Raw genomic sequence first — 59,768 nt, forward strand, 5'->3', positions numbered from 1 at the left:
TTACTGGGCCCCTTAATGAGTAAGACTGAGAAAAATGTATAGCCATACTATAATGGAAAGAATTTTTTCATTACTATAGTCAGTCCACTTAAAGATCGAAAAGTAATAGTCGGGTTGTGTCTCACACTCAATTGAAATATCACGTGACGAAAAAGATGTGATATGGTTGTATGATAGGTTACATTGGATCATCGATCCTCATGTGAATTAGGCAGTTGCAATATCTTACGTTTGAGAGCCACAAAACAACCTGTAAAAAGAAAAACTAACGTTCAAAGAAGAACGGATGCTGGAAGCACTAGCACGCTGTTCAACTTAGAGAGCTGTCCGTGTGGATACCGCTAGAGGGAGCAAATATACATTGTCAGCTCCTGATATCCAAACTCTTGAAAAGAACACGCGCCAAGTTTGAAGAATTAAAAGGTAACTCTTCTATTCACTTTGATTTAAATGAATTTGTTCGGTCTATATTAAAATAGAGATTTTAAAATTTTAATCTTTCGCTGTACTTTTCTATCTAACAAGGAATTGGCCTGTAGGAACTAGGAGGAAGGCTTGGAGGAATATTACTTGGGTAAGGCCTATCTTTGATTGGGTCAAATTAAATATTGTACAGGGATGTTATGGGCTTTTCTAGGCCCCATTTTGTTGCCAATTAAATAAAAGTTTGGGTTTAGGCCCCGCATTTTCACCAAAAAAAAAGAAAGAGAAAAGAAAACCGAACTGACCAACGGATAGACTGGAGGATATAATATTAATATTATTGAGGTATTAATTATTAAGCATTTTTCTCACTTTTTCTTGGCCAATATTTTTTACCGAACCTTTTTTAAGGCCAAGTACCGAACCTTTTAATTAAGGGTGTTCATAGGTTCGGTTTGGTTTGATTTTGAACAAAAACCAAACCGAACCGAACCATTCGGTTTACTGATAATTGAGACCTGATCGGTTTTTATGAAGTTCGGTTTGGTTTGATTTTATTTTCGGTTTGGTTCGGTTTGGTTAAGGTCTTGATCAAGTTTTAATGGACTTGTTTAATTTTTTTTTCTTTTCTCCATCTTCATAATGGTGCTATGTACTAAAATTAAATTTAATTCTTTTTAACTCCTTTTTTTCATAAATAAAGGTATAAAAATATAATAAAATTTCAATGTGATAACAATAATTAATCATAAAAATTGATATAAGTTTTTAAGATTAAAATTATTTAATATTATGTATTTTCGTTAAAATCCTTTGAAAATGTTTATCTATGTATCTATATTTTAATAAATAATGAAAAACTTATTATACAAAATTCAAAATAAAATATTTCTTGTAGATAAATTGAATGCTGAGGCTTTTAGGTTGTAAATAATTAAATGATGATCATAGTATGATTATTATAATCACTTAATATTATGCATTTTCATTCAAGTATTTTAAAAATGTTTATTTATTATTATAAAAAATTCAAAATAAAATGCTTCTTGTAAATAAATGGTTATATATTTTACAAATAAATAAATAGAATTTTTTTAATCAAGTTTGGTTCGGTTTGGTTCGGTTTCTTGTACTCAAAACCGAACTTGAACTGAACCAATCGGTTTTTATATCATAAAAACCGAAGCGGACCTGATTGTTGTTCGGTTTTGATCGGTTTTTGTCGGTTTGAATTGGTTTGGATCGATCCTTTCGATTTGGATCGATTTTGAACACCTTTACTTTTAATCATGTCCTGTTGAATTGTTATTTATCAGTTCGAAATCTTTGAATCCGACTGAGGAAATGTCTCCAACCGTTCGAACTAACGTTCTCTCTCTTCTTCCCGCACCAAAGGCTATAAATATATGAATTCTCCAGAAGGCTTCCAACAACATCACCATACAATTGTTTGTTCCATCCTTCTCTCTCGCTTCCCACCCCGAATCAGTTCGGATTTCTCTCCTTCTCACCTGCTTCTTTCTCTCCCCCATCATAACACGTTCCCACCTAAAGCTTTTTTTAACTTTTCCTTCCCCTTTCAGAGATGTTGTAATTGTAACCCACTTTTTCTTTTCCTCTTAGAGATGTTGTAATTGTAACCCACTTGTAAAGTTTTGTTCTTCGTGTGAGGGTTTCTTTGAGACTTAGGGTTGGTCGTGTTAAATATGGATTTCGATAGGAAGATAATTTTGGGTTTTGTTTGAGGATGAGTTTTTGCTATGATATGGATGGTAGGGTTTTGGATTCAGGTTCATTGCCTCCTACCATTGTGTTCGAATGTCGATCCCTTCGGCATTCGATTTTTCTAGCATCGCATCCCCAGATTTCTTTGGGGGTCATTGTTCTTTCGTTCCAATTGGGGTTGATCAGCGAAGTTTGTGATCAATTCGAAAAACAATAACAATAAAAGAACCAAAAGTGAACAAATCTTATAGCTATTAGGTTCTGAGAGCAAAATGGATTATGGGGTTGAATTAGCATTGCCAGAAAATGATGGAACAGGTACAAAGGATCCTTCTAAATTCGAGGAGGATTTTGCTGAGAAAGATCCAACTGGCCGATATATCCGGGTATGAAGGCCATGCATATTCTTCATTATATGTTTTTCAATTTAGTTTGCTCTAGTGTATGATAACTTTTGGGGATGGTGTTTGTAAATAATAGATAAGCTTCAACTCTGAGTGATGAATCATGATTATGTTGTATTGGTGTCTTAGAAGCAAGGAAATGGATACAAGATACCAAGGCTTTTAGAATTCTGGATGGCACTTCCTCAGACACAATGCGACTACGTTTTTAAAATGTTGATGCCTAGGAACTACAATTGAACATTATGGTGAATATGAGTACGTTGATCTACAGGGGTCGACACATATCTATGATACTTGTTTGGATTATTACAAGAGGAAAGTTTTCTATCTTTTATTTGTTAGCATGTTATCCCAAGCTAGCATTCGCAAAAATATATTGCAAGGGAAATAAGTTGAGCTTTTGGTTTAAATAACTGCACGATCTATATAATATGCCAGAATGCATAATTTCCATCATTCTAAAATTAGGGCTGCTAATGTAGAGCTTGATATTATTTTGCTGAAGGTAATATTTACTTAAATGTTTCTTGTTTAAACCTGAAAGATAATTTATGTTCAATTTCTACGTTTACGAACTACACATTTTATCGATTGTGTTAGCCCCAATGAAATTTCAAAAGGCTTGGAGCTTGTGTCCAAGATTCAAAATTTATATAAAGAAACCTTGATGAGGCATCTTCAAGGAATGCCTTTGCCTAAAGCATAGCTAGGGTTGATGACAATCTGCTCACTCCTTTACAAGGAAATTTTTTCAATTCTATATTCACCTAGTCTTTCTATATTATATTATTTTATTTTAATCTCTCTCTCTCTCTCTCTCTTATTGCAGTACAATGAAGTCTTAGGCAAGGGTGCTTTCAAGACTGTGTATGATACTGATATCTTATCTCTTATTATTGTTGAATTATTGTTGTTACTTTATGTTACCTCTAATCTTTCTCTCATTGGTAGTTATAGGGCCTTTGATGAAGTTGATGGAATCGAAGTTGCTTGGAACCAAGTAAGGATTGATGATGTTCTACAATCAGCAGTTGATCTAGCAAAACTATACTCTGAAGTTCACATATTGAAGTCTTTGAAACATGAAAATATTATGAAGTTCTATCATTCTTGGGTTGATGATAAGAACAAAACTGTTAACATGATTACTGAGCTCTTCACGTCTGGAACTTTAAGACAGTATGTTGCTCTGTCAGATTTCTTGCTTTCCCTTAAGTTGTTCTACTGTTATATTTGCATTTGAAATAATAGTACACTTCTTGGCTAACAGATACCGTAGGAAGCATAAAAATGTTGACATGAAGGCCATCAAAGGTTGGGCTAGGCAGATTCTCCAAGGTTTAGCCTACATTCACAGTCACAAGCCTCCTATTATTCATAGAGACTTGAAATGTGACAACATCTTTGTGAATGGAAACCACGGAGAAATTAAGATAGGAGACCTAGGCTTGGCAACAGTGATGCAACAACCAGTTGCTCGAAGTGTCATTGGTAAGATGTTGCTCTCTTTAACTGTGAGATTTTCATCATCCTAAATCTTCTAGGAGTACTCAATTTGTTGTTTTGTTCTTGTGATTAAGGGACTCCTGAATTTATGGCTCCTGAGCTTTATGAAGAGGAATACAATGAGCTTGTTGACATCTATTCTTTTGGGATGTGCATATTTGAGATGGTTACTTTTGAGTATCCTTATAGCGAATGCAAAAATCCAGCTCAAATCTATAAGAAAGTTACCTCTGTATGTATGTTAAGCACTAGAAATTCCTAATGCTATTGATTACATTTAGATGCTTACTATTTGAACCACTTCATTAGCATCCAATGTTCTGATGCCTCCTACTGCAGGGTATCAAGCCTGCTTCTCTTAATAGGGTGAATGACCCCCAAATTAGAGAGTTTATTGAAAAATGTTTGGTTCCGGCATCTCATAGATTGTCTGCAGAAGAGCTTCTCAATGACCCATTTCTGCAAGTTGAGAATCCAAAGAATCCAGCCCGAGATCCTTTACAGTTGCCTCATCAAACTCCAAGATCTATAGATTTGTCCAGGTCTGGTCCTTTATCTATGGACATAGATCCTGACTATAAACAGATTTCTGTGAGTACCTATGCTGAAAGCAACTGTGGAAGTCCCCAATCTCCAGTTCTAGAACTCCAGAGGACATCTAAGGAGAATGAATTTAAGTTGAAAGGGACAAAAAATGATGATAAATCTGCATCATTGACCTTGCGTATTGCAAATTCCTCTGGTCAGTATATGCTCCTCCTCTGTGTGTGTGTGTGTGTGTGTGTGTGTGTGTGTGTGTGTGTGTGAATCTATCAATCTCTCTCTCTCTCTCTCTCTCTCTCTGTGTGGCTGAGGGGGGATTGAAGAATGCATGAACTGGGGTTAAGGTTATGTTATGCTATATTTTTCATAATCTATATGGCAATGATCTGACATTCTTATACTTGCAGGTCGAGTTAAGAATATACATTTTCTCTTTTATCTTGATTCAGACACTGCAGTCTCAGTGGCCTCAGAGATGGTTGAACAACTAGAGCTAGCAGAACATGATGTGACCTTAATTGCTGAGCTTATTGATCATTTGATAACAAAGCTTCTACCTGGCTGGAAACCTTCATCTGATTACTCCTCAAGTGAAGGAATAAGCCTCGATGATGGGTCTTCAACACTGGTAGATGGCCAAACCAAAACAAGTCTATGGGATTCCATCCTAGCTAGTGATCCTGCTGGATTAGTTATTTACCAAGATGATGTGTTAGGGCTGAATATTGATGATCAAAAAGGTGAGGTTACACCTGAGGAGGGCTTTTTACTAGTCGACACTGTTAATAATGCTACTTTGCATGGGGAGTGTAATTCTTCTCCCACTTTGGCTGACTTGGAATATCAATATTCACAAGGATCCACAACCTCGGTGCTACTTGCTAAAGATTTGTCTATAAAAATAGACAACTTTCTCGATTTAAATGGGAGCTCTAAATCCTTGAATTGGTCTATCTCTGAACTAGACCTTAGGGATACATATCTTGAGGCTCGCAAATTGCAGAGAACAACAGATAGTAGTGTCCGGGAAGGCATTGTGATAAACAACTTTACAAAGAATGAAACGATCCCACCATTTGATGGCACATGTCATGCTTTTAGCTTGACAAGCAGCTGTTCTTCTTTGTCTTTGGCAGAGGAGAACGCAGAGTCTGAGCTAAAGTTGGAAATTGATGCAATTGAGGCTTTCTATCATGAACAATTTCAAGAACTTTCTAGAAGGAAGTTGGCGCATTTGGATCACATCAAAAAGAGATGGATGGCTAAGAAGAAATTGGCTGTTCATTGACCTTGCAGTGGTTCGCTGACCCTTTTTCAGTTTTTCTTTCACTGGCTGAAGTCATTTTGTTGTTGTGAAGTTCATTATACTTGCAAAACACTGCATATTGAATGTAGCTTGGATTTGGATTCTCTCAATTAATCAAGGATGAAGTGAAAGAAATAAGAGATAAGGGGATCATATCTACCTCCGTAAGGGTCCCAACCCCATTCTCTTCGTTCTTCTCACATAATTCTTTCAATCAATTGAAGGGATCTAACTCCAGTTGGATGTGGCTCTTGTGTTTTTTTTTTTTTTTCTCTGAAGTTTAAAATTATTTCCTAACTTCGGAGAAATTTTCAAAAGTTGTACGTACAGGACGATGTTCGCAATTTGTCTTTATATACTGAACCTTTGAAAATGATTCGCTATTAGTTATAAATGCAAGTACATTCTTTTAATTCTTTGTCAGCATTGTAATGTAACGCATTGTATCTAAGGGAATTCATTTGATAAGGGAAACTTGCTCCATGTCTTACTTCCTCACATTCCCTTCTTTCTCCTCACTCCTTCCCTTACCAACCACATTGACTTGCTCTTTCTCTTGTACTGGTAGGAAAACATATACTAACAACTTAAGATAAAAAGGTTCGCCCCCTAAATGTGCAAAGGGATTATTGGTTGGTGGAATGCAGAGATTAACAACTAGCCGGAAGGATCAGAATGTGCCTTTGTTATAGAAATACTTGAAAACTAAACTTGAACTGATTTGAACTGAACAATATCCATATAAAACAAATAAAATTTAAAAAAATAAATTCAGTCAAAATTAAATTTGTTAAAACATTTCAAAATTAGTTCCATTGGTTCCATTCAGTTTAACCTAGCTTAGTCCATTAAAACCTAACAAAATTATACTAATAATGTTTTTTTTTTGTGCTGATTGAAGATCACATCAAGACAGCCATGATATGATCTTGAGAAGTTCTTTCTCTATGGTTTCAAGATTAATTATCGCAAAAAACCCAAATAAGCAATTTCAAAAATAAATGAATACTTGATAGATAAAAACATACGGAAAAAAATCACTTAAAATGCGTAAAGTAAATTCAATCCAACCAAAATTCAATTTCACTAAACGAACAGGTCTTTCATTTTGCAAAACCAAGTTGATAGTTCAATTTTTGGTGTTGGTCTATGGCCGAATTGAATCCGTACTTCGGACCCAATGTTTGTGAGGTTAACATTTCTAACACATACTGCAACTGAGAAACTACTGAGAATAATATAGGTCAAGAAAGACTCGTACGCCTCAAAGGAATATATTATGCTGATTGTAAGGAATGATTTTTCTAATTGCGCAACTTAAGATGAAAATCAAAAGGAACTCTGAAAATTCTTGGATCGATGAGTAAGCTTGCTAGAGAATTAGCCATCACGCCATTGGTGTCTGCACTTCTCATTCAAGCACATGTAGAATATGGTTGCTGGCTCATCAGCTGATCGAGTCTGAAATTCTGTGTAAGCAGCTTTATCATGATTGCATTTTGGGCATGGGACTGCCAGAAAAGAGGAGTGAGAAAAGAAAACGAAGATATAAGAAGAAAAATGAACAAGCAAGAACAATATGGTAGCATCACCCCTTAGACATGCTCAATATAAAAACAAGGGTCAATAAAAACAATAATAATTAACTTATTTTATTGTCTACCGTTTCCTCCTGGCCCAAAAAATTGTGTACTTGTTCCTTGCCCAAAACTATAATCAAGCTAACAAATATCATGCAATCAAATTTATGAACTATTACTCTAGTCTAGAGCTTCCTAGCTAAAATTAGAACAGTCCCGTGCTGCTGGTTCAAGGAATTTATTTCAATCTTCAAATTTAGAATAATCCTGAGCAGATACAACCCAAAAGTTTAGCTAACAATACAAATCCCACTACAGTGACAATTTTAATCATATATCTTGTTGTACTCCATGACTTTGACATGACACGCATTAAAACTACACCCTCTTAGTTTGTCCAGAATGATAAGTGAAATCAATCATTAGAACTCCTCGTAGAGTATCTTAGCATCCAACAACAGGACACCCTCCAAAAGCAATTTCAAATTTTAACAATATATTTTGGTCCACTCCACAACTTTGATTTGTGTACCTTCAGCTTCTGTTCTTGCTTGTCCTCATTAATTAAGGAAACAAACCACATCAGTGTAAATGGGGTTATCAGAACACCGTTTAGAACAAGGGTGGACTATTTTATAATTCTAGACCGACCTCATGTTCATTAAAAAAAAAAATTATAAATAAACTATTTTATCATGCAGCGACTGTTTATGCAGCATCTGAATCAAGTAATTTCTTTTTAGCCTAATCATGTCAAGAAGATGATTCAGAATCAACTCACTTTCCTCCCCAAAATCAGAAGAAAAAATGAAGCTCCTGATGAATCAACAAAAATCCACTGAAAAGTTATTAGCAACGTATTCATACTAACACAACTGAACACAATCTGTGTGCCTAGCTGAGTCAAGAATCTGAAGAATTAGTTAGATCACTTCCGTTCATGTTTCAGCACGAAACCAAGCCAGAGCACAACTTAAAATAGCCTAGTTCAAAGAAGTAATTTTACATCTAAGTTCAATTAAGAGAAGCGCCAAGATTATAAGGTCTCAGCATGAAACCAAGCCAGAACACAACTTACAGTAGCCTAGTTCTCAGAAGTAATTTTACATCTAAGTTTGATTACTCCAAGGTTATAAGGTTCACATCTTAACGACAACTTAAGTCATGGTACCAGACATTGCATTGCAGTCACCCCACAAGAAGGTCCATGCTCAAGAGTAAATTCCCACAATATAAATCTCCAAAGATTAATTATATAAAGCATTAGATTTAGGTGCAGTTTCCTATATCTTTACTTCCAATCTTTCAATCAAAACATAATAAGTGCATCCATTTTTTAATAGTAACAAAATATAAACTTATCATGTTGTTATTATAAAATTACAACCTATCACGTTTTAACTGGAAAAGCTGATAGAAAAAAATATAAATATCAGCACTAAAGCTTTTTCATTCTAAAAATGGCATGACAACAAGATAGTAGAGTTTCATCCAAAAAAATAAAGGAAACAGGAGCAGTATAATTTGCACCGATCAAGGATCAACAAACTGGTATGACTAGTAAGCAAACATTTTTTGAAAAAATCATCACTAAAAACTACTGATTATCCAACTAACCAATCCAAAAGGAGCTGAGGGAAAAAGAAATTCCAATCCTGTAGGGGGAGAAAACGAGGGAGGAGTGGGAAAATATGTACCATCAGCCGTGGGTGCACCCTTCATGTCATCTTGGGAGATAACAGGTTCTATCTCTTTTCTCACTAAACGGTGCTTTCTCTTTATCTTTACCTGCAGAGTGCAAAGATGAAACCACAAAAGAAGAATCTAACAATGCATTGTATGTGTATATATAGAGAGGAAAATTTTCCTGAGACATAGCTCTTGAACCCATACCTTATTCTCGACGTAGCAAACATATGGGCAAGTAGGACAAAAGAATCTTGAAGGGCGACACATATAGGGCAATTCGTACTGCAACAGGGTGCCACAAGTCGGACAGAACTCCATCTTCTATATAAGCCTCTTGCAGAAACACTCCCACTGCATTGGTTTTTTCAATTAACAAAAGTGAAGTAACCATAACAAATAACTTCCCACACAAAATAAAAAGTTATGGTGTAACAAAATTAAACCCAAGTACTAGATATTACCTAAAAATAAATTTGCATATAATAATAATGATAACAACGAAAAAGGAAAGATGGGTAAATTGCTAGATTATCGATTAATCGAGTGCTTACCAGAATAATGCACAAACTGAGGAGGAAGATGATTTTTGAGGCGAGAAAATTATTTGAACTGTTTCCCTAAAGCAGTGTTCAACAGCGCAGCTTAGTATGAGAGTAAGAGTCGGCCAACAAAATACATCTGGTTTTGTGGCCACTCCGCTGTCTGGATACAGCGTCGCCGCCGTCACATTCACCAGAGACTGGGGCTACCTTAATCTGAACTCCGGATTTGTCGGCGAGGGTGATCAAAGTTTAATAAGAGTTATTTCCTCGTTGGCCCAAAAAAATAAAAAATAAAGGACGAGTATTTTTCTTTTACATATTCCACAATTGGCACTATTAATATATTCTTGAGTTCATTCTTATTTTTTTTAAAAAAGGATTATATTCATATATAGGTCCAAGAAAATACCTGATGAGTGGAGGAGAAGTACATTAATTCTTATTTATAAAAATAAAGGAGATATTCAGAATTGTACTAACTATAGAGGGATTAAACTCATGAGCCACACAATGAAATTGTGGGAGAAAGTAATTGAGCACAGGTTGAGATTGGAGACAAGTATTTTTGAGAATCAATTTGGTTTTATGCCAGGTAGATCAACTACAGAGGCGATTTATCTACTAAGGGGATTAATGGAAAAGTATCGTTGTAAAGATAAATATCTACACATAGTTTTTATTGATTTGGAAAAAGCTTATGACCGTATACCAAGAGAAGTGCTTTGGAAAGCGTTGGAAAAAAAGGGAGTACGGATTGCTTATATTAAAGCCATACAAGATATGTATGAGGGGGTAAAAACTAGTATAAGAACGCCTAGTGGTCAAACAAAGGATTTTCCTATAAAGATTGGACTACATCAGGGATCATCTCTGAGTCCTTATTTGTTCAACTTGATTTTAAATATTTTGACGGAACATATTCAAGAGGAAATCCCGAAATGTATGCTCTTCGCGGATGATATAGTTCTTATAGCAGAGACAAGAGAAGAGGTTAATTGCAAACTTGAGTTATGGAGGAGGACATTGGAGTCGAAAGGTTTTCGTCTGAGTAAAAGTAAGACGGAATATTTATATTGTAAATTTGGTAAAGGACTATTCGAAAATAATTTGGAAGTGAAATTGGGAGATCAAATTATACCTCAAGTGGAAAAGTTTAGATATTTGGGAGCCATTATTCAAAATGATGGCGAAATCAGTGGAGATATTTCACATAAAATTCAAGCTGGGTGGTTTAATTGGAGAAAAGCTAAAGGAGTTATTTGTGACCGTAAGGTGCCTAATAAACTTAAAGGAAAGTTTTATCGTACTGCTATCAGACCGGCAATGTTATATAGTAGTGAATGCTGGGCTCTAACGGGACAGCAAGAGCATAAAGTTGGAGTAGCAGAGATGAGAATGTTACGATGGATGTGCGGACATATACGTAAAGATAAAATTCGAAATGAGCACATACGTGAAAAAGTGAGGGTGGCACCTATTGAGGAAAAAATGGTAGAAAATCGGTTGAGATGGTTTGGGCATGTACAAAGAAGACCAAGGGAGGCACCAGTGAGAAGAGTGGAACATATAACTTTGAGTCCAATTAAGAGAGGTAGAGGAAGGCCTAAGAGAACACTCTTGGAAGTTGTTGAACGTGATCTCTTAATTAATAATATTTCTAAAAGCTTAATAAATGATAGAGCACAATGGCGTCTTGCAATCCATGTAGCCCCCACCTAGTGGGATAAAGGCTTATTGTTGTTGTTGTTGTTGTATATATATATATAAGTTAAAATATATGAGATATCATACTTGTTTTTCTATATATCAATATACAAATTAGAGTTGAGTTTAAGAATATTAGTCTCTTATAATGTACACATGTTAGAAGAGATGTCACATTTAGAAGAAAATTTAGTGTCAGATCATGTCTCAACTAGCCATTAGAAGGATACATATGAGCAATAAAAAAATACTCCTTCTATTTAAAAATGTAAGTATTTTTTTAGTGTTTTTAAGTGTAATTAATGTGTTTTTTTTGAAAATTTCCTTAATAAATAAATTATTTTATATCTATTTTTAAGTTAAACACTCTATTAAATGATGGTAAATATGAAAAGATGATATTAATTTTAAAAATAATTAACTAATTTATTTGGGTGAGATTCCATTAAAAATGCATTAAATTTTGTAAGGCAATAAGTAGGATGAATGTATTTATTAATTAAAGATTTATATACTTATTTGAAAAAAGTTTTATCATGCATGCATGATTAATAGTATAAGATGATATAATTATTATTGTGCAGTAGTGGTATGAAGGTTTCAATGGTCCCTTTTCTTGCATTTGCTAGGTGAGAGGGGAATAGCAATCGGAGGTCTTTCTGGTGAGTGTGACGAACAAATTAACTTTTTAGAGGATATTGAAAGGATAGATAGAGTGAGGAACATGCTTCAAGGACTACACTAGGATTTAAGCAATAAGTAATGATTCGGGCATTAAGGTTAAAGAGCTGTTGACAAGGTGGAGCATTGTGTAGCATACTAAAAATTAACTCACTAATTAATTAATGTAATAGTAGAGAATTGAATAAATTTAATACTGTAAGGGTTAGAGGATGGCGAGAGGGGGCTAATGAACCTATTAGGCCTTGTCCACAGCCTTTGGATAGGTTTGAAGCAAAATTAGGCCACTTAGGCCCAATTAGAGAGAAAAACATGAGTAAGCCTTATTTGTACCATCGGCCATGTGAATGGCTAAATTTCAGGATTAACAACATGAGTTTGACTCACTAAAATAGAAGAAAGAAAGAGAGAGAGAGAGAGAGGACGAAGAGCACGAGTCTCGCTCTGTTAGGGTTTGATTTTTGAAGCTTTTGGGAGTGATTCAAGTTGGTCTATACCTCTCATCGTCCTCTTTAACTAGTTTTTAAATACGAGCTTGATATAAGGAGTTGATTTTCAAACTTTAAGGGTTTTGGGTCCAAACTCATTGACGCAAATAGAGTCAATTAGAAGTTGTTTAAACTATCTAAATCTAGGTTTGATAATTTAATAATCTCTTGTAGATGGGTCCTCATTCATGGATAAAAATGGCATTAACTATGATTGTTGGGTGAGGTTGGCAGCCATTAATGGTATTTATTAAGTGTAATGAAGTTAGTTGGAGTTAATGGAAGCTAATGCATCTAATGGGTGTGAGTAAATACTTGTGGTTGTGAGTTTTAGGTAGTTTAAGTGTTGGAATTGGGAATTAGAAGTATAATTATGACGGTATTAATGGTGTTTGATATGATTAATTATAAATTAATCATTTTGTGTACCATCTGAGCTTAACAATAGCTTTGGAAGTGTGTTAGCATTGAGGGGTAAACCTTTGTTAAGATTGTGACTAAGATGATATGTGATGAAATGTGTGTATGCATTTATTATGCCCACTTTGCATTTCTATAATGAATTGACTTGTTTGTGCATCGATTAGATGTACTTGAATTATTCAGTAGTTATACTTACCCCTCTATTTAAAATTTTACAAGTACTAGTTCCAGACAAAATAAAAGGAAAGCTCTAGAGACATAGGAACTTGATTTCCTATTATAAGCCTCTAGTGATTTATCTTGAATATATGTAATTTAAATTGATAATGCTAATTGGTAGTTCATATTTTGATTAATATGAATACTTGCACTACTTACATGTTGAGTTGGAAAGTTATATTTTCAGCCCTAGATTATGGGATATGAACTGTATTATCTAGGCAAGGCTAAAATACTAGTGTAAATATGTCAATGGTTGCATGATGGTTGTAAATAATTTTATTCAAAATTTATGTGAAATACCTCCCTTTGTTGTGTAACACACCAAATTTTTTTTTTAAAAATAATTTAACTCAACCATAATTGGGTTACAGCCACCCAACACATTCTTATATCAATAATTTCAATATAAAATATTTTATAATTGGCTTCAACTCACACACTATAACATTTCAGATAAATTTTTACCTCTCACATGCCATTAGGCTAAATCACATTTGTCCATCCTTATACTCCCAACAAGTAAAATAAGCAATTTAGTTAATTTTCAACATAAGCCAGTTATTTGGCCTTATAATCATGCCATTTTAACCAATCCAAAGTAAACCAAATATTAAAATTACAGTCATCCAAATTGTACCAAAAATAGAAATAGTTTGAAAGGCATGATTACATTTATATATTCATATAATTGACAATAAACAAAAAGCCTTAATATTGACAATATAACACATTATAAATCATAAATTAAATACCCAAAAGAGACAGTGGATCTATGCCACTAAGCCTCTGGGACTCCTCCACGTGTCACTCGTGGCTCTTCTCCTGAAAATTGTTAACCACATAATGAGACTCAAAAGTCCCAGTAACCAAAGCCAATTTATGATAGTGTATACAAACAGTTAAGTGTGTGCTTACTAAGTGAGAATTAAAAATAATATAATTTCAACAAATATAAAAAATATTACAATACACACAAACAACCATCCTTATATCCCTCCATTAACCTCGAGCCGTAACCCTCACTCGATGCTAAATTACCCGGCCAAAGGTAGATTAACCCGAGCCCTTACAAGCCACCTATTGAGCTCCAATAGGGGCGTACCACGTGGCACATAAATACAACAACAATAGCAATTCTCCCAACACCTCCCACAATAATCAAATAAATTCATAATAATATTGCACAATTATATAATATTACAAAATTTATAATTTTCTCAATAATCACCGAATTAACATGAAGTAACACAAATCACAAATTAAAAGCATGGTTACCTTGTGGCTTTTTCAATAAATTATTCCTTAAAATTTCTCTCTTACCACAATCTTCACCAGTAATACAATCTACAAATAACATATTATTTATAAATATTAGTTTCAATTTTTGAAACTAATAAAATAATTCTAATAATAGAATTAAAAATATAACATAATTTCTAATCTCAATCTTAATACAAATCTATAGTTAATACTATTAAGTAAAATTTTTAACTCCTCTTTTAATTATCAATAAACATTAATAATCTAAAAATCAAATTTTAAACTAATTTCTATTATCAAAATTTTCTTTTTATTTTATAAATTCGCACCTAAAATATCCAAAAATTAAAAATTGAGTCTCTAGCTTAGAATCATAATCCTATAGCCATAATAATTCATTTCTCATCCCAAATAATCATCTAAACCTCAATAAATCAACATATATTTTCAGATCTAGTTTAGAATTTGATCCATAAGCCATAAATTCAAAGATCATCAACAAATTTATACTCTAGAACATTTATTATACTACTGACAACCTCAAAAACCATATTTATTCAACATAAATTCATCCCTCTTCCAGATCTTAAATTTTCTACCACTACAAACTCAGAAACCAAAGAAGAAGGATGACTAAGAAAAATTTTTAGAACACTTACTTAGTCTTGAAAAGCTTAAAATCACACCCTAAATATCCTATTAAAAACTCTTACCTTAAAAATTTAGATATTTCACACCGACGACTCGCATTCTCTCTGCCTCAGCGCGCACGAAGGAATGAATGAAGAAACGAAAGAACAGGTGAGTTTTTATAAAAATTCAGTGGGTCCCACATTTTTTTTATTATTTATTCTTTTCTCTCTCTCCCTTTTTTTTATATTATTATTATATACAATGATTGCACGGACGCCGAAAGAGGAAGCCAAACTTTCTTCTTCTTCTTCGTTTCCTTTTTTTTAATACCTTTTCTTTTTTTTATATAATAATAATAATTTAATAATATTTATTTATTTTATTTTTTTTATTTTTTATTTATAATTATAGCCGAAGTTAGATTTAATAATCATCTCCTACTAATTTATTTACCTCTAAATATTTTTCAAAATTTCTATTAACCCAAATTAACTATTAAAATTTAAATTGAGATGTTACATGTTGTTTTTTAGATCAAGGGATTGAAGGTTGAAATTGTGATATGCGTGTTGTTAGTATGCTGTGGTGTGTTGTATAGGTGGTTTTAGGTTTATTGAGTATATTCTAAATGTTGAATTGCACTTTTGGCACATTTATTAAGTTTGGGACACCCTAATTGTTGTTAAGTGTGAATATATGGTTTAAGTGCATTTGAATATCCAACTTTTTAATATGAAATAAGTTAGGAGTGAAACCATTGTTATTAGCTAGTTCATCAAATTTTGAAGCATGCTGAAAGTTCAGCCCCAAAACTATCATTTGATAGCTATTGGTTGTTAGGTCTTGCATTATAGCATGGCATATAGAGGAACTGGCTAGGCGCAAGTTTCGTAAGGCATAGTGCATCCCTTTGATTATGTCACTTTGATTCTTTTTAAACCTTATTTTCAGTTATTTTAAGTACAAATTGATATCTCATACTTTTGTATATGTTTACTCTAATTTAGACTTGTTTTATTTGGGATTTAAAACTTGTTTTATTTGAAATTTAAAGTGTTTTAAGTATTAAAAACTTAGGATCCCATATTTGAACTTTTATGCTTGAATTTAAGTTTAATTGCATTGGGTTCATGTTGAGTTGAATTACTTGATTTTAAACTAAACTATTATGATGGAAATCATTCTACTATAGTTGTGTGTTTTAAATTTATAAGTTGTGGATTTTAAGCCTCTTAACCATAATAGAGCTTTGCATAGGTCTTTTTCTTTCTATTATGATTAGTCTTTTTATAAATGCAGTTAAATATTTTATTGGTGCAATGATAATCAGTTTGGGTTAGTCTTATGATACCATGGTGGATTTGGTTATGTAAACAAGGTGATATGGGCAATATTACACATCATGCCACAAAGTGCCAACAACTATAAAACAATGGGGCTGAAAAGGCAAGGGAAAATTAGCAATATGTTGTATCTGTTTATTGTGGCTTGATTGGCTTCAAAAATTGGTGAGTTGGAGAACAAGCTTGAACTAAGCACTAGGAGAATGGAAACACTGAAGGTGGCAAGTGTAACTTCCTAGTTTTATTTAGGAGTTTAATTAAAGAAATTATGAGGCTTAATTGAGAATTAAATTGTGTTTTAGAAAAAATTGAAATTAATGAGTTTGGGCTCCTTTCTTTTATGGAGAAAAAAGCCTAATATTAAAACCCATTGTATTTCTCACTAAGTAAAGTGGAGAGGGGTCAAATTAGGTCATGGGAGAAAAGTTATAATCATGACTAAGCTACAATCATTCGAGAGAGAAGAAAAGAGAAAGCTATTTTTGTATATTCATAGGGCAATCTTGGTAAAGTGGCATTTACGAATTTGTTAACTGTTAGATTAGGCTAAAATTTAGTCAGTAGGTTCATAACATCCAACTCGTTATTTTCAATGGCTGAGTTGATTCTTGATGTGAGAGTTATTCATTTCATCATTTGTATGTGATTTGCCAAGGTTAATGAAATTAACTAATCTAACTAGTATGAGATTAGTATTAAGTATTGTAATTAGTTATAATTGATATTTGTTACTATTAATTAGCACAATTGTGTTGTGGACACCATAAGTTATCACTTTTGTGTTAGGAAAATCTTATTATCAAAGAATAGAGATAACCACTTCTTAGTGTTATATTGTATGTTCTGTGATTAATTATGTGAATTTTGAATTATGAAATATATGTGTTGAGAACCCTTGTATTGGATTAAACTCTATTTTGTTGAAAATAATATATTTCCAAGTGAGATATTAACTATGTATGAGAAACTGTTTAGAGTAAAAAGTGTATTGGAAATCATAAGTTTTAATATATTATTTATTCATATGTATTGAAAATATTTTTAATTGCATGACATGTTAGTGTGTGGTTGAGAATCGTGTGTTGGATAAATGTTACTATGTTGTATGCTCCCATCAGGCTTAATGGGTGACACATATGGCTTGGAGTAGTTTACTTTTGCCTAAGTGAACTAAAGTATTGAGCATGGTATAAGGAGTTGTACTACCATATAAGTGTATTTGTAGATTGAATATATATATATATATATATGTATATAAATGTTTAAAATGTGTTTTGTTTTCACTTAGCAATTCACATCTTTAATTACTTTACATGCTTTAATTCATCTTATAATTGGTTATTGGGACCATTGCGTCTCATTCCTCATGGTTATTGTTTTTATAGGAAAGGGTCTAGCCAGAGAAGCACTAGAAGAGTAATTAGGTGTATTTGGACACTTTTGGCATATGTGGTCTCTCAGTGAAGTAATGTATAGAATGCCAACTTAAGACGTCTTCGTTTATTATGTGAGCATAGACTCTTCAATTTAAATTATCTTGCATATGTTGGCTATGAGATTTCTATCTACCTCTCATGATCTAAACATGTTATTTGGAGTTATTTATATTGTTGTATTAGCTATGACACTTTTATCTGCCTCCCATGGTCTTAAAGGATTATGATTTAATTGTTTGGGAGACTCAATTATGCTTTAAGTCTTAAATTGTTGATTTTAAAGTTTGTTGGGGATTATGTTTCACTATTTAAAATGGCTTTAATATCTTTTCTTAAGACTTGCTTAATGAGATCTCATTTTAGTACTTCTTTTTTAGTTAAGTTATGTTCTCAAATACCATAGTTGATCTCTTTAGATTTGTGAAGCTCTTTTATTCTCATGGTAGATCTTTTTCTACCATGATAGCAAATATTTGTGAAATATTATAATCGTAAAAAAGTTCTTTTCTACTATAGTATATTTTATAAATGATTGTTTTGTTTCTTAATTACTATGGTAGACTATTTTTTATTATGGTAAAGTTTTTAAATTTGTGGTTTTGTCTTTTCTAATATAGTAAACCTTTTTATTACTATGATAGTATTTAGAAAAATATCTTTCACTCTTTAACACCATGGCAGACATTTTTCTACCATGATAGAGTTATTTTAAAAAAATTGAGTTTTTTTATAATATTATTATATAAAATGAAATAAATTTGATGTATAAGTTAGGGATGTTATAGCAAGGCCAAGAGTGGAAGAAGGAAAGCTTAGCAAGAATATAGGTTTTATGGAGCATACCAATAATGATTTTATTCCATTCAACAACTTGAAGATGGCTAGGTCAATTGCGATGTTTGTGTATTTTGATATCTTGGGTGGCTGGAGACCAGCCAATAAAGAACCATAAGTCATCCTTTTGGGTGTTGCCAAGGATTAGGGGCTTCCTAGTAATATTGTTGATATATTTTTGCCCCTTCTTGTGCTTTTGTTTTTGTCTTGGTGTCTTGTCATTTTGTTACTTTTGTGTGTTTCTTATTGTCTCCCTTTCCTCCTTGCTCTATGGATTATTAATGAAAGTTGTCTCTAATTTATCATAATCCTTTTTTGTTTGAGATTTGTTACTAATTTTCAGATGGTTCCTTTTCCTTATGTTGAAGGAGTTTTTAAAGCTGCTTGTAGTGTTATGATGAATCATATATTTTATTCTACCTTTTCCATACATTTTAATGATAATTTTAAGCTAATTTTTATTTATTAGATATTATTTGAATTATTAGTCAATTTTGAGGAATAATATACTTTTGAATTAATTATAGGAATTTTGGGCTTAAATTGTTTATATTTTAATTTTTTTATTTTTAAATTAGTTTAATTTTTTCAATCTTTAATTGAACTTAATTTGAATTACTATACATTATTTGAGTTTTTGGCCATTTTTTGAAAAAAAAATATAATTTCTTAAAAAATTAATTTAGAAATATTTTATGAGACATTAAATTTATTTTGGACATAATTTACACTAATAAATGCATTTAATTTTTTAGGATTTGGAGATAAAATCACTAAAACTCAATGATGAAAATTGAATCTTAACAATTAAAAGAGCATCTAAGGACTTTGAAAAAATAAGATAAGAAAGAAATTATCAAAATTTATTAAGGATATATTAGGCATTTTTAATTAAAAAAATTGAAAACTTTTTTACTTTTTTATTTTTTTTAATTGATTCTTTTTGAATTCAATAGCTCATATTTTTCCAAAACTCTTTACTCACTGTTTTAGCCATTGGATCATTTTTCCAACATTTCTCTCTTTCTCTTTTACTCTCAGACACCACCTTCAATCAGGAGCTCTCTCTCTCTATTTTTACTCTCTTTATGCGTCCAGGATCCTCCATCATTTCTTCTGCCAACCCGCCGTCACTGCTCCTTTCCCCGACTTAATCCCACAATCCCTTTTTTTTCATTTAACCATCTCACATCTTCACTTCCTTTCTTTTGCATTCATGGACCACTTCATTGTCAATGTTCAATCTTCTTGTCCCCATTCATTCAGTCACCTTCACCGTTCCATTATTTACGTCTATATCACCTCATCCTTCCCAAATCATTATTCATTTATTATACTCCATCTCCTTTAGTCATCCTCTCATGGCCGTAGATTATATGGTGAAAGGAGGAAGAACAAAAATCATGAGAGCTTGAGCTAGCTTGGAAGATAACTTAAGATGAGCATGGAGAAAGTTAGATCATAGGATTTGCATTTGAAAACCATTGAGGAGTGTTTTTTATTTATCTTTTTAATTCAAGAGCTTAGGATTATTTAGTTTTAAATGATTTTAAGTTTTAATATTTGAGTACAACCTAGTTTTAGATTGTAAATATTTTGAATCTTGGATTGGATTAATATTTGGATTGATTTTGTATTTAATGAGTTTCTGACATTTATTTTTATATACATTTATTTTACTAATTAAATTAATGATTGAGTTCTCATTTTTTATTTAATTATCATTGTGGTGTTTGTTGCAACTTTGGATTGCTCAGTTTACCTCTTGATTATTCAATTGAGTTTCCAATTTGTCTAATTATTCAATTAGATAATCTAAACATATTTCCTAGATTTATTTTTGAATTAATCATCATTGATTTTAATAAATTTAATTTTCCTAATTCATAGTTATGACATTTAGTTTATTATGAGTTCTCTAGTGAATTAAGTGTTAGACTTTATACTTATGGGTTCTCTTTACTTTAATTAGGTAATTGAATTTATTAATTCTACTCTCTTATCATTTCTCTTTAGCCTAACTAATTGAATTGAGCTAGTAAAGTTCACTCCATGTAAAATTTTAAGTTGTTCCCTTTACTGAGATTGAATTAAACTTTTCTTAATTTTTGGTTAATTAATTCTTTTTGTCATTTAGTTAATTTTGTAATTTATATTTTATTTTTCTTGAACCAAAAACCGCCCAATTATAATTTAGGACTCATGCATTGCATAATAATAGTTAGGTGACATAAGAATCAACATCCATTTAAATAGTTTTAGTTGCATAAATTGCAATTCTCATTTATATTTTAGTGTAAAATTTAGCATTTAATTTTAGATCTTTTTATATTAATATTTAAATACTTAAAAAACTTAAGATAATCCCTAAATTACTCTTTGAAAAGAATGATCTAGAATTAACCTATACTATATTAAGTCAATTTTAGTTTAATTGAGTGCCGACACGACTAAAGCAATCCATCAATTTTGGCACCATTGCTAGGAAAAAATGGTTAGTCTTAAGAGTTCCTAGGTGTTTTCATGCATTTCACATGCATTTTTCATGCATTTTTATCTTGTTTTGCTCTTGTACATTTTGCATTTCAGTTTATTTCGTATAAATACCTTGTTCTAGAAATTGCTCTATTTTTGCCCAGAAAATTCTGATTTTTGATATTCCAAAGTTTTTTGGTGTGCTAAAGACCGGGGTTAGTTTTGCCAAATTCAATCATTTTTAGTGTTTTTCTTAATTTTCCTTTTTTTTGCGAATTTTCTTTGAATTTTTCTTTTTTCCCAAGTTTTTTTTAGTTTTCTTTTTTTTTCTTCCTTTTACTGTGCTGAGGCTTTGGATGTGTTAATTAATGTCGTCTAATACCTCTTTCAAAGCTTTGGTGGTTATTTGACTTGATTTGAATTTTTGGTGCCTTTTTTTTCTTTTTTTTTTTATTTTTAGGGTATTTTCTTTATTTTTTTCAGTTTTTTTTTACTTTTTCTTTGTTTGTTTTAGTTGTTTCTTCCAATTTTTTAATGTTGTTTGTGGTATTAAATGCATGATGGATTGGAATGTTTTGTCTTATGGAAATAATTGTTTTTCTTCCATGCCTTATAATCAAACTCATGGCGTTAAACAAGTACCTACATATTCATTCCATTCACACTACGACCTCCACTTCAATGCAAGCTTATATTTACCATATCATCCATGTGGAAGTACCCTAACTTTTGTAGGTCACTATCCATATATGCAAGTTAATGATTTGCATGAGTTTACTTCTCAACAAAAGATATCCCATGTATATCAATCCAAATGGGTTAATGATCAAGAGCTGAACTTGAAGCATTCTACCAAAGAGAATAATTTGAAAGATTTTAGGAAATAATTAATGAAAAATTATTTGCAAATACAAAAGCATTGTCAAAAAATTGAGTTATAACATCAACAAATTGAACTTGAATGCCAACAGTATAAGACGCAATGAAAACAAGAGATATAAAGTTTGCACAGCAACTTGACTAACTTATTGTGGAGGCCAAAGAGTTGATAAGATAAGGGTCTGAGTTAATCCGACAAATTGAATTTTCTTCATTGGGTATAATAGTGGGTCCCACCATTTTTTATTATCTTGTATAATATAAAAATCTCTCTCCCATCCCATCTCTCTCCTTCTCTCCCTCCTTCCCACTCTCTCTCTATCTCCTTCTCATCACTCTCTCTCCTCCATCCCCTTCGTCATCCATGAATGCTTTTGAGCTTGTTCACAACGTCACTAAAAGAACAGAGAGATTAATAATACATAAATCAAGAGCTTAAGCCTTAATTCTCTTATTCAAAAGTCTGTAAATATATATGAAGACATATATAGAGGCAGAGACCACTGGTAATGGTATCCAAAAGTGAAAGGTTCTCTCACGGCATGTCTCCTCATTAGCTCATTCATCACCTTCTCTTTCACCCTTCCCACCTCCTCTCTCCTCTCTCTCCTCTCCCCACCTTTTCCCTCTATGTAAACTCCAGCAGCTTTGTATCATAACTCCATTTCAGTCAATAATATTTGCATCACTCATAAGCATGTCTTGAATCCTCAACCTATTGGTGTTGGATTATACAGGAGCACACATCTCGCCGGTAGGGCGGGACCACGTGAGGGCGTTGTGGATTATAAAGGACAAGCATGCACCGTTGACGATGGAGTGCAGTAGAGTGTCCGGGGAATACAGCGAGAAGGAAAAGGGGCGTCACATGTTGTGCCAATATTTCTTGTGCAATTCCGGCAAGATCCACCATGTCAAAATCGAACCTCTTAAGCCTAGCACCACTAACTTCTATTATTGTGGAGGGTCTAGCCCTAAATTTTCCTTCAAGACTTCTCCGTCTGGCTTTCCCATTGCAAAGGTAGTGAAGGATGAGGACCAGAGAGAGAAGGAGGGGGGGGAGAGAGAGAGTAGCATATCGACGATAGCTGCTCCAACCAAACACACACACACAAAACCACCAAGCATGCTTGCGTGTGAGGAAAGGGAGACTGGAGACAGAGAGAAATTGGGGAGGGGAGAGAGAGGAGGAGGAGAGGAATTGGGAGAGAGAGTGCAAAAATATTTGAAAAAATGAATTATGAAGCCTACTAACACCAACTAAAAGAAAAGAAAATGGTAGTGTCATCGGAGTGAAAATATTTAATATTCAAGGATATAATTAACTCCAAGTTAATCATGTCCATAAATACGGGGTAAAAATAAATATTAATCCAAAAAAATTGATACTATTACATGAAATTGTAATAACATGTCGCATGACCTTTTTCTATGACGAATTTAGTGATGCGACATTCCACATTATTAACCAAAAAAGAATGTGATGTGCCTATGTCACTAAGTGTATCGACAAAATTAGTTGAATGTGTCAAGAATGGACTAATATAATGTCCAAATATAATACATGAAACCAACTTTAATTGTGTCTCTCAAAGACAAAAATTATATCTTGTTAAAAAAAGGACAAAAATTATATCATCGTCAATAAAAATAAAATAATAAGTCACATCACTCATTATAAATGGCATAAATAATTTGAGCCCCAAATTATTATAATTAAAATAAAATGGTGTAGCTTACTTTTATATTTTATATTGAGAATCGATTTTATATTTTATATTATCTCAAGCTTTCAAATTTTACTTTTTTCATACAATAAAAAAAATATATAGTTGGTCTCTAGCAGGTCATGCCATTCATGATTTGAAAAAAAAAAAAATTGAGTTATTCTTTTTATATTTTTTTCATTTAAATTTAACCTTTATTTAGTATAAATTTGTGGTCCATTCTTCACGGTAACAAAATATTAACTAGTCAAAAGCAACCCGAATTATGGTATTCAATCAGCTTCTTCATTTTCTAACCAACCTAAATTGACTTTAGCCTCAATTACTTTCTTCATTTTTTTTAACCAATAAAAAAATTAGTCATAAAAAATAATATTTACTTTTAACATTCTCACTTATCTGTTTAAAACTAATTTAAGAGTTTGATTAAGAATCTGCCCTTGATCATGTTATCCACTCCAGGCCAAAAAAACTGAGTCATACGCCCCTTTGACAAGCCAAGCCATTTACCAGATTGTTGTCGCAAAACATAATTTTTTATTACAATTTGAAATCAAATATATTATTTATATTTATGCTTATAAGCAGAATGGTAGAACCAGCCTTGAAGGCAAATTCATCAATGGCTTCTTTGAGGGGATCATACTGCTGCTTTAAGTGCCAGAACCATATCGCTTTCCATGATGAAATTATTTCCAAAGATTTTCGGGTCAGCTTTACTATTATTATTACCACTTTTTTTTTTCCCTTTTCCCTTTTGATTACTTTTTTCATCTCTTGTGCTAGTTTCCTAGGATGAAACGTGTCAAGGACAGGGTTCAAATTTGACACTTAAACCATTCTGATCTGTTCCATCAGCCTAAGTTTTATATTGACGATGATACCAGATTTGAGTCCCACATGAAAGGCATAGAATTTAGAACCATGTTGCATATAGTTTTCAGACTATATCAGCTCACAATCTGGCATAAGGATCTTTAAAAGGTTGATAAAAATGTGATTATGAAGTTTATTTTTCTGGTTTTATTCTACTGATAAGAATTGGTTTGGGGGCAAAAACTGCATAAATGTTCAAAATTGATTTGTTTTAAGCATTTTCAGCAAAAAGATTTTGAGGGTTTATGTGTGGCAGGCAAGCAGTGGGAGGGCTTTTCTATTCTCTCATGCCATTAACGTTAAAGAAGGTCCCAAAGAGGATAGGCAGCTCATGACTGGTCTTCACGCAGTTTCTGACGTATTCTGCTATGATTGTGGAGAAGCTTTGGGATGGAAATACATCAGAACTTACGAGGAATCCCAGAAATACAAAGAGGGAAAATTCATTCTAGAAAAGTTCAAGATCACCATGACCACTGATCACTAGCATATAAGATTATCTGTAGGATCCATGTGAATTTTCTGCAGAAGCTGCACATTCAAAAGAAACAAAAGCCCTTTTTAAAACAATAAGATGGTCATTTGTTCATATTGTACAAAGATTGTTTAAAGGAAAAATGGTGAAGATCATTTATTTTATTGTACAAAGAAAGGTGGGAACTACAATAGACGAAATTTTAATTTTTGGTTGGCTAGAGAGTTGAGACTCATATGGTATATGTGAATGAATCTATTGAAGGTATTGATTAATCAGCAAACATTCATGTTCAATATGAAAAGTAAATAATAAAGTATTACTGACAATCCCAGACATTTCTGCTGCCTTTTGTGTTAGAGTTTGACAATGTCATGATTTTGAAGGATCACGTTCTTCTTGAATATAAATTTTTTTAAAAAAAAATTAACACTTGTTTTTTTGATAAAATTAACACTTCTTCAGTTTATATGTTATCAAATCATTAAGCATTTTTTGGGATCTGCTTTCTGGGCAAGTATGTTTTTCATATGATCACTAAGCTATTTAAAAAAAAAAAAAAGTTTAGGTGAATTGAGTCTCAACAATTCATTAGAACCAAGGTATGTCTTTAAGTTCAAAAAACGTTTATATAATTATTTATAGATCGTCCACCACTAACAATTACTAAGTAAAATTTAAATATGAACACTAAAATATATAATAAAATTGATCATAAATGATCATTTAATGATTTTAGAGCAAGAACCTGACTTTGTCTGGGTTGGTTAGAGAAAAAATTATGAACCAAGGAGAAAAGAGGAGGAAGATTCATGAAAGCCTATCCAAGAAGATTACGTGAACCTCAAATATATGCTTTCTCCCCCACCAGAGGCACCTTCCACGAAAGCATCACAACTAGGTAACACATCATTTTCTTTTTTTTAATTAAAAAATCATTTGTCAAGTCCTAAGTTGAGTCAAATATTGGTCTGATGGACAAAATCATGTGGCCTTTCAATGTTAATTTCAAATAGGATTTGGCGTGCTTATTTCAGTCCCCAAAGAAAACTTAGGTCAAGATTTGACTGAGAAAGTCAATGCAATTTCCCTTGCATCTTTTGTGAAAAATGAGATGAAAATGCCTTCATATATGGGATTTCCCCTACAGAACAGTTGAGCCATACTATAAATGGATTATTCTTCCTCGTGGGTTTCATAATCAGTGAAAGTCTGAGTAACATTCAACTCAGCTGGGTAAAGAGGGAATAAGCAGAGAAGGCGATATTGATGGAGATTTGAAACTACATGAGAATGAGTGTTGCGTTTCGACGCTCAGACTTGAGCCCTCAGATCATGGAAGACGCTGAGATATGGTTAAACAAGGCTATCCCCAATAAGAGCGCTAAGAATCTTCTGCTAATATATATATATATATATATATTGGCAATAAATCATCAATCATCATTCATACAAATTGTAAAAACTGAAAGCAGGCTGATTATCCATATAACAAGCATATCTAATCATAAATCATACACTTCTCCAATCTGCTTCACAAATCATTTCTGTCCACTTCATCAATACCTATTACCAAAAAATATGAATACAAAAGTATGTAAAATTCTAAATATATTTTTATATGATAAATCTAAAAAAATAATATCATGCCACCTTTTCTCTCTTACAAAAAATAATTTTAAAAATATCTTTTAAATATTACCTAAACAATCATACCACAAGACTAAACAAACCTTTTAGATTGTGACTGAAAGGAGCATGCACTATCAGTTTCGGGAGAAATCTAGTCTTCACAAGGCTCGTGATAGCTTAGAGGTAACCTAGAGTATTAGTGAGCACCGCATCACTTCCATTTCTATTCATGATTCTTGTTGACTTTTAATATTCTTGGGGGAGCGGGATGGTTGTCCTAGTTTAAACGTGTAATCATTCGTTGTTGGCCTACTCTATTATTAATGAATTAAAATTAATATAATGTTTCATTGATGTAATAAGCTTGGCCCAAAAAAAAAAGGGAGAAAAAAACCTCCATGGTACTGTTCAAGACCTGTGCTTTTTTCATAAAGACCAGTCAATGCAGAACACGTCCCAATAGTAATATCTACTAACCAAACCTACTTTGAACAAGCTATATATCAAGTCCTCAACGCACGATTAGCCCCAAATGCTGAATTTTTAGATACAAAAAGCAAAACATAAATTGTTCTGCCAAGTGTCCACTTTCCTACAGATTGCACTACTTCCTATTCCAACACACAGTGACTGAGAACCCCCGGAACCTGCTTCATTCCACATCATCGGACATTTTCAAGTCCTGGACCTTCGGATTGGTGAACGGCTGTAGATGAATAATAGAACAAAATTAGCTCGAGGTATAAAAATTGAACGGAAGTACCAAACTGCAAAAGATAACCGATAAAAAATTGACCAAAAACCAATACCTGCGGTATTTACCATATTCAGGACTCCTTGGCCTACCATATTCAGGACTCCTTGGCCTACCATAATCAGGACTCCGACGTCTGTCATATGCTGGTCCATTGTACCTATCATACACAGGGCTATGCGGACGACCATAATCAGGACTTGGTCGCCTACGAGTAACTGGACTGGGTGATCTTCCATAGCCCCCTCGTCTGGGGCTGTCATAATATCTGTCGCCCCTCTCATCATCATCCCTCAGAGCATACTCCACTGAAACCACCCTATCCAGTATCTTGCTGCAAGAATAGGGCTAAACTTTTACTCCCAATGCCATGAATAGGAAACCGCCAAGAAACTCACCAAGAAATACCATAACCTAATTACTGACCTCATATGTGTACACTCAAGAGCTTTAGTAGCATCTTCTTGTGTTTCAAATTGCACAAAAGCAAAATTCCGACGAATCCGAACATGAAGAACTTTTCCATATGGTTCAAAGTGTCTTTCTATATCACGAACTCTAGTGCGAATTGGGTCAAAGTTAATCACAAATAATGTTTTTGTGGGCCTCTGGTTTGCTCTAGACCCATCTCGATGACGACCACGTTCACCCTACAAGTATCAAAGCAACTAAGAAGTAAGTACTATAATATTCGGGCAGGAAATCATTTTACTTGCCAATACAAAGAATAAGGAAAATAAAAATTTCAAATTTTTCATCAAAATATTATCATACTCTAGCCCACTCCACAGACAGCCTTCTCTTGTCATAACCAAATGGAAAATTGTCTAATGCTCGAATGGCATCTTCTGCATCACGCTCATCCTCATAATACACAAACGCAAAACCTGCAATAACAGTACTGATATTAGAGACACAAGTGACGATGAAAGTCATCAGCATGCCATCCCTCACCAAGCAGTACATCAGCCAAATCAGGATTTCATTTTCCCTGTCAGGAACAACAGAATACAACACCTGCATATATGCGAGGGCTGATGCACATGAAGCGGTAGAGGCGTTCAATGAGCAACAAAATCATGATTGCAATAAAAGATTTAAATCCAAAATTCAGATCTGGGATTGTCATTGCAAAGCATGCTTCTCCATTCAGACAGCACGAGTGAATTCAGTAAGATAAGGCATGGCATGGCATGATAGATTTCATTGACCCCCTAGTTTCAGTGGATGTAGGCATGGCATTGCATGACAGTGTTTCATTGATCCCCTATTTTCAGTCAGTGTAGGCATGGCTTAATAAATTGAATGATGATCCCACTATGATCAATCTGATAAAATGGCAATGTTAAGCGATGAGGTGAGTGAGTGACTGATGATCAGGTGAGAAAATGCGGATGATGCTATCTGAGGGTGGAAGGATGGCAGACAGGCAGGAAGTTTCCTTCCCAAAAAAAATTGGCAGAGAAGTTGGCAAGCCAAGAAAGAGCTCAGCACATTTTCCCTTAGTAGAGGTTCCTGCGTCAAAAGAAAAACTTAAATATGGAGGATTTCTCCAAAGAATTGCAATTTTGTGGCTGCGACATATTTTCCATCAGGATTTAGGAATGGAGCATACAACCCATAAAATAAGCCATACATCCAATCCTAATATCCTTGTTCCAATATCTTAGTTTTCAGAATCTGCTAAATGCAAGACATTCTTATTAAGATAGATTTTTTTTCATTGAATTTTTTGTTAATCATACTTTAAAAAATTAGAAGTGACATTCACTTCATATTCAATCTGATAGATTTAAGAAAACAGGAAGAGATAATCACACAGAAATCCAAGGTACGGAATTTAATTATTAATAAATCCCCGTTACATGTCAACCTGTGGCACTTACATGTCATCCTCTGGTATTTTGCCCGAGATGAGACCTATTAGTAATTAAATTCATTACATGGGACTCCTATGTGATTTTCCCAAACTAAAATTCCAATCCCTAAGTAACACTGGCTGAGAGAAGACCCCATAAATTCCTACAGATCATCCCAAATGCAACACAATCCTCAAAGAGATGCTAAATGTAATGAATAAGATGGATTGACAATTATGGAACTGTAAATAAATAGGATCTAAATAAGGGCAAATGTACTTCATCATAAACCACATAACAAATATCAGAGAGACACCCCATTACAAGCCATCCACCATTGATCTACAACAATAATAACAGCAGAAAGAAGAGATAATGCTAATAGGTTCAAAGTAAGTTAAGCTCTCAAGCGCCTGCGCACGACCGTAAATTTTAAAAGGGACTGTCCCACAAGAGCACACATAATGTAAGAATTCTACTAACTCTCCTCTTGTAAGACACAATGGAGGGCATAAATATCAAACTGTGCTTATAATAAATGAGTTCATGGAAAACATTTACATTGTGACAACCTTGAGGTTGGTTTGCGCCAAATGGATTATATGGAATGAGTAAAAAGGAAGAGGATGCGCAGCCCAACAAAATTTAACATTTACAACTACGAGGTGTTTCTTACATCAAAATAGAACCTCTGATTGCATGAGCAAGAGGGTATGAAAATGCAGCAACGTGCAAATCCATCACTCACTCTTAGATGCACAAAATTATTTCCTTTTTCTCACTATAATTTTTTTGGCCTGTGTGCTCATTATACTAATGCTTATCACATACAGCCTATAATCCCAAAAACCGATGGGATCAGGACACCTAGGAGTCCAAACATTCAACGGAATACAACAAACTTCCTTTCCGAAAGAAGGAGACGGCAGGCTTGATGGCTTGTTTGAGACTAATACAGGATTGAGCGAAAATATTTACCCGATTTCATGTCAACGCGTTCTATCCTCCCATACTTAGCGAACAGGCGTTCCAGCTCTGATTGACGGGTATCGTACTCGAAGTTCCCAACAAAAACCGGCCTCATCTTCGCAACTATTCCTCCAAGAAGCCTTCAGAAACAAAATGGTAACAGCTCAGCAATCGTCAGAATCAGAACAAAAGTAACAAACCAACATATGCCAAAACCTCCATGCCCTAGCCCTAAAACCCCGAAACCAATCACTCCTGCTTCAGGTTCTCAAATTTCCAATGCTATGAGGGTACACTACCAGATGCAAAATCACCAGTGGATCATTTTCTCGTCCTCCTCTAAACATAACCGAGAACCAATAGTTCCAATGAATTTCAAGAAGATGAAAACCTATTTGATTTCTCAAAAATCTTGAAAAGGACCACCTTTTACTTTCAATTAGCGCTTTAAAGAAGAGGGAAGAGGCAAAAGGAAACGTTCACCTGAAAACCTCGAATTTGTTTTCTTTCCTCGAAAGCTTAGGAATACAGAGATCCCAGCGAGAACACAGGATGAGAAATGCCTTTATAGTCTGGGCAGTTCGAATATGACGAAGCCCTAATTTTGTTGTTGGCCGATTGGCACAAATGGGCTCCTTTGTAATGTTGGGGTAAGTGCAGCCCAAGATGGGCCACCCACCGGTCCAATTTCTCTTAGAAATGTGGCCCATTCGGCCTGAATTCCTGGTCAACAAAAATTAGTCAAGTTAATGAAGATTGTTTTTTTTTTTTTTTACCAGACAAGTCAATAGAATTCACAATCTAGCAAAACATAAGTTTGAATCCCACTATGGATAATTTGTAAATAATTTAATGCATTTTTTTTACGAAATCTACATTAACTTTTGGGAGTCCTTGGAACCTTCTTTATATAAAATTTTTTCCATAATAAAAAAAAAGTTAAAAAAACTTCGAATGTAATTTACTTTTAACTGGTGGAGTCTCAAATAATACAAGAGTTTAAAGAATGAGTCATAACGCATCTGGCTTTTTTAATTAGGTATTGTTATATATGACAACAACATGATGATTGATCTTATTTCTTCATGTATTCATTAGCCAGTCATTCTGGTTAGGTGAAATTAGATAAAACTGTTTTCTCTTTATTTACTTGTATTAGCCTACTTCCATTAAACACTATATTATAAACTTGCATAGTTGGGAATCAAGTTGTCACTGGTCAACGATTTGATATGTTCCCTCTCATGAGGGAATGTTAATCTTTTTTTCTTTTGTTTTTTTTGGGGGCGGGGTAGCCACGGGAAAATGTTAACGATCTACATTAATAAATGTAGGGGGCACCCTCGCCAAAAAATTTTACTGCTTAATTTTTTTTGAAAAAATTTGGTTGTAAAAAATTAGCTTTAGCCTCTCATATTTTAGGTTATTTTTAATTTTGATTCTTCCATATGCATTCTTATATTTGTTATTAACTGTCTACCTTGTGGGAAGAGGGCTCCTCCTTTTCTTTTCTCTCCTTTTCCTTCTCTTTTTCAATTCCCATCATTCATCAAATTTATAATTAAAATAAATTTATTTAATAAAATAAAATAAATGGTGAGTATTGGAAAAGGGAGGAACAAGGAGAGAAAAGAAAGAAAGAAAGGCGCCCCTCTCCCTTACCTCTCACCAAGTTTTTGAAATCCTCCCGCTTTACGTTCATCTATCTCATGTGTAAAGTTTTTTTTTTTTTTTTCAAAGGAGAGTGTTAGAATATATGAGGCCAGCAACACTTAGGCCCATTAACACCTAATCCTAACTCATGAATCTGTAATGCTATGCGATATCTTTATTTAAAAAAAATGCTATGTGATATGTCTTACTAGATTTAGATGTAGTAGATATTATGTAGATTTTGACATAGCATCCGTATCATATCTTGGAATTTATCCTTGTAAACTGGATTTGTACATAATACTAGTCATGGAAATACACAGCATTTTTTTACCCTAGCTTCCAACCTCACTAAATCCACTGCCATGCTTCCTCAATTACAAGAATATGTTAGCATATATCATATAGAATTGATAACGAATTGCACCTTTTATAAATGAGGAATAATATAATGTCAAATTGAATACATTACAAGAGACAATATGGTAAAAAAAAGGGGGTAAAAAGAAGCGATGGTGAAAAATTCCAAAGAGGGAACATATTACTTTTTTCAAACAATATTTTTTTACATAAGAATTGAGTCCTAAAATAACACTTAAGGACTCTGGTCGCTAACCTACTTATCAGAGGAAATATATTACATTGGTACCAACTCTCAACTTTGTTCCTAACCCCACTAAACTCCAACTTTTAAAAGTAAAATTAGGAAGGATGGAGTGGCATCTCAATCAGTCAGGCAGACTCTCCTGTAGGTGTGTATATATGCTATCTTTGACTTCCTTTATTTTTTTATTTTTTATTTTTAAAACATACCCAAAAGAGCATAATCCAACTGGATCTCAAATTCTCAATGTCCAGAATCTTCTAAAATGGACCGCATGACCTTAAAAAAAAAAAAAAAAAAACTGAGGAAGTTTCACGGAAGATGCCTTTTTGCGTAGAAAGCTTGTATTCATAATAAAGTATTATAAACATGGCATAAAGTTGGGCTGAGGAGAAGTTTCTTGAACATGAATACTCCTACTTCTACATCATATGTTTTTAATTTATTATATTATATTTTATATAATTTCGTGTGCAATTTTTTATTATTTCATTATTGTCATCAACAACTCATCGCTTTGCACGTTCATGATTTGCTCCAATCTCCGAGTCATGAATGGCATCACATGTCACGCTGAACTAAAAATTTGAACGATCTAGTGAGCATGAACATAATATTGATTTGATTTGAATTCTGTAATAAATAATGTGTGGAAGTATAAAAGTAGAAAGTCAAAGATGGAGGGAAGACATAAAGTAAGAAAAGGGAAAAAAAAAATAGAGGGTAAATATATGTAATGTAAATGTTTGTGGGGAATGGTGAATGATAAGGAAGGCTAAAGTTATAAAATGTTTTTGTGTTGCAGACTTTGCAGGCAAGCACAGCCCACTTTAATCATCTTTGCTTCCACGTCTGCCCTTTGCTGTTACTAATTATAATTGCACCTCCACACACACACAACACTAATCATAACAATACACTCTTACTTAACCCTCTAAGGCCGCCCTACCTAGCATGCTTCCACTTCTTTTTTCCCCCTCATTTTATTATTGTTATTAAATTATAATAATTAGATATTCCATCGGGTCCGAATTGTTAGACATTATTTCTCAACTGAATTTGGTTCCAAAATATAAAGCACTTGATATTTTTAGATGTTAATTTTCCAATTTTGTATTCATTAATGTGGGTTTTTTGGGATTTCATTCTAATTTAATGTATTAGATGCTAGTTAAGGTTAAGGACAAACAGGGAAAATACATGTTTTTTTTATGAGGAAAATAACTTAGATTTTATTGATATATAAAATATAATTAAAAGTATCTTATAATTTAAACTCGAGAAAGTCAACAGAGAGTAGTATTCGTGATCTTGTGCATTTTTCAGTATTTTTTTCAATTTTTATTAATCTAGTAATAATGCATAAAAAAGAATTTGTTAAAAAAAATACCGAAACACTTACTTAAATATTGTTGGAGAGGATTTATGATTTTAGAAATGGCCTTATTATGATACTGCGATTGACTTTATTTATTTATTTTCCCCCATTAATAACAGGCTGTCCCCAAACGGTCATAAACAGATCCAAAACAGTAGAAGACTATGAGATTGTTTCATGAAATCCTATATATTATCAAAGAAATCCAAATAAATTTATTTCATTAACAGGCTGTCCTTGTCGTTGGGGATCCAGATCACTCGGTCATACATTGGCCCCTACATGAACGACAAAGAAGAACGAAAATGAACGAGTGTTTTACTATGATCTATTATTTATTAGGAATATATTTGGGAACACATCTTCTAATACTTTTTAAAGGTGAGAGAAAATTTTTATAAAGAAGCTATCATGCCCTCAACGAATATATGCATATCAACATATGTAGAGTGCTGAAGTGCATCATGATTACTGTTCATTTAAAGAAAATATTTTTTTCCCCGAAAAACAGTAACCATAATTTTCTTTGAAGAAAATAATTCTTCTCAAGTAAGAGTTTATGTAGGACTTATAACAAAAAAAAAACGTATTTTTTTATCAAAAAAAGTATGAGACTTATGATAAAAAATATTTGTGATTATGAGATTCGTAATAATAAAATAATATAAAACCTAATATTTTTTGTGAAGGTTGAAAATTTACTCATCATTTATTGCTTGCATTTTGCATATGTATAAAATAACCAATTGTATTATAAAATATAAATTTAAATAATAAATTGTAAAATAGTTTGTTTTACTGCAATGAAACTACAAACTTAATTTATATAAATTATAAAAAATATGTGTACAATTTAATGGATAATTTTTATTTTTTCAAATTCACATGGAACAACAAATTCTACATAAAATATTTTTTTATTTTATCTTTAAACTATGCAAGATAATAAATTATAAATTAATAAATTTGTTCACACATTGAAGGATCATGTGGCTTATGGTAAAAAATGATAGGTAAAAAAGCTATCATATATTGATTGTATTTTTTATATGTATAAGATAAAAATTGGTAGAATAAAATACAAAGCTAGATAACATGTTATAAAATAAAATTTTTTATTATTCAAATTTTAATTTATGATTGAATAACACATCTTAGAATAATAATTTATTCTTTATAATTTTAACTTACATAGAGAAACGAATTTTTTATGTATAAATTTTTTAATATTTATTAGGTACTTCTTTCGTTAAAAAATGTAAGGCATTTTTTGAAGAGTTAAATGTTAAAAAAATATAAGGCATTTTTAGTCACTCAAGTTGTAATCATTATTTTTTTAAAAAAAATACCCCTATTAATAATGACTTTATATTTATTGTAGGGTGTTAATAGGGATAAATATGAAAAGATAGATTTAGTTGGAAGATAGGTAACTACTTTATTGAGGGTGATATTTGGTTAAAAATGCATTATATTTTTAAACAGAGGAGTATGATATTTATGTTTTCAACATGTGCATAGATAAAAAAAAACTTAAAATAAAACAAGGTGTTATTTAAATTTTAATTTCTAGCACGTAACACATAAATTTTTAATTTTAATTTATAAAATATAATTTTATTTTCCTGTGTGCCTCCAGTATTCTATGTTAAACTAATTCAGTTGGTAATTGAGGAATGAGGACACATAGTTTGGAGCATAACGTAACAACTTTTAAAACAAAACCTACTTTCATGTGCACATCTTAAATTTCTCTTAATTTAATTGTTATTTTTTTTGTCATGCAATATATGTAATTGATAAATAGTAGTACCGACAATCATACACATGAATCACATTTTATAGGTAATTGATCGTCTATTTAATAAGTTTTTTTCATGAAAAATAGGTGATTAATTATTTTTTCAGTTTTACCTCTTAATATTTTTTTATAAATAGAGGAAAAAGTTACATATAAAAGAAAAATTATATTTTAAATATAATGTAGTTAATAAAGGTAACTTGAATTTTTTCTTTTTATGAAAAAATAATTATTTAACTCTTTTTTCTTAATTACAATGAGATACTCCTTGCGCATTTATATATAAGGTGTTTTTAACTAAATTATATATTAATAAAAGTTTGGTATTTAGTTAAAAATATATAAAATCACACTAATTTTCTAGTTTCATAAAAAGAGTTGGGAAGAGTATTATATTTTTTTTTATAACAAAAAAATTTAAATAAGTTAGGTCCTAACAACTTAATAGGTCAGGGTAAACATTCAAACTTAAAAATGCTTGTAAAGATACTTATGAATTGTATATCAACCAAGTCTTTAAGTCGACATTAAAATTTATTCATTTTGGTTGTCAATAATTAATTTTTTATTAAAAATAATTATATTCAAAATATTGTTGACACCTCACAGTTCCATATAAACATAGATTATATGCTATTGGTTTAATTTGTTGGCGACATTTACCACGACCTTGGACCCCCGAAAAAAATTTACCACGATCTGTTAGGCCGAGCATACCGTTGCACATTGCTGCGCTTGAGCAGGTGAATTACCAAAAGATGCGGGAAAAAGTCAAAGGCTCGTACCGTCGTACTCAAGCCTGAGGTTGTTCCTGATTTCAGGGCTATTCCGTAAATTCAAAATCCCACTTTCTCAAAATTAAGTAACGGACTGACCCTTGGTCGCTCTCACAGCGCATGAGGAATTTTGAAGAAAAAGATTCCAAAATTCTGCGTTTGCAATAGCTTGAAGCTTAAAAAAAAAAGTAGATAGAAATTCCAAAGGGTTTGCATTCAAAGATAAGAGTAGGCCTTTAAACTACAGGAAAATTCTATGTTTCTTGGACAAAAGGTTTTCTTATGGAATCCCAGGACTTATTGGTCTTTGCTTCGTTTCCAAGCTGTAGACTTTGACGCCTCTGCTTCTTCTAATGCTACAAGTTACCTTCTTTTCTAGCAAATTAAACCACCCACAGTCTGTTGTTTTATAACGCTCTCAGCTTTCGTGGATGGTCCAGGTATGTGTTCTTTTGTGAGGTGCTTACTGTAACGTTTTTGGCTTGGCTGAGGTTCAAGTCTGTTTTACTGGGAAGTTCGTTTCCCTTGAGTCTGTTTCTCTGTGGTTTGTAGAAAAGCTTTCTGGGTTTTGTTTGTTTTCCCTCTGCTCTGGTTTTGAAACTGCTTCCCTCTTCTTCTTCTTCCAAAAAAAAAAAAAAAAATACTGATTCTATGCAGGACTTAAATTCATAGATTTTTAGTTTCCTTCCTTTTCTTCTGAAAAATTCCCTTTTATACATCATGGGCAATACACGCTTCATGGAATTTTTTGTTATCGTTTTCATCTATTACAACATTGTTTTATTTTTTCATATTAAAAAGAAAAAACATTGTTTTCCACCCTTTCTCACAAGAAAACTTCAAATATTATGGTTACTTTCATCCGTGATGGATCACAAAGAGCTTTATTGGGACCAGAGTAAAATAATGGAACCATCTCAGATTCGTAGATGGTCTCATAGTCTGGATGGCCACCCATTATTGCCACTGATTTTTCTCTCGCAATTAATTAATTCGGTTTAATTTAATTCATCCTAAGAAAGTTTTTTTTTGAAAAAAAAAAACCAACAGAAAACGGTTTTCATTTTTGAATTTATGTGATGGTTACTGATGCACACCTTAAAATCATAGATTTTGCAAATTTTCCCCAGGTTCATACAGATTGTTTATCTGTGTCTGATCTGCTTACAGCATTTTATTTTCTTTTTTGTAGCGAACTTTAATACATTTCCAGATGAAAGCTTCAATCGAAGATAAACCATTCCCTGCATGGTCATGGTCTGTTGAACAGTGCTTGAGAGAATACAGCGTTAAACTCGAAAAGGGTTTGAATACCTTCGAGGTTGAGAAGCGGCGCGAGAGATATGGTTGGAACGAGTTAGCAAAAGAGAATGGGACGCCCTTGTGGCAACTAGTACTAGAGCAATTTGATGACATTCTTGTGAAGATTCTTCTGGTTGCAGCTTTTATATCATTCATTCTGGCTTATTTGCATGGAAGCGAATCAGGGGAGTCTGGGTTTGAAGCTTATGTGGAGCCACTCGTGATAATTTTGATTTTAGTACTTAATGCCATTGTTGGAGTTTGGCAAGAGAACAACGCTGAGAAAGCACTTGAAGCTCTCAAAGAATTGCAGTGTGAATCTGGAAAAGTGTTAAGAGATGGGTATTTTGTGCCTGATTTGCCTGCACGAGAGCTTGTTCCTGGTGATATTGTGGAATTGCATGTAGGAGATAAAGTGCCTGCGGACATGAGAGTTGCTGCTCTGAAAACCTCAACATTGCGAGTTGAACAAAGCTCTCTAACTGGAGAAGCAATGCCTGTTTTGAAGGGCACAAATCCTATTTTCATGGATGATTGTGAGTTGCAGGCCAAGGAAAATATGGTTTTTGCAGGCACCACTGTTGTCAATGGGAGCTGTCTCTGTATTGTTGTCACCACTGGGATGAACACTGAAATTGGAAAGATACAGAAGCAAATTCATGATGCTTCTTTGGAGGACAGTGACACCCCCTTAAAGAAGAAGCTGGATGAGTTTGGTGGGCAGCTTACCACTGCAATTGGACTGGTTTGCCTTGTTGTCTGGGTTATAAACTACAAAAATTTCCTTTCCTGGGAGCTTGTGGGTGGATGGCCTTCAAACATCAAATTTTCTTTTGAGAAGTGCACCTATTACTTCAAAATTGCTGTTGCCCTGGCTGTAGCTGCAATCCCTGAAGGCCTTCCCACTGTCATCACCACTTGTTTAGCCCTGGGTACAAGAAAAATGGCACAAAAGAATGCAATTGTGCGAAAGCTTCCAAGTGTAGAAACTCTGGGATGCACGACTGTTATTTGTTCAGATAAAACTGGTACTCTGACAACAAATCAGATGTCTGTAAGAGAGTTCTTTACTTTGGGAGGAAAAACTACTGCTTCTCGAGTCATCTGTGTTGAAGGCTCAACTTATGATCCTAGGGATGGAGGAATTGTGGATTGGACTTGCTATAACATGGATGCGAACTTGCAGGCCATGGCAGAAATATGTGCCATTTGTAATGATGCTGGGATTCATTTTGATGGTCGCCTTTTCCGGGCTACAGGTTTGCCCACTGAAGCAGCTCTCAAGGTTTTGGTTGAAAAGATGGGAGTTCCAGATAACAAGGCAAGGAACAGAATTTGGGACACAGAAGTTGCTGCAAGCTACTTGAATAATAGCAACACTGTTAAGTTAGGTGAGCAAGTGGACTTTATAGATTAGATGGACTGTCAAGGTGACTTGGAATAACAATGTGCAATTTTGGTTTGCTTGTGTAGGAAGTTGTGATTGGTGGACAAGAAGATCCAAAAGAGTTGCCACATTAGAGTTTGATCGAATTAGGAAGTCAATGAGTGTTATTGTTCGTGAACCAACTGGACGAAATCGGCTTCTGGTTAAGGTGACTTGACCCAACTCCTACATCAAGATACGTTCTAGATGTAAACTGGCCGTTATTTTGACAACCCCATTCCACAACTGTAACATATTTTGATGCCTGATTTTATCTATTGCTTTTATTTAAGATTTCAAGTGGTTTTACTTGTATTATAGGGAGCTGTTGAGAGTTTACTTGAACGTAGTTCACATGTGCAACTAGCTGATGGATCCCTGGTTCCAATTGATGAGCAATGTAGAGAACTACTGTTTTCAAGACTCCTAGAGATGAGTTCAAAAGGATTGCGTTGCTTGGGTTTGGCATATAAGGATGACTTGGGTGAATTTTCAGACTACTATACTGAAAATCATCCTGCTCACAAGAAATTGCTTGATCCTACTTGCTACTCATCCATCGAAAGTGATCTAGTATTTGTTGGTGTTGTTGGTCTAAGAGTAAGTTCATGCCTTAGTTTTTTTGCAGTTTGTTATACATCTTCTTTGGAGGATGTTTAATATATTACTACATTTATCAGGATCCTCCTCGTGGAGAAGTTCACAGGGCAATTGAGGATTGCAGAGAAGCTGGTATTAGAGTTATGGTAATAACTGGAGATAACAAGTCCACAGCAGAGGCTATTTGTCGGGAAATTAATCTGTTCTCCGGAGAAGAGGATCTTACCGAGAGAAGTATGACAGGCAAGGAGTTCAACTCTCTTTCTTCTTCAAAACAAGTTAAAATGTTGTCAAGACCTGGAGCCAAGGTTTTCTCTCGAGCTGAGCCTAGACACAAACAAGAGATCGTGAGGTTACTGAAGGAGATGGGAGAGATTGTTGCAATGACTGGAGATGGTGTGAATGATGCTCCTGCTCTTAAACTTGCTGACATAGGGATTGCCATGGGCATAACTGGAACTGAGGTGAAGTTGAAATTTATTTGTCTGCTTGTTAGACACATCACTTGTTTTAGAGCTAGAAATTAATGGTACTGTTTTCGAGTTAAAGCACCTAAAAAGTTAAGTGCTCATACCCTGGTTCTGCTTTGATTATCTTTACTATTGTTTGCAGGTTGCAAAAGAAGCTTCAGATATGGTGCTTGCAGATGACAACTTTAGTACCATTGTTTCAGCTGTTTCTGAGGGTCGCTCTATTTATGATAACATGAAAGCCTTCATTAGGTATGTCTCTTTCCAAAAACTAATCATGATTAAATATATTAACATGTAATGCACACTTTTCAGTGGAATTTGTCTTTGACATGGTTAAATATTATTGATGATTAGCTTGTCCTACCTAGGAATTTCTGTCTCCTGACTAATCAAGACAAATTCTTCACATTTTTGTGATCATCAGATACATGATATCATCCAATGTTGGAGAAGTGATATCTATATTCTTGACTGCTGCACTGGGGATCCCAGAATGTATGATACCTGTGCAACTTCTGTGGGTGAATTTGGTTACTGATGGTCCTCCTGCAACAGCTTTGGGTTTTAACCCAGCTGATGTTGATATAATGCGAAAGCCACCTCGTAAAACTGATGAACCTCTCATCAGTTCATGGGTTCTTTTTCGTTATCTGGTAAACAATGCTCAAGTTTGTCTCATTTTTCATCTAAGATTATGCATAGTTTCAATTTGTTGGTTATAGCATATCTTTTTGGTTTTCATGATATATAAAACCTTCATGTTATCAGTCCTTTAATCTGTGATCAAACCTTGTTTAAATGACACGTTCATGACAATGTTCCTGGCAGGTAATTGGTTCCTATGTAGGAATTGCAACAGTGGGCATTTTTGTGTTGTGGTACACACAGGCATCTTTTCTCGGCATCAATCTGGCCAGTGATGGGCACACAATCATAGAACTGTCTCAGCTTCGCAACTGGGGAGAGTGTCATTCATGGTCAAATTTTACTGCTTCTCCATTTGAAGTAAGTGGTGGTCGCCTGATCACGTTCTCAAATCCATGTGATTACTTTTCAGTTGGTAAAGTGAAGGCTATGACTCTATCTCTCTCAGTCTTGGTGGCGATTGAGATGTTTAACTCTTTCAATGCTTTATCTGAAGAGAACAGCTTGTATGAAATGCCACCATGGAGGAACCCTTGGCTTTTGATAGCCACAACAATATCACTAGGACTCCATTGCCTGATCATCTATATTCCAATCCTTGCAGATGTGTTTGGTGTTGTTCCACTAAGTCTAAAAGAATGGTTTTTGGTCATCCTAGTTTCTTTACCTGTAATTTTTGTTGATGAGGTTCTGAAATTAGTGGTGAGGAGGAGGAGGACAGCAAGAAAGGAGAAAACAGCATGAAGAAGTCTTTGATGGTCATTGAAAAAAGCAGCACAAGAGATTAATGGGTGTATCAAACCAAATTCTTTGATAAATTTGTTCTTTGGGAGAAAAAGTATAGTTCATTTGTAGGTGGCTGGAAATAGGTCACTTCTTACAATCATTATAGGACTAATTTTAACATATTTTTCAATTGCTTTACGATAAAGAAATGCTAGTTGAGTCAATAAAAATTTATCTATGTGTTAATAAAATTTATAACGAGTCACACTAAGTTGTGAATATTTTGTTACTTGCTCTTGGGTTATAATAGTAGAGTTGACCAGTTTGTTTGATATATGTCGAGTAAGTTGAACTCCACTCTTAACATGCAAAACGACATAGTTATTTTTTCTTTTTTGAATCAAAAGTTAATTTTTTTAAATCTGATCTAAAAGAAGGTAGTTTAAAAAATATTAATTCCTCTTATTTGAGATTATGAAGTAGTCTTTAGTCACCTTTCAAGATCTATATGAACATGCATGAAATGAAAGCCTCTAAGCACAATAAGAAAAGAAGAAATTCTTAAATTTGATTTACAAAAGATCAGTAGTCTATAGCAGTGTTTAAAAGAAAATTATATAAGAATATGAATATAAGTGACCCTCAACATCTATGGGGCTGGAGTGTCTAAGAGCTAAAGATAATCAAGAGGATTGCATTTAAGAATGTATATGACATAATAATGTGAACCTTTATGATTGATTGGTCTATCATTTATAAACCAGCCAACTTTTTTTCTCAACGGAAAGTCTTCCATTTTCTTCAAACTGATCTTGTAAATCATTTTATAGATCAAATAGGAATCGACACACACGCAGTTCGTTTCTGCAATTATGTTTTGGGGAATCCACCATGATGACATACTATGAGTAGTTGTTCAAATCAAGTATAGAATGAAAATCAAATGTGCTTCTTTGAAGCTTTATAATTCTATAAACTCCATCTAGTAAAGCAAATATTTCCTCACTTTTTGAATGTGATCTATCTTCCACGATGAACTTATGAAGTTGGCCTCCCTCTTCAATCAAACTATACCCAGCTGCCTTTGTTATTTGGCCACCCTTCATCACTTTCCTGAGCTTTGCAACTCCATTCCATTGACCAGCTGATGCATAAATGTTGGAGAGAATGACATAGTTGCCTGGGTTGCAAGGTTCAAGGGCAAAAAGTGATTCAGCTGCTATCTCAGCCACCTCAACATTTCCATGGAAGCTGCAAGCTCCCAAAAGAGCACCCCATACTACTGAGTCTGGTTTCATCGGCATACTTAGTATGGTTTCATGAGCTTCCCTCAATTTCCCAGCACGGCCTAGGAGATCAACCATGCAACCATAGTGTTGTAGTTTGGGTATAATGTGGAAATCATTTGTCATTGCATTAAAGATTTGCCTGCCTCTTTCAACCAAACCTCCGTGGATGCATGCCATGAGGAGTCCCACAAATGTCACATCATCAGGCGTGGTTCCTTCTCTCTGTCGTTGTCAGTAAAACAGAAACACGTCAACGCTTCCATCAGATAGGAGAGTTGTGATTTAGGCCCTACTAAGAACAGATAGGAAAAGGGCGCAGCATACAATGCTCACCACGTAATCAGCTGACCTATTTGAATGTGAGTCACAAAACAATTGAATACATCTTTCTTCGAAGCATACCCTATATATTTCATATTTCTTAATAATTGGTTTGATCTACCAAAGAAATTTTCATCAATTAGAAACTAGAACCACAAGCTTCAAAATTATGCTAAAAATCATAACAATGCTAGCCATGAAGGTAAATAAGAGCTTAATGAAATAACTGCTTACTAGCATTTGATCATAAAGCACAAGAGCCATAGCACATTGTCCATGAACAGCCAAACCCATGATCATTGAATTCCAAGAGCATAAATTTCTGTGACTTCCAATCTCGTCAAACAAACGCCAAGCAATATCGATCTCACCACACCTGGCATACATCTCCAATATAGCATTGCTCACATATACATTCTTAAAGAATCCATTTTTTCTAGCATAGGCTTCAATCCTCCGCCCAATCTCTAGCGCCCCAAGATTTGCACAAGCTGGTAAAATGCTTGCTAAGGTTACTTCATTGGGCTTTAAAACCTTCTCGTTTTCCATTTTCATAAACAACTCCAAGGCCTTCTCATATTGTTTGTTCTGAGAATAGCCAGAAATCATGGCCGTCCATGAAACCACATTCCTAGGAGGCATCAACAAAAACAATTCCTCTGCCCCCACCATATTCCCAAACCTTGCATAGCCTGCAATCATAGCATTCCAAGTGGGTATCTCTTGCACATGCATTTCATCAAACACCTTGCGTGCAAACTCCAACATACCCATCTTAGCATACATATCAAGCAAAGCCGTGGAGGCAAACAGGTCGAGTTCAAAACCCGATTTGATGAAATGGGTATGGAGGGCTTGTCCAAGGGAAGAAGAAGACAAAGAAGTGCATGCTGAAAAGAGGAAGTTGAAAGTGTATTCATTTGGTGGGCATCCTTGAAGAAGCATTTGAGAGTAAAGCGATAAGCTTTGACGTTGTTGTCCATGGAGAGAGAAGGCTTGGATGAGCTTGTTGTAGATAAACGCAGTTCGCTTCGTGGGTGTATGGATAAAGAGCAAATGTGCATATTGGAGATTTGGGATCTCAAGTAGCTTCCCGATGAGAATTTTGGTATGGTCTATGCCATTTCTGAGAGTATAGGCATGGATTTCTTTCAGTTGGTTCATAAGAGCCTTTTGGATTTGGCCGAAAGTTTGAAACTTTGTACATTTTCTGTTCACGGAGTTTCCACTAAAAGGCTTCACTGATTTTCGTGTTGGAAATGCAAATTGGGATGCATTAGCTATTTTTATTTGTTAAAAGCAATTGCTTTAAGATTTTCCCGTTGACTAGATATGAAAGACGAACATCTTGATGCAAATGTTTTTCGGGAAAGTTCTCCATCGCAAAATTTTGATTTTTATCATGCCAATATGTATAACTTGTTTTTAATTATGATCATAATAATAGAAAGTAAATATATAACTTCACACTGTTTTATCTTTATTATATATCTCCTCGCCCTTGGACTCTTGACTCTAACTATTATAACTCTTACATACATGTCTGTTATAATGTCCCTTTTTTTAATATAAATAATGTCCCTTTTCCCTTCAAGGAATAAAGTAAATTATTACACTTAATTTATATTTGACGTGTATCGCAATATCGCATATTGTTTATTCCAGCTAATTTAAAATTTTCAAAATCCATAAAATTTATTAATTAAAAAAATCCTATCACATGCAGAAATTTACTAGGAATAGGACATGGCTTTTTTTCCCTCAAACATGCAAAAGAAGTTGGTGGGATTTTCTTAAATTTTGACTTCGCAAGAAAGCTAGTTGAAGTAGTTTGCCACAGACTTTGTGACGCATGAAAGTTTCCACGAAAGAACGAACCATACTATTGTCTGCTTTTGATCGTCGAAAGGAAATCCATTTTGTTATATACAATCAAACATGCCGAAAAGAGTGATGAGATTCTGAAACAATTCTTCCTCATATTCACAGATAGCTAACATTGATAAGTCATGGTGGGCATCACAAGGGAAGATGAATCTTGTGCTGATTGTCACATCTTGTTGCTCTTGCTATACGAGAAGAATCACAGCGTGTCTTAAAATATATAAAAAATACAACTATACCAGAAATAAGGATTTTTCCCTTCTTACAGCCAACAAATAAGGCAATGCAACCAAATAATTCCCTACATGCCCAATGGTTCTTTTCCACACCTCAAACTACCCAAACTGATGGTCAGCCATGTTCGGTACAAGATCTATGGATTCTTTGTAAGCTATAGCCTCATCCCGTATACAAAGTTTCTGACCTTGGAAACCTGGTCACCAGATTCAAGAACATCAGAAAGTTGGATTCTCTTTTCAGGTGAAACCAAGCTGCAGAACCGGCAATGTTCCCTGTTTAACATATGGCCACTTCCTGCTCAAGCATTTAGTTTCACAGCCATTGATTTTATGGGAGATTTTTTATGATCCTTGTTAGCTCTTCCGTACATGAATTTGAACCAGCACTTCTCTTCAGAAATAAGAAGACTGGTCATGAAGCACATTTAAATGTGCCAATATTCTAGCCGCCATTGATCTCATACTACTATTACCACGCTGAGTTAAGTCAACTAGAGGCATTTGAGCTGAGGCTCCATACTTCTGTTTGTACTCAATTAACCGAAAAATCCTCTCCAAAGCATTGAGAGATTTTTCCTGCAATTCAGCAGATGAGGAACCGAGAAACTTTATAATTGCTGGTATGGCATTTGCTGTTTCAAGCACTTTACTACCACTCTGCAGTCTCTCACCTTCAATCAAAGTCAGGAGTGCATCCAAAGAAGCCTCACAAACTCTGGGATCAGAATCCCACAGAGTCCTTGTCAGAGGTCCCACAGCATCAGCTTCTACAAGGCAAAATGATGACTTGACAGAACAGATTCCTCCATGAACCAAGCAGCTCATTCCTGCAGGAGCTGAGAAGCACCAGAGTCCCTTGTGCTTGGAAACTGGCTTGCTCAGCCTAACAGAACTCTTTGAAAATTGGCTAAGAGACAACGCCGCACGCTGTTTCGCCAATCTGGTTCCACATTCGAGCAACTGTATTAAAATAGGTATAATCCCAGTTTCCGCTGCACTTTTTTGCCACTCCAAGTTTGCTGGAACTGTGAAACGACATAGGGCACCCACAGAATTCTCTACTAAGTTATTCTTTTGGAGATCCCTATCTTTCCCTTCTTGGATATACTTATAAATGATGGGCAGTACACCGTCATCTAGAAGCCATTGAGAGATCTGAGGAATTTCTGGAAGAAGGCATATTATGGCCATAACAGAAGCAAGTTCTTCTTCATCTGAAGAAGATCTAAGGATCCGCACTAAATTCTCACAACTCCTCTGGTTTACATTCTCCAGAATGCTTGCCTCATCGCAGCTTGCAATCAAGCATGACAACAACTTCACAGCACTTGCTCGTAGATCAAGGTTTTCATTCTCACAAAATGGAACCAGTTCTTGAACAGCAGAGCACTGCAGATAAATATGGAAATTAATTTAACTACAATATATTGCGATACAGCAAAAAACTGATCATAACATATTAAATACGTTAATTAAATTTGGAGACTAAAGTGAGTGAAATTTTTCTTAGAGGCAGCTTTATAGACTTCAATCCTCAACAGTTAATACATCACTTGTTGGTATAGGGCATAACTATGAGCTGTTTGATGGGTAAGAATAAGAATATTGCATTTTCAAACTCACAGAATCAAACAATAGTATGATATCAATGGCATCAGCATTGCTATGAAGAAACAAATAGTAACTCTTATATTGTTTTTAATCATCCGGGCATCCAGAAATGTGCATGCATCATATAAATAGTAAATCTCATTGTTGAATGCCACGAACTTCTCAGGAAGTGAGTAATGCAAAGTTGCAGCTGATAACTCAAGAAACTTTCATCAGAGACTACTTCAACACAGAGAGACCTGTGATAACCTGATCTTTTGTATGCTCAAGTCTATAGAGGATTTACTCAGCAAAAGCTCATGAGAACCATGATGGAAATATAGAAACTAAAAAGGGAGACAAAAACAGTTTAAATGGTATTTGCTTTAACTAATTTTGCCCTGATGATTCATAGTTCATCTGTAGTTTATATCACAAAGGTCATAGGGCAGGTTCAGGTTTGTGATTTTACACTAACAATTAACACCAATGAGTCAAGGAATATCAAAGAATACAGATTGAAGAGATGAAGGAATCATGAATCACAACTGTGTTTTTTTCTCACTTCTGAGTCAAATAGCACAGTTTTTAGCATGCTAAACTTGATATAGTGCTTACAAACATCGAATCACAACCCTTAAATGCCATCACCTTGTGGATGTTCTATTGTTAGAGCATATAACATATATGGCTAGAATTTAACAAGGGTTGTTTTCATGTGGTAGAAAGTCACATCAATACACCTGATATCCGTGAAGCCCAATCAGGAAAAAGTTGGCTATTGACTGAAAACTTGGTCCAAAGTTATTAAATGAATATTTATGCTTAGCCAAATGCAAGATGTTTGCTGTCATTTTCATCTTTAGCTTTATATCAGTAACATGGTCCTCATACAAGTTCGATGATGATGCCTATTAATGTTACACGCCATCCTTTGACTCTATTGACCACTTTACCTATTTAAAAGACTAGAAAAACATTTTTAGCCGCAGGAGTTAGTATATTTAGCTTCAGTAAGACGCATACCTCTATCAGCTTGGTCTTGATGTATGGAGCTGATGTGGATTGACACAAGGCATAAAAGGTCTGGATAATCTTTCGCTTCACCTCAGGCCCTGAGAATCTAATTAAGGCGAAGAGGTTAAAAACATCGTCATCAGATTCAAATAACAAAACTGGCGCCTGGCTATCTTGAGCAATGGTTGATTCAGCAAGTTGCATGATTATGGCAGCTACATGTTCCCACAAACTTGATGGTGGTAAGCTTCGATGGAAAAGAAGCCCAAATAATGGGCGCACGGCTCCCTGTCGAATCATTTCCAGTCCATTTTTCTTTAAACTGGATAGGTTCCGAAGAGCTCTAACAGCCATGGTTTTCACATGAGGATCACCGTGCGAGACCAAGTGAAGCAGAGGATCCAGCACACCACCTGAAAATAAAGACTCTTTATTGTGATCGGTTAACTCCATTTCTGCTAGAGTTGTTGCCATAAGCAATTTTACATCATCTGGTCCTGCATAAAGAAAGAAATAAATAGTAAAGGGATTGTTATCAGCTGTTGTTTTGGTTGGCAAGATTAAGGTGCTTCACACATTATACAATTAGAAGTAGACGTTCTGACTGGACCGATTCTTTAAGATATGGCTTGTAACTCAGATTTAGCCACTTCGTCACATACACTATCTATTTGCTAAAAAATCAACATTTCATAATCTTAAAACATGAAATTTCTTGATTGATAAATTCAACCTAAAGACATGTTTTACAGAGTTTCACTAGTTCTAAAAAAGTAGTTCAGATTCAGTATATTTCTATTCAAAATTCTGTCAAAAAATTTCAATATTTTGTATTAGAGGCATGAATACCATTTATTTAGCTTTAAATTATGAGATGATAAAATTGATAAGAAATCAGTCATTACTTCCAAATAAATAATATTTTTTAAAAATCATTTTATTTGCAACAATAATGCATCAAATTTAAGCATTGCCGAATTCTGATAAGACCAACTCCAATATAGTCGAAAAAGACGTTAATAGCAAATATATAAAGAAAAAATTCAATGCGTATCCTCTATTACAAAGAGAAAATGTAGAGAATACAATCACTAATCAGCTTCTCACCATTATTTCCTACCTCAAGCATCAAACAACAAAGAATATGAAAGAACTCTCACTCCTCCTGGTTTTCGAGAGACCGGATCCTCTCCACTAAGTTGATACTACTGCCTACCTTTTTGTCTTTCCGCACGCCACTTTACACCCTTCCACAACCTAACAGTGTCAAGTATCATTATTTACTGTGCCTTTTCCATTCTACCCTTGCTCACTCTGTTCTTGGGTCTTTCCTTTGGCCTTCCTTGAATAGACACGGCCCCATATGTTGGGAGGCCCAACATTCCCCCCTTCTGCAAGCAACAACTTGCCCTCAAGGTGAAATTGGGGAAATTGTGTCTTAATAGTTTCAGCATCTTCCCAAGTATTTTCATGATCTGGCAGGTCCTTCCATTTGACTAGGAGTTGAAGCTTCCCACTATTGTCCTTCCTCAATTCTTTGATCTCCTCTGGCTGAACTTGTAATTCCAATTCTTTTGTGAGATGTGCAGTAACTGAGGTTTTGAGAGCTCTTTTCAGTTGAGAAACATGGAATACATTAAGTATCTGAGCTATTGCAGGCAACTCCAGCCTATATGCTATCTTTCCAACCCTCTCCAAGATCTTATAAGGGCCATAAAACCTGGGTGGCAGCTTCTCATTGGGCCTCTTGGCTAAGGATTGGTACCTATACAGCTTCAACTTGAGGTAAACAAGATCCCCATCCTCAAATTGAACTTCTTTTCGATGCTTGTCTGCTTGATTCTTCATCTTTACTTGAGCCTTTTCAAGTTGTTTCTTGAGTTCTTCCAGAATCCGATTTCTTTCCTGAATTGCATCATCCACAGCTTGAACACGTGAGGGCTGGTCTTTCTATTTCAGTAGTGCAAGGGGGCCCCTCCCATATAAAGCTTTGAGAGGAGTCGTCTCAATAGCACTATGATAGATACTATTATACCAATACTCTGCCCAAGGTAACATTTTAGACCTAAGCAAGGCACCTCAGATAAGTCTCTAGGGTTCTAATAACCACCTCGGTTTCTCCGTCAGTCTTGGGGTGATAAGAAGAGCTAAATTTTAGAGTAGTTCCAACCAGGCTGCATAATTCTTTCCAAAACAGACTTATAAAGACACGATCTCTATCAAATACAATAGAGTTAGGGAACCCATGTAGTTTAATGACCTTTCTGACCAGTTGCGCAATAGGGGTGCAAAAGAGGAAGAAAAAGCCCATACTCTGTTAAGCGATCTACCACCATCAAAATTGTATCGGACCAGGCACTTTTAGGCAACCCCCCAATAAAATCCACGCTAATATCTTCCCATGATGCTTGAGGAATTGGCAACGGTTGAAGAAGCCCAACTAGACTTAAAGCTTCATACTTGTTGCGTTGGCAAACTCCACATTTTGCCACATATTCCAGAATGTCTTTCCTCATAAGTTCCCAAAATACCACTGCAGCAAGACGCTTGTAGATTCTCAAATGCTTTGAATGCCTTCCCATTGGTGAATCATGAAATTCCTTAATCAACTCTTGAATTTTCTGGGAATTTTTAGGCAACACTAGCCTTCCTTCAAAGTAAATTACTCCCTGCTTCATTGTGTATCCTTTCGGTACTTCCTTCCCTTCGATAAGTTGCTGCATAATTTCACGCAAGCATACATCCTCTGAAATTTCAGCAACTAACTCAGCAATTCCTTCATATTGCCACATAGATACAGCTCTCAATTCTATGTCTACATCACATCTCAACAATGCATCTGCCGCATTATTTTCTTTGCCAGGTTTGTACTGGATCTGGAATTTGTATCCCATAAGTTTGGTCACCCACTATTTCTGATCAGGAGCTATTATTCGTTGCTCAAGAAGATACTTAAGTGCTCTCTGGTCCATTTTAATAATAAATAGCTCGCTGGACAGGTAATGTTGCCATTTCTTGACCGCCAAAACGATCACCATTAATTCCCACTCATAAACAGAATTTTGAGCAACATTTTTCTGATAATTTTTGACTGAAATATGCTATTGGGCATCCCTTTTGCATCAAAACAGCCCCCACTCCCTTTCCAGATGCATCCGTTACCGCTTCAAACGGTTGGCTAAAATCTGACATTGCCAAAACAAGTAAAGTGGTCATGGCAGTCTTGAGTTCTTCAAATGACTTTTGCACTTTGTCATCCCACTTGAAGGAATCTTTTTTAAGTAAATGAGTTAGTGGCACTGCTATTCGGCTGTATCCCTTCACAAACTTCCGATAATACCCCTTGAGACCAAGAAACCCCTCAACCCCCTCAAGTTCCTTGGCTCTAGCCACTGCAACATTGCTGTGATTTTTGAAGGATCAGCTTTCACTTCTTCAGCAGAAATGATGTGACCCAAGGATCAATCTGAGATTATATGAACGCACATTTTTTTGGGTTTACCACTAATTGATGTTGTTTGAGCAGCTCCAAGGTCTTCCTTAAGTGTTCCTGATGAGATTTTTTATCTTTGCTATACACAAGTATATCATCAAAGAATACAAGTATATCATCAAAGAATACAAGTATAAACTTCCACAAATAGTCTCTAAAAATATCATTCATAAGAGATTGAAAAGTAGAAGGAGCATTTATTAAACCAAATGGCATAATCTTGAATTCATATTAACCATTGTGGGTACGGAAGGCCATCTTGTGCTCATCTCCCTCCTTGATGTGGATTTGATGATAACTTAAGGTCCAACTTGGTGAAGATGTTGGCTCCTCCCAACTCATCCAGCAACTCGTCTATAGCCAGAATTGGATATGTGTCAAGCACTGTAATATTGTTTAGGGCTCAGTAATCGACACAAAACCTTTAGCTCCCATCTTTTTTCTTCACCAATAACACCAGGCTAGAGAAAGGACTCGTACTGGGTTGAATCACTCCTGCTATCAACATTTCTCTCGCTAGTTTTTCAATTTCAGCCTTCTGAGCATGACCATATTTGTATAGGCATGTCTTTGCAGATTACACCCCCTCTTTTATAGTGATAGAATGGTCTTGGGTGCACCTCAATACAAGTCCTTTGATGGGATTGCAAACCTCAAGGAATTCTTTTAATATCTCAACCTCCTCACCCTGTACAATTGTTTGGGACATTTCATCTTGTTGCTGCAGAGATGCTAACTTGATTAGGTACCCTACCCTTGTCTCCCCAATCGTCTTCTTTGTTGCCCTGAGTGATACTTGGGATTGTGTTAAGGACGGATCTCCCCTACGGCAAATCCACTATCACCCTCATGTAGAGTTGCCTCCAATTCATGCATGTTTCTCCCAGTGATGCCAACCACTCGACCCCCAACATTAAGTCGACATTTTTGAGATTAAATGGATAGAAAGGCTATTTGATATGCATGCTTTGTATGTCTAATTCCACCATAAGGAACTTATAGTTCGAGACAACTTTCCTACCATCCCTAACAATAACAGCGTCCCAAAGACTTGAGTAGGTATACAAAGCTTGTCAACCAGCGCAGCGGCTGTAAAATTGTGCGTGGCACTGCAATCGATAAGCACCAAGACGTCTCACCCATGGGTTCTTCCTTTTAGCTTCAGTGTCCTTTTGCCTATCAAACCCACAGCTATAGTCATCGATAGTTCTAGATATGCAAGTTCCCCTTCTTCATTGGGCTCCTCACACATTATTGCTTCTCCATTTAGGCCCTCATATTCCTCATCCAACACAATCAGCCCCAATTGTTTATTTTTGCATTTATGGTTTGGGCCAAACTTCTCCTCACATAGGCCCAATTCATGCCTCCTATTGATTTCTACCTCTGATAGCCTTCTTCAAGGAGCCATGCTTCCATTGGTAGTATTCATTGAGGCGCTAGGGCTCATAACTGTTGGCAACGACGTCTTTAACTCTTCAGCAGACTTTCCCCCTTTGCGACTTCATTCCAATAGATGACCCTGGGCTTTTAAAGGTCTCGACAGCACTAAATTTGGGAGTTAGTGGTTTTATATCATTCCAGCAATTGCCCAGTGTCGACTTCTCAGACCTACTCCTCTTCTCCTTAAATACCTTCTCCTTAATCTTATTTTTGTCCTCCACCTATCCTGCATAATCCATGAGTTCCTTCAGACTCCTTGGATGCATCAAGCACACGTCAGCCCTAATTTCCTCGTCTAAACCGTTCAAAAAGGCTCCCATAAACATCTCATTAGGTACTATGGCTAATAGAGCTGAGAGCAATTCAAATTTCTCCCTAAATTCAACCATTATTCCATCTTGCTTGAGTGCTAAGAGATGCTCATGCTCCGTTGCTCACAATGAAACCTCTCAGTTCCTCTTTTGAACTCCTACCATGAATGCACAGGAGTGCGCTTTTCTAGCCATTGGAACCACGCCAGGGCTTTTTCCTCCGAACTCACCACAACGGCATCTAACTTCTCATTTTCACTAACTCCAGTCACAATAAAATATCATTCCACCCTGAAAATCCACCCTAAGGGTTCCTCTTCGTCGAATAGAAGAAACTTAAGGCGACGATGCTTGAAACCTTTATTCTACCCTATCTCCTCGCATTCCCTAGTATTTCCATATCTCTAATCTCATTTCTTAGCTCATCCTCAGCCAAAGGCGGTAGTAGAGGTGGAGGCAGTGGGTTGGCGGCTTCATACACCTTAAGCTCCTCCAACTGCCGAAGAATGAGCGTCGTTGAGGCTTCAACACTGGTAAGTTTTTCTGTGGTCTCCCCCTGCTTCCTTTACATCTTTTCAGCAACCCATTCCAAATGCTCAACTCTTCCCTCTATTCTAGTACCAACCATGCCCCAAAATAGCATGTTCTGATACCAAATGATAGGACCAACTCCAACATAGCTGAAAAAGAGGTTAATAGCAGATATATAAAGAAAAAATTCAATGGGTATCCTCTATTATGAAGAGAAAATGTAGAGAATACGATCAATAATAAGCTTCTCACCCACTATTTCCTACCTCAAGCATCAAACAAGAAAGAAGAACACAAAAGAACTCTCACTCCTCCTAGTTTTTGAGAGACCAAGTCCTCTCCACTAAGTTGATACTACTGCCTACCTTTCTGTCTTTCCCCGCCCCACTTTTACACCCTTCCACTACCTGACAATGTCAGGTATCGTTATTTACTGTGCCTTTCCCATTCTGCCCTTGCTCACTCTGTTCTTAGGTCTTTCCTTTAGCCTTCCTTGAATAGACACAGCCCCATATGTTGGGAGGCCCAACAAATTCGATGAAGGATGGTTCCCCCAACATTATTTTATTTCATTCACAAGGCTTGAACGCTCAACCTTGCTTAAAGGGAATCAAGTCCCTTTCATTCGATTGAACCACCATTAGTAAATAAATGTTATTACATTCATCAATAAAATAAACCAAAATGGCCCGCCCACTAAATATGATAATATGCCCACATATACAATAGCCTTTTGCACCTATCAAGTCATGCTTTCGTTGCATCCTTAATTTCCAAAGAGCCAAGCTTCAGGATAACATATCAGTTGCAGCTAAAAGCCACAAAACATAGATGCAAATGTCATGTCATGGCACAAATGGGATTCAAAACATAAGAAAAATTATTGGGAGATTGACACTTAGGCCCCAAAAGATCAATTTAATATCAGTTAGATCCCATAAAAATTTGCTGCAAGATGTGTTGCAAATATCAATTCAAACAATTACCCATATGAGAATTTCAATTGCAAATCAAGCATTAAGTCTCATAGGTCACTTCTAGTGATTTGCAACTGAAAATCCTGAATTTGTAATTATCCAAATTGATACTCCCTCCATTCAAAAATGTAAAGTATTTTTAACCAAATCTCACCCCTCAATAAAGAAGTTACTTGTCTTTAAACTAACCCTATCTTTCTATATTTACCTCTATTTAATAGGGTGTTTCACCCTAAAAAAATACAAAGTAATCTATTCAATAGGGACACTTTTGGAAAAAAAAGTAATGATTACACTTTATAAGACTCAAAATGTCTTACATTTTTTAACCTCTAACTCCTCAAAAAATGTCTTATATTTTTAAATAGAGGGAGTATTTGCAACTCATTTTTCAGCCAAAAATTTTAAAACAATCATTATTATTATTATTAAATTAAACTTTTGCAGCCTAACTGTCATTCCCCTAAAATTCTCTCAAATGCCTTATCAAAGCAGATGATTTCACATGATGTTCTGGACAACAGCAAAATCATACTAGAGGGTGGGTTTAGATACTAGCTGCACAAATTTAGGAAGATCATGGTTTTTTTCCTCGCTATCTAGGAAGATTTGCTAATCAACTTATAGATATTCCCTCTAATCTGAGGCAGCTCTATTCTACATACTGACACACATATCCTTCAACAGAAATTTAAGATGAACGAGAACTTAAAGGAAACATTAATATTGATAAATGGAATAAAACCATGCAGGTTGAAGAATAAACCTGAGGAAAGGCGCTGCAACAGATGCCTGAAATAATTTGCCTTTGCCATCTGCAAGACATTCTGATCAGAGTATGAAAGTTTCTCCAGTAGTTCTGCAGCATCCCTGGCAGCTTGGCTGTCATCACTGCTAGATATAGTCACTAATAGTAGTATGCAACCTTGGACTTTTCCAATGTGTTCTCGTAACCTATCATTCTTGGATAACTCCAATAATAATGCTGCTGCCAACTTCCTTTCTGCCACACGACGTCCAAGAAAACGGACAATCGATTCAATTGCATTATCAACATTTTCAAGTCTTTCCTGAAAAAAAAAATTAGGGTGTGGAGAAATTAAATATCCATGAATATAGAAAATTTTTTGCATCCAATTTGAAAAAATCATGGAAAAACATAACTTTAGGTCCTTGTACTTTGCTCGTGTTTTGTTAGTGGTCCCTGTACTTTTCTTCAGTGTTTTTAGTTCATATACTTTTGTTTTTCATTGTTTTATGCGAGCAAAGTATAGGGACCTAAAATTATGTTTTTCCAAAAATCATTATACAGTAACAAAATAAGGGATTTAGAAAGTGGACATAACCATAAAGCTCATGGGTATTATAAAGCTACATGAGAAGCAATTAAGGGTGGGAAATGGCTTCAGAAATGTCAAAGGAGTATAAAATGACCAAAATTTCTAAATGAAAGTTAATAGACCATGTTTTAAATGCATAAGCTCAATGGCAACTAGTGTTGTTAACCACTGACATGGACGGGAATGGCCCTGACTATTTTGTGTGCATAATTCATGGCTTAGAGCCACTTCTTTCAGTCATCCCAGAGCAAATAAAAGAATATGAGAAGAGTGCTTTCAGTAGAGAGAAAGAGTTTGTGAAAATTGTGGCAAGTAATTTGTGTTACATATTGAATCTCTACAGGCACTGTCTAGAACACACAAACATAAATTTTAGATCCTTTTTCTTGACTTATAGGTCATTGTTGAATGATGAATCTGTCCATGGTTGTAAGACAGAGTGGAACACATCAATTTTGAATTTCTTTTCCAGGTTCTTTGAATTTCTAGCCTGAATGAAAAATTAGTTATCTTGATGCTTGAATTACTAAAAAAATTGCACATATATTTATATCTGACTATAACAAGCTCAGAAGCTGTTGCTAAAATTCATTAATACACCTGCAGAATGTATAAATTATCTGTTGCATGCCACTTTAAAATAGAACAAGAAAGAATTAAAAGAAAAATAAACTGACCAGAAGAGATTATTTATAGAAGTACCTTGGCATCATCACTATCCTTAGCCAACATGCAAAGGATGACAAGAGCTTCATTCCTTACATCACGGTTCTTGGAACCAAGAACCTGGATAAGAACTGGTATGTAATTCTCCAATATCATCCATTCTCTGTGCTGATCTTTTTCTTCACACAAATCCTTCAGAGATCCCAGGCAATGCAGTACTTCTTCATCATCTCCTGACTCAATTTTTTCTTTCATTGAAGCAATCTTAATCATGGTATTTCGATCCTTCCATTCTTCTATTGATTGTTTCAGGGTTTTATTAGGTCGTAAAACTGATGTATCTAAAGGAGTCATTGTCAGAGGACACATATTATTTCCTTCTGCAAACCACTTTACTATGGCACTTCTCTCAAATGTCTGCCCTGAAGAAGTTTCAACAGGGTCCACCATAACATCTCGAGTTATAGGGCAATAAAATGATTGAAGAGGATCTAAAGGTTGACTTCCTAGAGATTTGCGTTTGGCAAAGTATTTCAATTCTTTTTCCCTTGGTGATGAGGCTGCATCAGCCCTTTCAAGCAAAGCGATGATCTGATCCATTTGTATAGCTTCAGCCAGGTCCTTTCTTAGACGGGCATTTTCAACTTCACTCTTGAATTCTTCCAGTTCCTTCTTCATGGTTGACTTCTCATTTGTTATGCCAACAGCTTGTGCAATGAGAATCAACAAGTTATTGGCATAAGATCGGTCAATATTCTTTTCATGTATCCCTGATTCGATTTTCTCCAAAATCTCCTCTTCCGCTATGGCTGCCTTAAACTCAGCTTTCTGCATGTTGTCACAGAGATTTTCGATTTCTTCAATTATTCCAGAAGAAAGATCTTGGGTAGCAAGCGGAATAAATGCAAGAGCACGGCCGATCTCACTTGTACTGTTCTTTAAACGCTTTACAATAGACCTGCAGTTCAATAAGAGATATACCTTGTTCCTCTTGCTGCATTCTTGAGTCAGTTTATTTGCCTCTCTAATTTCACGATTCAAAATGTCAATGGTGTGGTTAAATGTCTCAATATCACTGACTTTTTTATTCCTCAATTCTTTTAGGATGGGTACAATTCTTTCCAAGTACGCTGCAAGTTCCTTAAAACTATCCTTCTTCACAAGGACATCACTAGCATAGTATACAAGCTCAAGAATAGAATCTACAAGTTGAGAAATGACTTCCGAAGTAGGACCAGAAGTGGCAGAAGACAATACATCTACTACCATCATCTTGAGACACGGTTAGGCTATGAAGCTAAAATTCTCATTTTCCAATGAAGCGCTGGCACTGACTAATGTTGACGGAAAGGTTGCAGAAATCTCCCCCGAATCCTGATTGAGGAATGCTTTGAAACCTATTTCGATTCAATTTCAAATGCCTAAGCACCTGATTCCATTAAAAAAACATGAGTTTATCAGAATCATTTACCGATGATTTTTCTAAATGGCACACAAAGGACGTTCACATCATAAACTCGTACAAAACAGGCTTCAAGTGTCCGTTTGAAAGCTGATGATATCGTAAATAAAGAAATCATACTGGATTCTAAACGAAACGTTAAAAGAATTCTCATTTAGCATGGTATTCCGGCAAAACTAATGGGTCCTGAACCTGCGTTCTACTGCAGCTTCATCGGAAGGAAGTAGAGGGAATATGAAGATCATTTGCAGAAATGAATCAAGAGCCTCAATTTACGAAATTGAAGAAGCAGTTTAATCAACAAATCTTACAGTAAAAAAAAAAAAACAAGGTTTCTTGTCTATTCTACAACATTTTCTGATACCCAAGAAGTGTTCAGGTTCTTTTGAGGGTTTGAAGAACTCAATTCAGCCAAGGCGAACAAATCGGTTGACTTGACTAAGTGACCCTTATTTTTCTTTGGCCCTCTCAATTCAGTTACCGTCAGTATTTTCCCAGCTCCCAAGCAATACTGACAAAGTCATTTTAGAAAAAGCGAACACTGAATCCCTCCCCTTTACTTACGTAACAATATCATTGCAAAAACTTCACTACATATTACACCAAAATTCAAGCTTTTAAGAGGAAATGAGATCGGCAAAGCTTAATTCTAGATTACGGAGGTCATAGCTACTACTCGAGCAACCCCATTGACATATTCTGAGACTCATAACCAGAAAAAATGAAGACCGAAAGTCAACACATCTTCACACACACACACACACACACACACAGAGAGAGAGAGAGAGAGAGAGACCTGAGGAAGACCAGAGCCATGGAAAATCACATCTCATTTTAGAAACCAAAAGTTCCCGAGAAAACAGAGATCGCAGCTCTGAAAATGACCCCAGCAAGTGGAGGAGAGAAAGAGGGCCTCGGAAATTCATAAATTTGAAGAGGAAATCTAACAGAGATTCCAACAGCAAAACGGAGGACTCTTTCTCCCTTGTCCAAGTCTTAATGGTTGTGTTAATGGTTTCTCCTTCCGTCTGTACTCATAAAGGAAGACTCTTTCTCCCTTGTCCAAGTCTTAATGGTTGTGTTACTGGTCTCGCTTTAAAGATTTTTATTTCGTAGTCCTTCCTTGCTTGCCTAGCTGCCTTTGAGCTTTGACCAGGCCTTGTGCTTTGACACTGTTTTGTTCGTGATTTGTGAAATTAGTCAAATTACCACCGGCAAAGCGATCAGGTAAGTTCCAAGGAGATTGATTGACGTTGTTTTTCAGACTCAAGGTGCATTTTTTTCTCTCTACATTTATTTGAGAAATGCTGGATACTTTACATTAATAGCAAAATATTTTTTTCATAAATTATTTTTCAGATGATTGAAAATCCCTCCCACTGTCATTTGTATATTTTAAAAGTTAAAATACATTTCCTTTTTGTACACTT

At 34.8% G+C, this 59,768-nt stretch overlaps 7 protein-coding genes across 15 annotated transcripts; 3 read left to right on the forward strand and 4 right to left on the reverse strand.

Annotated features, from left to right (window-relative positions):
• Positions 1-1,740: 1,740 nt before the first annotated feature.
• On the forward strand, positions 1,741-6,408 carry LOC129290688 (probable serine/threonine-protein kinase WNK10). 7 transcript variants are annotated; one of them, XM_054927566.1, is made up of 8 exons: positions 1,744-2,534; positions 2,682-2,810; positions 3,385-3,422; positions 3,507-3,734; positions 3,826-4,046; positions 4,136-4,293; positions 4,401-4,803; positions 5,012-6,408. In XM_054927566.1, exons 4-8 carry the CDS (start codon positions 3,649-3,651, stop codon positions 5,890-5,892), a joined length of 1,749 nt encoding a protein of 582 aa, XP_054783541.1. In that variant the 5' UTR covers positions 1,744-2,534; positions 2,682-2,810; positions 3,385-3,422; positions 3,507-3,648; the 3' UTR covers positions 5,893-6,408. The 7 variants fall into 7 exon arrangements, with proteins under 7 accessions (XP_054783538.1, XP_054783540.1, XP_054783534.1 ...); XM_054927563.1 differs by having other exon boundaries at positions 1,741-2,534; positions 2,682-3,422; positions 3,513-3,734; XM_054927565.1 differs by lacking the exon at positions 2,682-2,810 and having other exon boundaries at positions 1,741-2,534; positions 3,513-3,734.
• A 583-nt stretch (positions 6,409-6,991) lies between these two features.
• On the reverse strand, positions 6,992-9,966 carry LOC129290689 (uncharacterized). Of its 2 annotated transcripts, none has more exons than XM_054927567.1 (4): positions 9,731-9,966; positions 9,384-9,530; positions 9,108-9,278; positions 6,992-7,421 (listed from the first exon to the last, which is right to left on the reverse strand). In XM_054927567.1, the coding sequence occupies exons 2-4, from the start codon at positions 9,495-9,497 to the stop codon at positions 7,326-7,328; spliced, it is 381 nt and encodes a 126-aa protein (XP_054783542.1). In that variant the 5' UTR covers positions 9,498-9,530; positions 9,731-9,966; the 3' UTR covers positions 6,992-7,325. The 2 variants fall into 2 exon arrangements, with proteins under 2 accessions (XP_054783542.1, XP_054783543.1); XM_054927568.1 differs by having other exon boundaries at positions 9,188-9,278; positions 9,731-9,958.
• Positions 9,967-24,444: 14,478 nt separating this feature from the next.
• LOC129290207 (protein yippee-like At4g27745) lies at positions 24,445-25,446 on the forward strand. The gene is made up of 2 exons (XM_054926923.1): positions 24,445-24,535; positions 24,959-25,446. The coding sequence occupies exons 1-2, from the start codon at positions 24,449-24,451 to the stop codon at positions 25,187-25,189; spliced, it is 318 nt and encodes a 105-aa protein (XP_054782898.1). The 5' UTR covers positions 24,445-24,448; the 3' UTR covers positions 25,190-25,446.
• Positions 25,447-27,211: 1,765 nt separating this feature from the next.
• On the reverse strand, positions 27,212-30,972 carry LOC129291354 (serine/arginine-rich splicing factor RS31). Of its 2 annotated transcripts, none has more exons than XM_054928648.1 (6): positions 30,875-30,972; positions 30,401-30,531; positions 28,338-28,450; positions 27,990-28,213; positions 27,619-27,897; positions 27,212-27,515 (listed from the first exon to the last, which is right to left on the reverse strand). In XM_054928648.1, the coding sequence occupies exons 2-6, from the start codon at positions 30,504-30,506 to the stop codon at positions 27,485-27,487; spliced, it is 753 nt and encodes a 250-aa protein (XP_054784623.1). In that variant the 5' UTR covers positions 30,507-30,531; positions 30,875-30,972; the 3' UTR covers positions 27,212-27,484. The 2 variants fall into 2 exon arrangements, with proteins under 2 accessions (XP_054784623.1, XP_054784622.1); XM_054928647.1 differs by lacking the exon at positions 30,875-30,972 and adding an exon at positions 28,581-29,078 and having other exon boundaries at positions 30,401-30,854.
• A 5,715-nt stretch (positions 30,973-36,687) lies between these two features.
• Positions 36,688-41,935, forward strand: LOC129290811 (calcium-transporting ATPase, endoplasmic reticulum-type). The gene is made up of 8 exons (XM_054927820.1): positions 36,688-37,043; positions 37,796-39,296; positions 39,379-39,500; positions 39,653-39,931; positions 40,012-40,395; positions 40,544-40,653; positions 40,829-41,057; positions 41,233-41,935. The coding sequence occupies exons 1-8, from the start codon at positions 37,035-37,037 to the stop codon at positions 41,791-41,793; spliced, it is 3,195 nt and encodes a 1,064-aa protein (XP_054783795.1). The 5' UTR covers positions 36,688-37,034; the 3' UTR covers positions 41,794-41,935.
• A 682-nt stretch (positions 41,936-42,617) lies between these two features.
• Positions 42,618-44,735, reverse strand: LOC129290814 (pentatricopeptide repeat-containing protein At5g08510). The gene is made up of 2 exons (XM_054927822.1): positions 43,620-44,735; positions 42,618-43,286 (listed from the first exon to the last, which is right to left on the reverse strand). Exons 1-2 carry the CDS (start codon positions 44,547-44,549, stop codon positions 42,678-42,680), a joined length of 1,539 nt encoding a protein of 512 aa, XP_054783797.1. The 5' UTR covers positions 44,550-44,735; the 3' UTR covers positions 42,618-42,677.
• Positions 44,736-45,344: 609 nt separating this feature from the next.
• Positions 45,345-59,450, reverse strand: LOC129290813 (U-box domain-containing protein 44-like). The gene is made up of 5 exons (XM_054927821.1): positions 59,135-59,450; positions 56,913-58,305; positions 55,637-55,940; positions 48,125-48,612; positions 45,345-46,897 (listed from the first exon to the last, which is right to left on the reverse strand). Exons 2-5 carry the CDS (start codon positions 58,146-58,148, stop codon positions 45,902-45,904), a joined length of 3,024 nt encoding a protein of 1,007 aa, XP_054783796.1. The 5' UTR covers positions 58,149-58,305; positions 59,135-59,450; the 3' UTR covers positions 45,345-45,901.
• Positions 59,451-59,768: the final 318 nt, after the last annotated feature.

The sequence above is a fragment of the Prosopis cineraria genome, unplaced genomic scaffold, assembly GCF_029017545.1.
Source record: "Prosopis cineraria cultivar Desert tree isolate PC_DT_omini unplaced genomic scaffold, ASM2901754v1 PC13, whole genome shotgun sequence".
Classification (NCBI taxonomy): domain Eukaryota; kingdom Viridiplantae; phylum Streptophyta; class Magnoliopsida; order Fabales; family Fabaceae; genus Prosopis; species Prosopis cineraria.

What these genes read in the sequence shown, in the direction of transcription:
- LOC129290689 (XM_054927567.1), bottom strand. Translation starts at nt 9,497, where the DNA reads ATGGAGTTCTGTCCGACTTGTGGCACCCTGTTGCAGTACGAATTGCCC. An exon ending in TTTGCTACGTCGAGAATAAG is followed by an intron (nt 9,279 to 9,383) that starts GTATGGGTTCAA and finishes TGCACTCTGCAG; the next exon opens with GTAAAGATAAAGAGAAAGCA. An exon ending in CCTCAGCTCCTTTTGGATTG is followed by an intron (nt 7,422 to 9,107) that starts GTTAGTTGGATA and finishes CTTTTCTGGCAG; the next exon opens with TCCCATGCCCAAAATGCAAT.
- LOC129291354 (XM_054928647.1), bottom strand. Translation starts at nt 28,692, where the DNA reads ATGACAATCCCAGATCTGAATTTTGGATTTAAATCTTTTATTGCAATC. An exon ending in TGTCTGTGGAGTGGGCTAGA is followed by an intron (nt 28,214 to 28,337) that starts GTATGATAATAT and finishes TGATACTTGTAG; the next exon opens with GGTGAACGTGGTCGTCATCG. An exon ending in GAATATGGTAAATACCGCAG is followed by an intron (nt 27,516 to 27,618) that starts GTATTGGTTTTT and finishes ATTCATCTACAG; the next exon opens with CCGTTCACCAATCCGAAGGT.
- LOC129290811 (XM_054927820.1), top strand. An exon ending in GAAATCGGCTTCTGGTTAAG is followed by an intron (nt 39,501 to 39,652) that starts GTGACTTGACCC and finishes CTTGTATTATAG; the next exon opens with GGAGCTGTTGAGAGTTTACT. An exon ending in AACATGAAAGCCTTCATTAG is followed by an intron (nt 40,654 to 40,828) that starts GTATGTCTCTTT and finishes TGTGATCATCAG; the next exon opens with ATACATGATATCATCCAATG.
- LOC129290207 (XM_054926923.1), top strand. Translation starts at nt 24,449, where the DNA reads ATGGCTTCTTTGAGGGGATCATACTGCTGCTTTAAGTGCCAGAACCAT. An exon ending in TTATTTCCAAAGATTTTCGG is followed by an intron (nt 24,536 to 24,958) that starts GTCAGCTTTACT and finishes TATGTGTGGCAG; the next exon opens with GCAAGCAGTGGGAGGGCTTT.
- LOC129290814 (XM_054927822.1), bottom strand. Translation starts at nt 44,549, where the DNA reads ATGAACCAACTGAAAGAAATCCATGCCTATACTCTCAGAAATGGCATA. An exon ending in TGCTTTATGATCAAATGCTA is followed by an intron (nt 43,287 to 43,619) that starts GTAAGCAGTTAT and finishes TGACAACGACAG; the next exon opens with AGAGAAGGAACCACGCCTGA.
- LOC129290688 (XM_054927559.1), top strand. Translation starts at nt 2,421, where the DNA reads ATGGATTATGGGGTTGAATTAGCATTGCCAGAAAATGATGGAACAGGT. An exon ending in ACGTCTGGAACTTTAAGACA is followed by an intron (nt 3,735 to 3,825) that starts GTATGTTGCTCT and finishes CTTGGCTAACAG; the next exon opens with ATACCGTAGGAAGCATAAAA. An exon ending in GCGTATTGCAAATTCCTCTG is followed by an intron (nt 4,804 to 5,011) that starts GTCAGTATATGC and finishes TTATACTTGCAG; the next exon opens with GTCGAGTTAAGAATATACAT.
- LOC129290813 (XM_054927821.1), bottom strand. Translation starts at nt 58,148, where the DNA reads ATGATGGTAGTAGATGTATTGTCTTCTGCCACTTCTGGTCCTACTTCG. An exon ending in AGGATAGTGATGATGCCAAG is followed by an intron (nt 55,941 to 56,912) that starts GTACTTCTATAA and finishes TTTTTTTTTCAG; the next exon opens with GAAAGACTTGAAAATGTTGA. An exon ending in TCAAGACCAAGCTGATAGAG is followed by an intron (nt 46,898 to 48,124) that starts GTATGCGTCTTA and finishes ATTTATCTGCAG; the next exon opens with TGCTCTGCTGTTCAAGAACT.